This window comes from Tinamus guttatus, unplaced genomic scaffold (assembly GCF_059628265.1).
Source record: "Tinamus guttatus ecotype Peru unplaced genomic scaffold, ASM5962826v1 Tinamus_guttatus_pri_ptg000599l, whole genome shotgun sequence".
In the NCBI taxonomy this organism is placed as follows: Eukaryota; Metazoa; Chordata; class Aves; order Tinamiformes; family Tinamidae; genus Tinamus; species Tinamus guttatus.
This window is the reverse complement of record NW_028289133.1, coordinates 2,482,813-2,554,901: the sequence shown is the minus strand read 5'-3', so window position 1 is coordinate 2,554,901 and position 72,089 is coordinate 2,482,813.

Here is a 72,089-nt window from a genome sequence, read left to right as displayed (position 1 = left end):
ATTTCCCTCTACTGAAATGGGACAGGTCTTATCTTTTTGAGTAAACTATCCAAAATTTCCTTGCTGAGAACACCCCCTTGCCTAATTGTTACATGAAGCTAAAAATAAATGTACCGCTTTCCACCCAAATGCTTGCACGCAGGAGACAAGGCTCCAGGGCCTTGCTGGGAAAAGTAGCTTTGAGAACTCCTCCACACCGATGCAAAGCAGAGCGCGTGCAGATAAGGCCTGCTGACTGGCAAAGAGAACACTCCCCTCGTTGAATGTTTCCTATATCCAAAACAGAACTCCTTCAGGCTTAAGCAGTCACTTCTCCTTTGTAAGACGTGCCAGGACTCCTTTTGCTAACTTGCTGCAGCTGCTTCCTTTCTTCTCACCCAAGAAGACCTGAGAGCCAATTGCTCTGCTTAACCTCCATCTTAGAAAAGCAATGTGAAAGAGTGTGCTCCACCAAGAGCTGGTGGAATTTCCTCCCACAATTTTCTAGGCTTCCCACAATGTTTTTTGCCATCTTCCATAAAGCATTTGGAGTCAGGATCTTGTTGCAAATCTCAGCCAGAGTTTAATGTGGCACAGGTGTGACCTCCCAGATTTGTGGTAAGGATAGATGAGAACACCATCAACCATGGAAGGATGGATCAGCACAACTGGCTACAGGAAGGAAATGCTTTCAGGAAGACGGGGGATCAGAAGGTGGAAGGTTGGGAGGTGAGTGCTGACTACATGGAGGTCTGCTCTGTGTGCAGAAATGTCTACTATAGGGTGGGACGGCGACCATTTGAGGACCACATCACAACACAAAACCGTGTGGTCAATTTTCAGTCCTTCAGCACTGTTTCAACAACATGGATATGCTTTCCAGTAGGTCTCTAGAGGAAAGGGAGGTTTTGCTCTGTGCAAGACAACAGCGTGTGCTTGCATGTTATGTGGAACTGCCCTTCAAAACGGCCAACCACACTTCCTCCAAACAGTGCAGCTCAAAGATGCAGGCATGGTGGGATTTTAGATGACAGAGGGACACAGGCATAGAAAGGAGGTTCAGAGGCACATGTAACCAAAGCAGGCTCTGGCCTTCTAGATCCTCAAGTAGCAGCAAATGTTGTTTTTAAAAGTGTAGTCCTGCTCAATCGGTGAAAAAAATACTGAATGCCTATAGGGAGAGGCAAAATTCCCCTCGTCTTCTGCAGATATAGATAACACTTGCCTAAGTGGTTCATCACTGACCTGCTTTTGAAAATTTCTTTAAAGGAGAGTGTGAAGGGGAAGAATATCTCTCCCATCCTTGCACAGATTTGCACCCTTGCAGGAACACCAGGTACTGAGTATCGAATCAGAGATGCCCAGTCAGACTGAAGCTTTGAAGCCTAAATGATTCATCGCTTGTGGGGCTGAACAGAAACTGGGTTACTGGGACTCGGGTTTGGTTACTGAATGAAGAGGGGTTTCAGGAAAGGTGAAGGTGTCTGTGTCATACCCAGCTGCCCTGTGCCGACATCTCAGAGGCTTTCAGGCATCTCAGACACGACCACATGTCTCTGTAAGTGACAGAAATGCACACCAAATCCCCATCAACTACAATAAGAGCTCAGACATGTAGTTCACAGGTAGACACCTACATATGTTTGGGTATGTATTTTATTCCTGTGCTACTCCACAGGAAAACACTCATTCTCATTTTATGGACATAAACAAAAAGCGGAGCAAGAGAAGGAAAAGATAACCTAAAGATCTCCCTAGTCTTAGACAGCTCATGGTCAGTTATCTGACTTTATAATAAATGATTAATTCCATTAAGTTTAGCAGAAATTTTGCTGGAGAATTAAAATGAGGATTTCAATTTTCCCTGAAAACTCGTTCACTGAAACTCCCTAGAAACTCAAATACCAGATTGATAAGGTCAGTAAAAAGCAATCTTGGCTGCTTATCCAAAGGCTAATCACTGATCTTTTGTGCTAGTTGTGTGCAGAATCTGCATCTTGATAAAAAATAATCCTGTCATCAGGTACTGCTGAGAATGGGTGAGTTAAGCACAAGAAATCTGGTGCCTTTCTCCCAGAGAGAGATTAGTACAAGGCACTTTCAGACCTTACTGAGCAGAATAGGTTTTCATCAACTGTAGTATATTTTGGAAAGAATCCTGATGGAGAAATTCTGAGGAAATAAGAGTGTGTTTGGTGGAAAGATGATGAAAGTCCAGGAATCGTAAGAGGTGTGACCACATATTCACCAGCTGGACATTTGAGAGAAGACTCCACACCAGACTCTGCAGTGTTTTACACTAGCCATTTAAAAAAAAAATAAATATCAGAATTCCCTTGCCTGGATGCTCTGCCCTCCCTTTTGTTGTTTTCCACAAAGCAGGGATAAGGTTCATCTTCCTCCTCTGCACAGTCCTGATGGGCCGTGAGTCTCTGACTCAGTGAGTCTCCGGGGAACCAAGAACTTTAATTGCAGCATGAATTGTCAGGTCCAAACTCCTTTGATATGGCTCCCATTGACTCCAGAAGACTTTGGACAACCTGTCTGAGATTCATCTCAGTGGATGTCAGACAAGTAAAAATCAGATTCTTCAATATGAACTGGCCCCTCTCAAGTTCCTGTTATAGACAAGTCAGACACTTACGGAGAGCGGCTTGTCTGACCTATTTTAGGAAGAGATGAGTCACTTTCTGAAAGAACCTCTTTTTCCCTATTGACCATAAAGGGAGTCCAGGTCGGCCAGCTCAGACTTGTATGCCTGACTTTGAGACAAATTCTATTCCACCTGTCTATTTTTGTGGGGCAGAAGTTCACAGATCATTACTGCTGGTGCTGCATGGATTGTATTATTAAATAAATAAACTCATCCCTTTATTGTCACAGTGTTGCAATGGGACATCGCACACTGAGGTATAGCTGATAACTAGTATAGCTGATGACTATTCTGACCACAGGGCTTGCAGATGTCTGGGTAAGGATGGTCTTCGTTTTCCAATATATCTAAAAACATCATGCTTTGGGTGATCAGTGTTTTAAATGGGCTCTTGAAAGCATTTTTCCTACAGGGGAGATCAGGAGAGGCGTTATATTGTGGGCTGAGGCTGCTGTGTAGAAAGGACTTGCAACAAGGGACGAAAATGAAAATGGTAAGTGACAACTCACTACCTCCCTGATACAGAGAACGGCATGGAAACTGCTAGTGTTTCTTGGCTTTTGTGTATGCTGGCTAATAGCTAAGGTAGCTCTGGCTAAACTTATTTATTCTAGAATAAGTGAAAACAGTATCTGATCTGGGCATGATAAAAGAGAAGCATGAAAGGGTCACAGAGATTTGCACAGTGGGGATGGAGAGGCAACTTCTCTTTGTCTTGTTGTATCTAGTGTTAATTCTAGGAAATAGGAACCATTTGACACATCTGCTCTTAGTTACTTGCACAGGCCCAAATTTGCCAATTTGGCTGTCGAAAGCTAGATACTGAGACTGTCATCATACATCTCCTTCTGGATTCAGTTGTCTTAATGGAGATATTCCCAACCTTTCCCCCACCACATCACCCTCTGTCCAGCACCTCTCGCCTCAGGTCTGCCATTAATTTGCTCATGAGATTGTCCCCAAACCGGTTCCAACTGTAAGGACCAACTTAGCTAAGATCACGTCATTAAGCCATTTGGAAAACAAACAAACAAAATGAAGTCCTTCACCCTAGCTTTGGCAGCTGGGCACGCACTGGGAGATGCACTGTGTTCCCTCAAATCCTGCCATTTCCATTCTCTTTGCTGGCTGCTCTCCGCATCTCCTGTCAACATGAGGCAATGTCTATGATACAGCAGAGCCAGCTGGAGGCTGCCCTTCTGTAGGAGCCGCTGGACTCTAGGCTACCGTGTCTCCCTCCACGTAATCCCCAAGGCAGAGGAGCTGCCATAGCACAGCAGAAAGCAGTCAGCTTGGCCTGGCAATGGTGGGGGATGCTGAGGCACTCAAGAGAGCAGTTCATGGCTGCGCTGGCCCAGTTATTACTGCTCTGGGATTCCAGCCACCACCGAAAGCTCTCCCGCATGCCGTTGATGTGCTCCCAGTGCCAACACAGTCATGTGCACCAAGGACTGCCATAAGATTGCCCTAAGGAGATTGTTGCCAGCCACCTGGGATCAGGAGCAACCTGGAGCTATTAACACAGTGGAAGATGAAGCAGCTTCCATCAGTTATCAAGCCAGCCAGGTTCCTTAGTCCAGATAGCTGCTGTAAATGCTGTCAGAGCACAGATGAGCTTGGCTCGCTTGTAGCAGGGCTGAACGATGCCTTCTCCTGAACTTCAGGCAGATGCAACCTTTCAGAACAGTCTCAAAATCCCGCTGTATCCACATGCTTTGATTTCTTAGCCCAAATGACCTTTTGCAGCTGGTGCACCAAGGAGAGACTTTATTATTTGTGTCCTGACAGGCTTGAACTTGTGTCCCTGGGCCTCTTTGCCACACCTCCAAAAGTTGGGTCTTTCCAGCCGTTAATTGATACTATCATTTGCAGCTCCGCCAGGCAAGAGCCGCTGGCCCTTCCTTCCACCCACACTCCTATTTCTGTGACATTGGCATAACTCAGGAGCACCCGTAAATTTAGACCATGGTGAAAGCATGAGAGCATGGAGAAGCAATTCTCTGCATTTGGATGCATTTTCCCTAGAAAAAAAAATGGAGGGGAATTTAAAAAATAAACAAACTTATCTGCATTAAGAAATAAAAGGTATGGTGAAGGAGTGGGTTTTCCCTTCAAAGAGGGGCTAATTGGTTTGTATAAGCTCCATCAGGGTTGCTGACAGAAATACATGCAGTAAACTGCTCATTTGGCTCCTTGCTTCAAATTCCTATTCATGTATGCACCGCGTTTGACTGCAAATTGCAGCCATTTCCATAAACTCGTCACCTCTTCCTTTGAGTGCGCTAGCAAAGGGGAAATCAAATGCTCTGCACTTTCCCTCAATAGCTCTTAGCACATGTTTTGGCTTTAATTGGGAACAAAATGCTTTCTAAGTAGCATCTAATGTTACTAGTTTATCTGTTTGCCACTCCAAGGGTTTATGGCCTGGCGCGTTTAGATAACCGATAACATTAGATGCTAATAGGATGCTTGAGACAGGGGCTGAAACATGACTTGAACATTACCACAGGGAGGGATGTGTTTGCTCCATATTGCTTTATCCACATCTTAATGAAGCAGTGACTTAATTGCAACAGGGCAGGCTAATGTGGGGCAGAGCTTTGGGGGGTGGGAGGCAAGGGGAGCAGAAGAGGGGGACAAAAGTCCTTAAAAGTGGAGGAGGGTTGTATAAATTGGCAAATATTTCCCTGGTAATGCTGCTCCTTGCAGTTAATGGGCTGCCTCATCTTCTGTGCATCTCCTGCATGGGCAATCCCACGGGATTGCTGGGATTGCCTCTCCCTCCCCTGCCATCTCCCACCTAGGTAACTCAGGGACCTGGAAAACACCTATATTTTCTCACCGGGGATTCCCACAGGAAGGGGGTATCGCAGGCAGGTTGTCCATCCATCCACTCGTCCTATTGCCCCAGGGATGATGCTGCCGGGTGCTGGAGAATATGAAACATCTGCATTTTGCCTGCCAAAACCTTGTGTTCAGCACTGACACAGCGTTGTTGCTGTCCTACCTTCCCTCCCTTCAACCAAGTTGACTTGTGTCAGGATGCTCTTGAGTGACAGTAAGGGGTCAATGGGCTCTAAAGGCCACTTAAGTCCCTCCAGGACCGGGACAGGTATTCAAGCAAGTTTGATATCTATTTATGCCAACTTTACATAACTACTGCAGCAACAAGCGGTGACAGAGAAAAACCAGGCCAAGTGAGTTTATTCTGTCTGAAGCCAGGGGAAAAATTAGGTGCAGCCGAGTGCAGCCCTGTGCCTCGATCCTGTGCTACATCCCCTGCATTTCCAGTCATGGCCATAGCCCTGATCCCACAGGCTGCGAGGAGAGTTTTGCCTGTTGGTTCCTTTAGGTGGAAGGATCAGGCCTCGTCAGGTGAATTGCTGCTCCTGACTGTCCTATAATTAAATAATAATAATAACATTAATAATAGCAACAGAAAACTTTTTTTTTTTTAATTCCCCCCTTTTCCCCTCTCATCTCCACCAGCACATCAATGACAAGATGATTAAACACCCCCGAAATATCTAAGGTGATTTTGGTCACCAATCGCAGTCCCCACTTTGCCTGAGTGAAGCAGGGTTCACACTCTGGTTTATTTGTGAAGCTTTTTTGCAGAGAGCCCACCTCCCCCCGCCCCATTCCATTTTTACAGGCTTTTTCCTTATTAAGGTATAAGTAGCTTATTTTTGCTTGTCCTGTGCAAAGTCCAGATGGTAGCTAGAAAGGGCAGCCCCATCAGACACCCACCAGCTGTCGCCTGCAGCCTCCACGCCAGCCATCCCCAAAACAACATTTTATTGCCTGCAACTCTTTAATTTCCACTAACACAGTGTGGGTTTTTGGGGAAAACAAAACAAAACAAAACAATTGAACCTCGTTCTGAATTTAAGAACTGCCTCTGATTTAAAGAAGATACCGGCCCACTAGTGACTACGGTTATAAGTGATTAGGGGATTATGGCTATTTCTCTTCTTTTTCCTTTCTCTCTCTCTTTCCATAGGATAGAACAGAACTTTTTAGCTAATGCAAGTAGCAGTACCCTGCCACTAGGCGCACCCTGCCTAGTGAGTTGCTCCCATTAATCCTTCAAGATGCAGTTGGAATTAATTCCTTTTTTTAAAATCTTTTTTTTTTTTTTTAAAAAAAAAGGGTAATTGTGATTGTAAAAGCACACAAGCTGCCAGGAGGATTTGGGTACAAGTGTACAGGCTTGCACATTTTTACATGTACTCACTTGTATTTGCCTTTTTTTTTTTCTTTTCTGTCTCTATCTTGAGTTCTCTATAATTGCTCTGAAGAGAATGGTCACAAGCTCTGCTATCAGGCTAATAAAGGGCAGTGAAGTCAACAGACCTGTCTCTGTTGACTTTAAGCTTTGGATCACACAGCAGGGAGTAAAAACAAGTCCCTTAGGACAATAACAAAGTTGCTGGGGTTAATGTATCCCTTTGATGGCAGAGATCTTTTAGGATTCATGCAATTCACAGGAACAAAAACTTTTAAAACTCCAAGGCACTTTGTCTTTGATTCGCTTTAATCCCCATAAATTTAAGGCAAAGCCAGAGGATCTGTTTAATTTTCACCTCCAATTCAGGCTGGGCAAATCTGTGCACGGACAGGAGGAGGACGTGCAAGTACAGAGGGGTTGGAGCTGCCTTTGGCTTCTAAAGCATTGCAGGTTGGGCACAGCCTTCCGCCCTTCTCCATGCCATTGGGCATAGACTCGGAAAGTTGGGCATGCCACGGAAAGAGGCCTCCTTTGCTGGCACTTTGAGTTCCCCTGAGGTTTTTCCCCTGGGAAAAGTCAAAGCCTGAGTGCTGCAGATCTGTCCCATCAGCCATAGGTGATCCCTGTTGCCCTGGCAGAAGTGGACACCTGCCTGCATGTTGGTGCTGTTGTTTAGGCATCTCACCCTCCTTGTGCCTAAGGTGGTGCATCCTTGGGGATATTGAAGTGCCCAAGAGTTTTGTCTTGGTGCTGAGATGGCACCGAGTCTGGTACAGCCCCAGCTCCCCTCTCCCAGCTGCCCCTCTGCTCCCGGGGCAGATCCAAGGCAGCCAGGCACCGGGCCTCCCTGCTCTTACACAGACACTTTATCAGAAGGGTTGTGTGATAAGGGGAAGTATTAGCTAACTGACATGTTAAGTGCTCGGGAGCGAGCTGGTGCACAAGCCCTGAGTGGTCCTGTCACGGAAAGAGACCGTGTTATCCCAGGAAAAGGCAAAACTGGAAGCCCTTGGGGATATTAATAGAAATTCCACAGAATCTGCACGCCCAGAAACCCTTTTGTTTTCTCAGAGCAATTAGCTTAACTCTAAGCGCTGTTTGTCTTGCACAGCCTGTACCCAAAAGCTGCAAACTGCTCTGAGAGAAATGAGGGATGCTGGTGCATGCATTGAAGGAGGCATCGCTAATTTTTATGTTCAGTGATTGAAGTGCTTTGTCTTCAAATACCTGCGAGTGCTAACCACCCCACTGCTGAGAGATGCCCTCGAAAGCGCTGCCAAATGTCTAACACTGGGCTGTCGGGACCTGCCTCTTCATCCAGGTGCTTCCTTCGTTCAGGTGGTGGCGATAAAGCAGCCAAACTGGTTTTGATTCTGTGTGTGGTTCTGAAGCCTGTCCCTTTGGCTTTGTTTGGATAAAAAACAGGTAGAAATGGCGTTCAGCTTTTTTCTTCCTGGCAGCTCCAAAAATTCCACAGAGGTCCCATGAATTTGATTTAATATGACTAGGAGTGATCTGTGGAACACAGAATAGCTGTGAGACAGTAACTGTAATCTATAGGTTTCCTCTTCCTGGAGAGAGCAAGACTGCAATTTGGCCCAAAGTCTCACTAACCGCAGTGGAGTATTATAATATTGGTATCACACAGCTATGAGGCCGTTTTCCTTATCTGATTCCTTTGTCTCTAAACCAGCAAGGAAGGGCAGGGATGACTTTTATGCTTGTCATGAGCTGTGCAAGTCATGCACAGTGGCACAGAGGGATGCCCTGTATGCAAAACCTTTCACATGAAGGGTTTGGAAGGAAACCCCAGCCCATTCCTCACAACAGGGCATCACATGGGGGTCCCTAAACTAGCTGGTAAGTCCAGACAGAGCAGTGCAGTAAGATCAATGAGGGTATGGCCATGCTGAGGGAACACAGTTCACTACTAGATAGAAATGGACACATGGGAAGCCAGTGCCAGTATCTCCGATTCAGGCTTGTGTTCTTGGAAATGGTCAAATTTAAATCCCTCAAGAGTGTCCTCATTCCCAGGGAAGACAGGGGTACAAAAATGGCTTGTGGTCCTACCCTAAGGAAAACCCAAGAGCCAGAACTCATTACCTTGAACCCAGACATGTGAAGACCACAAACAGAAAAATTGGAGGCAGAGGAGTCAGACATGCTTCCCAGAAAACTGATTTGCCAGAGCATTTTTCACCAGGCAAACACAAACAGGCTGTGCTAAAGCAGCCAGATTTTTTTTTTCCTCCAGACATATTTTGGGAGGCATTTGTTAGGCCACAGCCACAGGCTGGCTCAGCTCTGCTTTGCTGAAGACATCCTTTCCCAGCTGGCAAACCAGCCCAAACCCTTTGCAGAATGAGGATGTAGTTTTGCTATTTTCTTCACTATTTGCTGAAGAACAAAACAAGCAGATATTACCCATTTTTAATGTCTGATTTCGAAGAATTTGGCATCTTTTGGTGTGGTTTTCCTGGTTAGACTACAGTTAATTTACCTCCTGCTCTGCCCTGCTCTTTGAGATGCTGAGCCATGATTTCAAGTCTGGATGCCGCTTTGGGTTAAGTACCATACGTGGTGTCCTACAAGGCTAGCCTTCTCCTGCTCCTGCAGTCTGGGCTACAAAAAGTCTACTAACTCAGCTGATGGAGATCCACCTTGACCTGAACCCTTCCCAGGCTCTCCACCAGTCCTCTGTGAACTCTGCAAGAGGATGCTTGAGACACAGAGAAACTATGGGCTCCACCTTTGGGGCTGGCGAAGCCAAGAGGGCACGCAGATGGATAAACTTTGGAAAATCTGCAGGAAAGCCATCTGCCCAGATGAGATCCATCCCCTTACTACCCGTGAGCCCAGAGCTCACCCTTTCTGGGGCCTGCTGAACACGTGGTCTGTGGTTTACAGCCAGATACCCTAGCAACATTTAGGTGCCTAACTCATAATTAGTTCAATTAGGCACCTAAATACCTTCATATCACCGTGTTCTTTCCCTTGTTGTCAAAAACTATCACTAGGCTTTAGCCAAAGCACACTCTATATACTCTTGCAATCCCTCCTGAAAACCTATGCAGGCTCATCACCCCGCTATGACCACTAGCATCTGCTTTGCACCAATAGTACAGCCTCTTTGAAATTTATTCACTTTTAATTTCATTGCTCATGTAGTAACCTCCTCTTCTGCATGTCTGGCAGAGCTTTACAGCTAGGCACTAGTATGCCTGCAGCTTTGAATCGTTTGCAGCCATTGTCAGAGATTTACTTTAGCTAATTTAGCAGCATTTCTTATCTCAGAAAAAGAGAAAGAAAAAAAAGAAACACAACAAAAACAACAACAAAATCTGATCTGATTTTCTAGGATGTAATTTATCTTGACAGCACGGCTATCAATCTCCAACCCCCTCCCTAATTCTCCAGCTAGAGCTCGGGTAAAGGATCCGTTTTTGCTCCACCCACACCTCCACAGAGGTCAAACATGAATTAATTGGGAATTTGTGCAGTCGTGGATGGGAAAAGTGCAGTGACTTCCCCTCCTCTAATTATCCTTTTTGATTCCCCTCCTTTAATTACTAGAGGTGGCTCCTTTACTCCCACACATATCAGAATCACCAGCCCTCCAAGAAGTCAAACAATGTTTGATTGACATAATTTTTCGTAGATGGCCAGAATTGTGGACCTCTGGGAGATGACGGGCTGATCCTATTCCAAGGTCAGTAGACACCAGAGGATCAAAAAGCTCCTTCTCTCTGATAATGGGATCCTAGTTAGGACCCTTTTGCTTGTTGAAAGGTCAAGAAGAGCAGAAATGTGGTACCCATGAGCTGTTTTCTCAGCGCAGGAGTGGAGGTATGGAGATGAGGGGGATGCGGGCAAAGGTGAAGTTGTAGCAGCATGTAGCTTCCAGGCACCCAACAAACCAAAGTCTTTCTCAAACCTTAATTCACTGGTTTGTTACTGTCTCTCTCCATGTCTCAGCAGTAGGCATCTCTCAAAGGATGGGGTGCCAGCCTGGCCTCCCCCTGCATCTCATCTAAATTACAGGCTCAGTTTCCCTGGAAGAGCTTGGGCTTCAGGCGGCCAATTCTTGTTTTGGGTACACAGCTCTTTGCTTTCCCTTCTTGCCTACATATTTGTGAGCCAAAACCCACAAGAAAAATCCTTCCACCTGGAAGAAGGCTTGCAAAAGCGACTTGTTAAACTTTGATGATTATCCATTCAAATGGAGCTCTCTTGGACAAAGAGAGGGCTGCTGCGGAGGACAAGCCAGTTTTTCAAGACTCGGCTCAAAGGGGCTGTTCGCTAAATGTGGGAAAGCTTGGCAAGAGATTCAGCTCCACTGAGGAGCCTGATCACAGAGCCAACCTGACAAAGGGTTCTGGCACTTAGAAAATTAAGGTCTCTCCAGCCACTTAAAAGGAAACTTGTGTGGAAGAAAGAACAAAGTGGCAGTTTTTTATGACACAGACAGATTAAATTGAAGAAGCAGTGTAGGGGGAAAAAAGAGTTTTCTTAGAAGAGGATTGCGGAAAGTGAATGGTTTAGAAGAGAAGCCCCATGTGGGACAAAGACATTGGGCATTTTGGAGTATGTGAATAAAGTCAGCAGAAACTAAGAAAGGCCCAGGCGGGGAAGTGCCTGCAGATATTGCATGGTATGGTCTGTGCAGCTCTTCATTTCTTGTGTTGCAGCAAAGAGTGACTGTCCTTGGAGCTCCTGCAAAGTGTGTGCCCTTGCATGGTCCCACTGCTGCATGACCTTAGCAGAGAGACACGACACAGCTGGGATGTGGCTCAAAGGCTGCCTGATGCATCTGCCCCACAATGTCGTATTTCTGCAAGAGAGAGAAGACACGGCCCAGAAAGGGGCTGGGAAACCTAGGAAAACTGCAACAGGGTTAAACCAAGAAGCCAGGCCAGGGCGCACCAGGCACTCTTGCAGGGTGATCCAGGGAGGCTCTCCCTGGGCTGGGCGAGATGTCAAGTTACACTTGTGCTTACACCCTTCTCCAACGTCACTTAAACCCCAACAGAGGTGCACTTATGCCAAAACAAAAAGCCCAAACCCTCAAAAAACAAAACAAAAACAAAACAAAAAACTTTTGTTGATCCAGTTTATTCCATTTGTGCAGCTGGTTTGAGAATGAGCAGCAAACTCTCTGGTCTTGCCTGCGGGTGTTTGCTGATAACTCTTCTGCCATGTCCATGCTAGCTGATTTCTCTTCTCTGGGAGTGGTTAGGCAATAGCTGGAAATATTTCCTGGGTATTTTCATTTGAAATCAATTTCTGAAAAAACAGAAAAAAAAAAAAAGGATTTTCACCTAAGGGGATTCAAGGAGTCTTTATTTTAAGGGCTTTTTTTTTTTCAGGGAAATTCAATTTAAATTGGAAAAAGGTTTTACCATAAGACAGAGATTGAATACCTCAAATCACAATGTATGTATATAGATACATACATACATAGGTGTGCAGATGCATATACAGAAATGTGTTTATATTTTGTATAATTGCATGTATACATGTTTATATGTACCCAGACGTATTTCTCTGCAACAAGTCTGCAAGCAGAATTTCTCTGAAAGGTGGATTTTTTTCCATGGAAAATTCAGATGAAACAGAAACTATTCTCTGTGGCCACCATTTCCCCCAGCAAACCTACGAGTTCCTCTTTCGCGTTGCGATGTTTTGCCAGGATTTGCTGTCTGAGAAGGTGGTGGCACAAGGCTGGTGCCAGCCTGGAGATTCCCTGCATCTGGGGGAACTCCAGGCCTGGTGCCGCACGATTCCCCAGCACCACCAACCCCTCGTGCGCTGCCTCCTGTCTGCAATGCCAGCCCGGGGAGGTCCAAAGCTGTGGATTAGGTCAATGGTGGCCTTGGAGGCATGGCCACCAGCATGACTCCTTCACCCGTTGGAGAAGAGCCTTCTGGCTATGGAGAACCCAGGGATTATGTAATACATGCCTGTTTCTTCTGAGTTAAATGGGAGCTTGGGTTGAGTTTTTGAGGGTAAAGACCAAGCTTTAAAACGGTAACCATATAGACACGTTAAGGGATGAGCGCTGAATCCCTAACCATGTGCTTGATGAAAGGTAGACATCTCTGCTTTTCATCAGCAGCAAGAGCGGCAGCAAGCTGTGAACAAAAGGCATGAGGGAGGGCAGAAGGAATATTTAGATCCTTTCTTGTGTCTTGCATGATTACAAAGTCCCCCTCCAAAGGGAGCACTTTTATGGGCCGTTTCTGCTCGCAGAATGTGACCAGAACGTGACCATACTGTACATGCACAACACAGCCTTGGCCCTGTGCCATCCTTGGAAGTTTGCTGTGCAGGAAACCCGTGGAAGAACAGCGGATGCCTTATTGCTTTATGCCAGGGTACACAGGGACCCCGGCTCCCACTCAGCTTTTAGAGGTGCCACCACGAGCGTCTTGGAGGCTTGGAGTGTTAATTTAAGGACATTCCATGAGTGAACACGGAGCTGTGCTGGGTTTGCCCACAACCACCCAGAGGCTGGGTGCAGATTATCAGGGAATAAGCATCACCTGGGGGGTATTGTAGCAGGGCTGCGGCTCTGTAGGGCTTGGAGAGGTTCCAGCTCTTCTTCCCACTTTATTCCAGTGCCACTCCATGATTTGTGGCTATGGGAAAGAAAACGGGAAGAGGTGGTTTGGGGAGGAGGAGATAAATGGATATGAGCAGTGAGAAAGGAAGGTCATCTGGAGGAAGGGGAGGTCAGGACTATGAGAGCATAGATCAGATAACGCATTGGACACGGTGGAAAAAAAGGGAAAGAAAAAAAGGCCGGATGTTCACATTTGTTCCTGGAGAAAAGGAGGAAGCAAGGAAAGGAGCTGAAATGGGTGAGGATAGAGCTCAGTCACGGGCCAAAGAAGGTGTGAGGTAAAAAAAGGGCTATTTATTCTGTTTTTTTTTTTTTTTCTAAAATATACAGATGGATCCGACTATAATGTTTCACTAACTGAAAGCAATTCCAGGAAATAGTTCCCAAAGAAAAAAAAAATGCTATTTTTCAATAGAAATATTTCACTTCTCTTTGAAGTTTCTCTCCTATTAACAATTACCTGGGCAATTTATAAAAGATCATAAAGATCACCTTTTGCCCTCCCTTCCCTGCCAAAAGAAAAAACGACTTGCTTGGCTGGAAAGGAAGTAATTTCATTAACACTGAATTCTTCCCCCCACCACACACACCCCACAATTGGAAAACGTTCGTTGCTGGTCAGCCCCTGGCAAATACATCTATTTTTTCTGGTTTGCCCCCACCCCATTGCCCCTATCAGTTATTTGCACAGCATTTTTCAGCAGTTTGCACCGCTCAGAGATGGGGATACAGGCCCCGCGATGGGCAGCAGAAGGAGGTTGTGCTCAGTGAGAAAGGTAATCGCCAGTCTGACCCAATCCATCGTCTGTAAATACTAACAGAGCGGAAAAAGTCTCTGCTGCAGGGCCACTCACTACACGATGCTCCCCGGCTGGCAAAACCCTTCAGTTTGGTGTGAAAAAGCTGGGAAGAGGGTTTTTTTCTGCATGTTTTATTGCCATGCATTGAACTGTGAGATGCAATGGGCGGCCCAGGCATCTTGTCACAGGTTTTGGATACGGCTTTACTTGAGCGTGGGTTTCTTGGCAGACAAGTTTCTCTTCCCTTTTGCCTTCAGAGTCGTCACTTATCCTCAGCTCACGCCTGCAGAGCACATCCCATTCCTGGAGGTTTTATAGGGGATCATGTGATTTCACTTAACTCCCTTGCTCTTCGGGCCACCAAGGTGTTTACACAGGGCGCACGGTGCAGACGCAGTTTCGTTTCTGCAGAAAAGCTGCTCAGCACTGGTCACTTTCGCAATTCCTTGAACAGCCTTGCCCTATCTTGTTTTTTTTTTCCCCTTAAAGCCAAACCTACTAGGAGTCGCCAGTTTCACCCCATTTTCTTCACTGGAATTTATTTCAAACGTGTTTGTAGCCTTTGCGATTCAGGACATAAAAATGTCCTAAATGGATTTGATTTTCATCTTGCAAACAAGGAGACTTGTTTTGCACTGTATATGTGGAGAGCATCCTCCTGGCATCTGCGGGAAGCCTTAGCTGCACAAATAAAAACAGCTCTGAGGGTGAGAAAAACCACCCGCCTGGAGGCCTTAGGGCTGCTGCTACCGAGCTCCAAGCCTGGAGCTTGTTTTACTGCCCTTAAAAGCAGGGAAGAAAATACCCGCAAGCCCCTAACCAGCATAGTTGTTCCTGCAAATAGCCCTCCGGGCATGTGGGAATTTGCAACTCGTGTTTGCTCCCTAGAGGGAAAGAAGCTGCAAGTGAGAGGAAAGATACATTTTTTTTCCCTACTTTTTGCTAGATAGGCCAGGTTATGTGCACCCTAATGCTGCTGCAAGCAGGGTAGGGGGCATCTGAGGTCTTTAGTCCCCTGCAAAATCTGCACAATGTCTTAGTCGGGAAATCCTTAGTGCTAAGACAGTTTATTCACTCATGGGAATTGCTTCAAACTGCGCCAGCAACTGCTCCCCTGCCATGGGAAGGTGCATCTTCCCTGCAGGGATGTTGTGGTGCTGCTGAAATCTCTGTACACGCGAGCCCCGAAGGAGAGTTTGTTATCCCGGCACAAAACGCAGTGCCAGGTTCACTGCATCCCTGCGGACTGCTTGGCCAGGGATGCTGCTGGTACACGGGGATGCACCGCTCAGGCACGACTGCAGCCAGCAGCCTGGGAGCCCCCGGCGCTCCCGGGATTTAGCGGCTCCTGTGTCTTGTTAAGTTCGTCTGCTTCTCAGATAGGAGGAAAAGATAACAGAGGCTTTTCCCTGCCACCACCGGTGGGGACAGGGCTAAACGCAGGAGCCCAGTTCATCCCCCACTCCCCAAAGTCATTCAAGGGCTCAGCACCCTCACACATAATTTATAGCGCATCTCCACCCCGCAGCGTTCCCCACGCCACAAATCTGCAAAAGCCAAACTTCCCTTTTCCTTTTATTAGGGGAAAAAAAAAAAGGAGGAAGAGAGAAAGAGTGAGGCAGTCGCTGGCCTTTTTGGTTGCAAACCAAGGTAAACTCGCTTTTGAGCCTGCAGCCAGGGCAGACGGCAGCACCAACACCCGCAGAAGAGGGTGTGCTCCCATTCATCTCCATGGGTGTTAACCTGCACGGGTAATTATGACCCCCGTGCCATGCCAAGAGCTCTAACCGTTTCACTGCTGAGCATCCCAGCCCATAAATAAAGCCTCTGGCCGGCTGCGTGGAAAGCTGGGTGGGAGCGAAGCCGTGCGGCAGAGAGGCGTCAACCTTGGGATCTGCCAGGAGCCTCGGCTCCTCCCGGGGCTTCCAGCCTCTGCCATGATCCTGTTCCCACTGCCTGCTCTCCAGAGGTGCTCAACTGCACGGGAATTCACTGGGTTTTCTGCAGAAATATTCCCACACAACGCAGTTGGCTCGGGGTAAAGAAATGAGAGTCTGGCAAGTGCCTTGTCCTGGGTTTCTCTGGGAAGCTCCTCTAAGGGAGTGGGGATGGAGGCAGATGCGAGGAGCCCGTGGAGCTGCACGAAGAAACACGTTCTGATCATCTCATGAGCCATGATGGGCAAATAGCAGGAGGAAAGGAAATGTATGAAGGGTGGGAATGATTCAGGCGGAGTCACACATGCTCCTCTGTCTCCCCTGCCACCGGGAGGCTCCAGCCCTTGTCTGAGTGAGGAAAAGCCTCCAAACACAAAGATGAGAATGGATGCAAAACCTTTCTGAGTCTGCAGAGAGGTTGAACAGCAAGGCGCATGACAGACTTCAGTGACTCTGGAACCTACTGACAACAGCTTAAGCTGAGGCTTTCCTAGCCATAAAACCACGAGCAATAAAACCATGAGCAATAAAACTGTGAGCTGGTATTACTAACATCTCATGTCCCAAAAGCGAGAGTGGTCTATCCCTGATGACAAGTCCCTACAGGAAAGATTCAGACAATTGGCATAGTCACAGCATGCTCCAAAGGGAAAAAAAAGGCACAAGACTCTGGTGACATCAGCCCCAGGGATCATTCCTGGCCCTTCGGCTGCTTTTTTTTTTTTTTTCTGTTATTCTTAATGCTTCTTAGGATATACTTTGGTGAAGCGCAGCTGTGTCAAGTGTAAGTAACTCTTTGCACTCATCTACTGAAAGTAAAAGGAAGGAACAACAAGAAAATAGAGCCCAAAGCTCCCCCTTACAGTCAATGCTGGTGCTGACCATTTAACCCATGTTTGATTTTGATTTTCTCCTTGCTGGAGATGGTGGTTTTTCTCTTAATATCTCTGGTGCTATTTTAGTTTATTCCTGTCCACCCCTCGAAATTGCCTCTCTCCTTATAGCAAGGAGGAACCTGTTTCTTCCCATAGATAATTAATGCAATTTAAATGACTGGCTGACCAGTGGGATCAGCCCCATGCTGAAGCCCATGAGCCCATGGGGCTCTTCAACAGCCCCATGGCCCAGGCTTGTTACACCTGCTAGGTGCTATTTGAGCTGAGAAATGAATAAACAGCCTCATTTTCATTTTAGAGAGGAGGAAATGGAAGCCCACAAATGAAGCCGTTTGCTCTAAGCCATAAATGGGCTGCAGCCCTTGATGCTGTGTGTAAATTTTGCACTGGAATAAAAACATTTGTGTTTCGGGTCTTTGGTTGTGGCAATGCAAGTAAGTGTTGCGTGTTGTTGTGAAACACAGGGCTTGGTCGCATTGGGGAAAGTCGGTCTTTGACTGAACTGGGTGATTTTAATTCCCAAATAACTATCCTCACATAGTTCTGGACTTAAATGGTTCGTTTTGAATTTGGTTAGAGTTTATCCTTTGGAAACAGAAGCCAAATTCTTCATGGATTTTTAGTATAAAATCCTCCAAGGAAAATTAGGACAACTAAGACACTTAAAAGAGCGCTTTGGTGGGGTTGGAAGGTAGGGAGAGCTCTGGAAGTCAAACATTGCCATTAAACATCAGGGAACTGGAGGGGTTGGGAGGTAATATGGGGGCAAACTCCTGATTTTCTTTCCAGGCCAGACTGTCTGTGGTGGAAATTTTGCCCGAAGAGAGGTTATCCTCTTGGCTGCTCCTTTTGGACTGATTTCACAAGAGGATTACTCCTGGCCGGGAGTGACAGGGCAGGATGAGGTCTGTGCTTTGTCCTGGTTTTCACCCTGATGAACCCAAAGAGGACTTTTGCCATCAGCTTTTTGTGTTCAGATTTCTCCACGAAACCCTCTGTACTTCTTGCGCAGATGAATTTAAATCTCTACTGAGCTGCTAACATCGCTCAAGCCTCATCCAGTATCCACTCAGTGGAAGAGCCCACTAGTTAGCAGTCTGCTGGGAAACACCATTTCATTCTCATTTCTGCCCTTGGTCTGACTCAACAGCTGCTCTGATGGTCCTTGGAGCACCCATGAGAGGAGTTCTGCAAAGAGGAGGAACCCCAGCACTTGAGCAGGTTCTATTGGGTGCAACAGAGGACTCCTATTTCAGCAAGAAATTCCCCAAAGGGCAGGGAAAGGGGACGGGGTAACTGCCCTGATCACTTTGAAAGACACGAGCACAGGGTGTCTGGCTGCTTTTCATGCTGGTGAGAGGAGCAGCCCCTTGCACCGCCTTGATTTCCCTGTTGACTCAGAATAGAGAAGCCACATGTTTCCCCTCTCCGCCTGCGCTCTCCTTTGGTGTCAAGGGCTGGGTTGATGCCGAGCAGCTGCAACTTTATTTGAGCTTTTATCTTTGTTGTTTCACAAAGGCCCAAGGAGCAGGTTAGAAACAAAAACAAAAACACAAAGAGTTGCATGGACCGCAGAAAACAAGTCAGAAGATGCACAAGAGGCCTGAGGTTCAGCTCCCTGGTGTGGCAGCATCACCTTGGTTTCATTGCCTCTCGGGAATGTGATCATTTGAGAGGAAGAGTGAAAATGGCCTGTCACACTTCTCTTCCCAGCAGAGCTCTGCAAGCACCTTCCAAACATGGAAGGGCAAGGAAGAGGGCCAGTGATGCAGACAGTGATGCAGAAGACTTGAGCCTGCAGGAAGGCAAGATGAAGAAGCTGCAAAAATGAAACACCGAGGGCTTTGAATTGAACCAAAATGCACAACTGAAACTGCTTTTTTATCTGTCTTTAACAACTTTTTCTCATTTCCCCTCCCTTGGCTATCTCCAGAGAGCAGCAGGGTCCACCAGACAGACTCAGTATTGGCCTGAGGAACTGTTCCGTGTTCTGTGGTCTGAGGACCAGAGCAACTGTTGCCTGAGGTCTATCCTGCCTTAATCTCACTCTCTCGGTTTCTTGAGTTGCTGAATGAGAAACAGGACGATCTCCAGGGACCACATCGAGGATTTACTTACTGCCTGGCTAAGGCCTTTGTCCCAGAGAAGTCTTCAGGAGTCATGTCTGGTATTATCATAAAAGATTGAGAAGCTTGCTGATCATAGTGTGGATCTGCAAATCAGCCATGCAATTTAATCAAGAAAACTGATAGGGAAAAAAAATGAGCCATTTTGCCAGGGAGATGTTTATGAGCATTTACATGGTGCTATGTTTGATCACACAAATATAAGCTGTTTCTATGATGTGATGCTGCAGGAAACCCAAGGGACTATTATTCTGTGTTGTAATGAGGGCTAAACACGATCAAAGATCCCTTGTACTCAGCACTGAACATAGGAAAAAACAAAGAGATTCTCCGCGATATGTCTAGATAGACCAGGCAGAGACAAGAAGCATTAGTATAATCCTCGCTTCACAGATGACAGATTGGGCGGGCAGACAGATTAGGGCTTTTCTATGCAGGGAAGTGAGTGAACTCTTGGTGCAAACTAGAAAAGCGATACCTCTTGCCCAGAGCAGACAGACAATGTCCCCGTTACCCATGTGGGTGGGAGACCAGACTGGAGAACTTGTCTTTCCTCCAGCAACTGAAGTCTGAAGACAAGGAGGGCAGCAACTCTCCTCTGTCAGAGGAACATCAGACATCTTCTGCTGAGCTCCTCTGCAGTCATCATAAATTAAAAGGTGCTTTGGGGACACATTTCATGTTATGTCCTCTGACATTTTGCTAAAGGTTAGAAGAATTCCCTGTAAACCAAGCTCAAGGTGACTGCCCCTGGTGGTCCTACCTACAGCACACATGATTTTGCTCTACATATAAAGTAAATTCATTTTTGTTGGGTAGTCATAGATAGCTTTTCCTATCCCTTTCCTAGTATGGTCAAGTGACTTGGCAAGGGTCACATGGAAAGACTGGCAGAGCTGAGGAAATGACCAATACCCCAAAGCTGCAGATTCAATGTCCACACAACATGATTCCTTTTTAGACACTGAGACAGAGTAGGCTGGAAATTCGAATTTCTGTCCTCTGGGGAATGTCCGCATTTGCTTTCTATTTATCATTCTGAATCTGAGCAAACTCATGAAATTTTAAAATGTTTGATTTAAAATCCATTCAGTTTGACACCATTGAAACATTTCACTTTGATAATGTCGAAAACAAACGGAGCAAATGCACACACAACACAATAAAATATAACACACATTGAAAATGTTTCAATTAATATTGCAAAAAACACAAAATTAATCATAACAAGTTGAAACAATATTTTTCTGTGTCAACAAAACATTTTACCATTGCCGAAGTGAAACCGAGGAAATGCAATTCATTTAAATGTTTCACCGAAAGCTTTTCATGAAAATTGATGTATTCTTGGGAACGGTGTAGACGTTAATAAAACCACATCTTAGAGATGGAGAATGATTTTCTCAAAAATGTTGAGCACTGGCATGCACACTTTTTGCTTTTCTGTAGAATAAAGTAACTTTTAATAATTGGCAAGAACTAGAAGTCATAAGGTATTTACACTTACTCAGAGCTGGTAAAAATTCCTTACACCCCTTTTCAATGCATATCACAACTCCTTCTCTTATTACATGCAGGTGTTTTGCTTACTGGATATATTTAAGAGTCAACTGTTTAGGTGGCACTGATGGCAACATACAAAAGAGGCAAATTTGACCTCAGGCTCCGGAAAACTTGGTCTACCCACTGTGAGATGGTACATATATTTTTGCCCATCAGAGTTTTGTCACCTACCTTCTTCCTCATGCTATATTCACAAGTGAGTTAGCTAATTGTTACATCTGGCTTGACTGAAGTTACTCTTTCGTAATTTAGTATTGGTGACTAATTGTCATATTTAGTCATGTCTCAAACAATGGCTATGTGGCCACATGCGCTGGATGGGTTCCTATCTGGACAAAAGTTTTGTCTCCTCTCACCACCACTGGCTACACATCTCAAGATATTTTCAGAATACTTTAAATCCAAAATAAATCAGTTCAGAATGAGAATGAGGAAGGGAATGTCCTGTTTGTGATGGAGTCCCAACATGACAAAGTCTTCTTGCAGCTCCCAACAATAGGCAATAGAGACAGAGTGTTTCCACTTTGAATCTCCGCATCCAGGTGGTCCAGTGCTCACCATTTAATTCCCTCAGCTGCCTGGGGTTCCTCACTGCAGGGAGGAGCTTATGAAAAGCTATCACTTTTTTTAGAAATGCTCTTGTGTTGGTGATGGTTGGAGCAACTGCTGTGGATGCAATATGCAAGGTTTCAGTACACCCTTGGACCGGGAGTTGAGGAGGTGGGAGTTTCATCACCACCATCATCAGCTGAGGCCTGGTTCGGCATTTACAGGGGCAAAAGGCACCTTGCCAGCCTCAGCATGATGGTCATGAAGATGTGCAAATGCCAGCCTGTGTCTGAGTGTAATAAGTCTGCAAATCTGATGAGTCTGAGGCTGTGAAGAGTTGCCAGATGGCTGGTGTCCATCTGGAGTGCTGGGCATGCTTATGCCCTCTCTAAAGAGAGGACTCACAATATCTACCATAACCCCATAGTCAGACATAAGAGGTGCAGAGGGAACTGGACACAAAGCTGTCTCAACAGGAGCTGTGGCCCACATTGCTCTGTGTCAGGGACAATGTTCATCACACCCCAAGTGGTGTTCTTGCTACATTTCTCCCTACTGAAAGGGGAGAAATGTCCCCTCCCCTCCACGTCTTCCCCTCTCCTCTAGGTTTTCCCCTCCCCTCCATGTCTTCTCCTTTAGTCGGGAATGCTTCAGGTGGTAGAACTCGAGGCGGGAAAAGGATCCCCAAGGGACAAAGGGCAGCTGTCAGAGGAATGGGAGAAAGGGTTGAAGATGGAATCCCCAGTGACATGTACTAGTACCTTGTAGCCAGCTAGGCCAACCTCGAGCAAAGAGTCATGGAGCGGCAGCAAAAGATGATGCATCTGGGTATTGTTTGGGTTTAATATGACTTTAAAAAGACGTTTTTGCTCAGACCTTAAGTAGAGTGAGGGCTTTTGAGATGGGGCAGAGGGGAAAGCATGCTCTGACCCTCCCTTCTAGGAGTATTTTTCACTGGCTCTCGTAAAGCTAGAGTTTGTTCAAGGAGGTCAGCAACAGCACTCTGAGGGGAAGAGTTGAGTGCTCTGGCACAGCTGGCGAGCCACAAATATACCTTGTTGACAGGGCAAGGCTGTCTGCTTGGGCTGCCTCAGACTTCGTTCCTCCTACTCCTTGAGCACATGCTTTCTGCACTGCAGGGGGGTGGGATATTCTGGTGGTTTAATGCTGCCCATGGCTCAGGAGAATTGGAATGTGCTCTTCTCTGTTAAAACCTACTTACGGGTCTTTTCAGTGGCCTAGCTGCCCAGCTGTTAGAAGGGAATAATGGTATTAGCTGTCCCCCATGAACCCTTTTCCCATGCTGAGTTACATGCCTCAGAGAGAAGCAATGGTCCCTTACTGCATGCTCTGCCCTGTCTCAGCTGTGACTGCCTCTTTTTTGGTCGATGCCCTTTGAATAAATCTGTCCTTTCAGAATATCGTCATGGTCTCTAGTAGAAACCAGGATGGGGCCTTCTGGACAGACAGCCTCCCAGGTGACCATGACTTGGATGAGAAGTCTTCAAGACCTTGGAACTTCAAGAGTTCAAGCAGAGCTTCTCCAAACTCAGCCTTGATAAGTGCCTTGATGAGATTCCCCCAGCACTCCCTAACAACAGCATGGGGAGGAATGGAGAAGACTACACATCACCCATCACAGGGAACATGAGGAGAAGACAAGTCAGTGAAAGGAACCTCATGAAAGAAGTCCATGCCCAGGAAAAAGTCCTGACTAACATGGCAACATTGAGTGCTACATTTCTCTTTTCAGTATGTTCCCTTTTCACAGATTTCAACCTTGCCTATCTGTCTTGAAGGCCATAAAGGAAACAGATTTTACCTGAAGTGCTTTGCCCCTGGAAGCATCCTTTCCTTTCTGTCTGCCTTCGCACCCCAGCAGCACACACCGTTCAACAGCACCTTCCCTCATCCCATATCACTTCCTGCCGCCATCTTTCCTCCTCCCCTTCCCCCTCTTGCTGTGGCTCGACACAGAGGAACCTGAAAATTCACTGTGATGTTTGAATCCCAGCCAAAACTGAAAGCGAGACCCTGCAACTGGTCCGAAAGCCTAAAAAACATATGGCATTAATTCTGCTTTCCCACAGTTCCTAAAATTGCAATTAAAAGCAGCCCCCACCAAACAGAACCCCATAACTCAGCTTCATGATTTATTGGAATAATGAAGCTTTAGGGGAAAGTTGGCAAGGCACAGGAATTCCACATCCGGGAGACGGGCTCTGTGCACATGGCCCGTGCACAGCAGAGTTTATTTTATTAGCATGCCACTGGTGCAAGAACAGGACCAGAGAGGGACATTCCTCTGAGAAAGCTTATCTTTGGCATTCATTTAGCCCCACACAATAAACCTGCCTCTGCAAGCTGCAGAAGATGCTGTGCTGCAGGCGCACACAAGCGAAAGCTGGCTCAGGCTAATCTGTCTCTGTGCCACAGCAGTCCAGGGGGTAAACAAAGTGCCCCTTTTTTTTCCATCAGTAACAAATAAATGTAGTCCATGAGATGCCAAAGATTAGGAGTCATGGAATTGCTGAGGCAGGCTGCAGATCGCCCGTTTCTCAGGGAGGTGCCATATCATGCTTGCTTTCTTAAAACCAAGGCCTTTGAGGTCTGTAGCTGTGAGCAAACATGAAAGTCAATCTATAAAGCCCAGATCAAGGATTTTAAATGCAGCTGAGTTGTTTGGGAGAGGAGGTGTGTAAGGGGAATCAGACTAGCTACAGATGCAGACTTCTGCCTATCTATAATTTTACTGATGCATGTTATGAGGGTCTTTTCAAACGATTAAATGCAGTAGCTAAGTTCAGACAGGATCAAACTAATTTCTAGAAAACCTTTTATAATCCTTGTGACCTAGCAGTTCTACATCACTCTCATATGTCACATGGTGAAGCTAAACTTTAGCCAGATTGAGTTGCAGAGCAATGCTAGGAAAGAGATACAGAGAGAACTGCTTTCTTCATTTAAATGGGGGCACAGTAGCAGGACCAAACATGTCACTCTCCTTTGCAAACCAGTCTTTGCCAGTTGTCCAGATCCAGTTTATACCTCCATATTTTCTTACATAGCATTTTTCAGGAGTCTGTTTGGCATTTGGCATCATGCTTGTTGTTGTGGTTTTGCTCAGTCAGACTACTGAAGAGGCAGACAGAAGGTGCCCCACTGCCCAACTTCTTTGATATTTTGAATACAATTTTGAATATTTTGTATTTCAATCTTCCTCTACACACTGGTCTATGCAGATGAATGATAATATTTTTAAAACAGACTTTCAGACTCAGGAGGTTATACTCATCCCTAAGCTGCAAAGCCTTGTGTCACTCTGCTGTACAAATCTTGTGCTAGCAATTAGCAGAATAGGGTACTCTCCCAACAAAGAGAGCATTTGCTGAACACCTGCCTTGATAGAGATCTCTAAACATCATTGCTGATGGGGAGTTGTCACTATGCAACTTTATACTTGAGCAGGTGCAGCAAAAGCTGGTCGCAGTGTCTGGTGACAGGAGACTGGAGTTGTTTGGTTTCCTCTGCCTAGCAAAACAGAAGTGAGACATAAGTGGAAAAAGAGAAAGGTTTTTTTTTTTTTTTTTTTTTTTTATAGTCTCAGGAATTCAGTTTTGGTTGGCTCCTGAGCCTGTCAAGTGGAGTAATGGAGTCAAGAGAAGTCTGATGAGAAGACTCATCTTCCTTATGCAAAGGATCAGCTGACAGGGCAAGGATGAGCCTGGGGTGAGAAAGTGAATCTTGCTAAAAGACTCTGAGGATGGTATTCAGCCCACCTAATGTCAGACATGTCCTCAGGTGAGTTAGCCCCTCAAGGTGCCCTTCACAGTCAGTGGACAGAAACAGGCCTATGAAGAACAATTTATCTTATCTGTTGCAAATGTCTTCTTTAGGCTAAGATGAATCACTCCCTAGAGACCACTGACCATATTGATTATATGTCCACTAACAGCAACCTGAGTTGATGATACTGAGCTTACATGCAGATGTCTACTGTATTGACATCTTCTTTAGTTAGCTGAATCCCATCCCTTGAGTCTTTCAGCTAGGGGAGCAGTGACACAGATGTCTAAACGGGCACTTAATAACACAGACATTCTATGGACCTGCCTTCTTCATCCTGCTCTGTGCCTTGACAGCCTATCTCCTGTCCTTATGCAGAAGTCCAGCAAAGTGCTGCTTCTTCAGAGTGTGCCTGCATAGCCATTCTGTATTGGATGCACAGATAAAAGACAGGGTGTGGGTGGGAACGCTGGTGACTGGCATGACATTACAATATATCAGGTACCTTGTTACCTTGTACAAAGCGTCTGGATTAAATAAATCTTCAGATATGGGATCAGGAAAGGGAGTCATATTGGGAAGAACCGTTAGCTTTTTGGGCTCGTTCATAGTCTTCATTCCAACTTGAGCAATTTCCTTTAACTTTGCTTTGGCTAGTGAAAGATCCTAGGAGAGTGGGTTCTCTTTTACACTCTTTCATTAGCATATTAGAAATATGACTTTTGGTCTTCTCCTCTTATTTTAGAGTCTGTTATTGATGGTGGGAAGTAAGTGTGGCCTGTGATACCTGGAGGAGCTACAGCAGCTGTTTGGTGGATACTGTGGACCATAGCCTTGCCTGTAATTGCGAGGGACAGACTATAAGATCAAGATTGCCTTTGTCAGGTGATGCTACAATGACTTGTGAGAAGATGAAGAAGAGTGAAGGCAAACAAAATCAGACCAACTATGCAGTTGAGTTTATTTGATGATATATACCTTAGTAAAGCCAAAGGGAAGCCAGAATGCCTAGAACATTTGTTCTCCTACGCTACAGGCTGAAAACTCTGAAAACAGGTAAAAACCTTTGATGTCCTGGTGGTGGTCAGCAGGACATTAGCTTATAGTGAGATGATGTGGTCAGGAGAGCTTGTGTGTTCTGTCAATATACCAGGAGTGGATTTGTCAATGAGGTGAGACAAGCTCTTCCTGCCTCTGTAGGTAGCATTGCACCTGGTTCTAATGCCTGAACTTTTAGATGTTGCTTGTAAATTTGGAAAGAGTTTAGAAAAGAATGAGTTGCCAACTGCTGAATCTGCCTCACAATGCGACTCCAGAGAAGCTCAAGGCTTTTGTTTGTCTCAGACATTTTCCACCTATCTTTATAGTGGCCCCTGGGAATTCTCCCTTAGAAGTGCAGACTGGCAGTTTTCAGCCTGTTGGCAGTTGGTTTCCTTTTCCTTCCATGAAAGTCTCAGTAGTAACCATTGGCCTGCCAGACATTCGAGGCCCAGCAGCTCCAAGACACTTCTCTAGAACACCTTTCTGATAGCACAAACCTCTTATTGGACATGGAAAACCAAAATGACATGTGAATGCCTGGAGAGAAGTCCACATGGAAAATATGGTGCAAGCAAACTGTGGTGAGGAGCACAAGGAGCTCGGCTCCTGGACGTCTTTGAAATAGTTTTGAATATTTTCTCAGGAGGTTAGGCCAATAGCTTTTGGAGACGTCTGAAAAGGTTCCCTTTTCTGTTCTTAGTCACTTTTACAGACACTTCTGAAATAATCCTTGCACCCACATTACTCCCGAACCACAAAGAGAAAACCACTCGTCTGGAGAGAAATTACAGAAGCCAGAACACCATAACACTCTCTTCTGACTTAAAGTCTGTAGTGTTTTTGAATAGTGCCCACTTTTCTCACCAGAAGTGTACACAAATAATCAGAAAAACATGGCAACAAGATGACAAAACTATGGTATAATACTTCCCAGAATGACCTCAGAGACATAAATCAGATCTCTGAATTGTCAGCAGCAATCTGTTCTAACAGTCCAATCGCCCCACCATCCAGCATATTTTATTAACTGTTATTATTATGTATTTTTTGTTAGCAGAGTGCTGTATATGTAGACACTGTTTTGCAGGTATGTGAAAGACCACCCTGAGGAGTTTAGTTTCACTTAGGCACACAAATATGATATTCATTGCAGCAGCACCATGGGTTAATGATTGTGGTACTGTTTCAGGTTTCTTGCTTCCTTGCTGATTTTATTGCACTAAAGCCAAACACGTTTTAAACTCTGGACTTCGAGTTAATCTGTCTTTTTCAGGCATTATATGGCCATATTATCTTAGTATCAGAGTGTCTGAGAGGTTTCAGTGTGTTTATTCTACCAAAACATCTGAACTCAGGGTTTTGAACTAATAGCTGAACTGGTTGGAAATTTTCCACCTAACTTTTCAGTCTTTGATTGCTAATGGGACATGTTGTCTTAGCAAAATAGGGATTTTCATAAACAAACAAGTCATCCCATTTGGGTCAAAGGCAGACTTTCCATTTGCTTGTGTGCAAAACTCAGCCTCCCTTTTTCCTTATTCAGGCTGCATGAGGCGGGAGGGATGTTAAAATATAATTTTTTCTTTTTTTCCTCTTTATTTCTTTATTCCTACTTCTTTCTGCAATAGGAAAAAAAAAAGCCCAAAAAAAGCCCAATTTGCTGTAATTGGTGTTTATCACCGTATTGCATCTCTCTGGCCAGCAGACTGATGAAGCCAAGTCCCCAAAGCACCTCTGTGCCCAACGTATCACAGCAAGCGTGAGGCTTTTGGTGGAGATCTGTTTCCTCTGGGTGTTGCTGCTTCCCTCCATTGCAGGGTGATGGTATCAGAGCGAGAAGTGCCCAGCTGGTCTCTTCTCCAGCCTAGCAATGCTCCACGTCGCTATCAGACCCTAAGCATCCTGTAGTCTGGGTCAAGAGAGGATTTGGTGGTGAGCAAATCCCATTCCGTGACATCTTCTGTCTCTGAGACGGGAGTTGCATTATAATCAACACAGCTGACTGAGCAGGACACAGCAGCACTAGCTTGGTAAGCACTTGACAACCTCACCTTCCAGCACAAGGCTTGTTTCATGAGTGTTAGCAACTCTGCTGCAGCTTGAACCTACCCAAGGGCTCAAGTTTGCAAGCTGATGAGAGGAAACAAAGTGGCCGAGCAATTAGCTCAGGTATATATTTACTGGGAATACTAAGGAGAGTGTATCTCCCCACTCTGGCACTGCCAGGCAGAGCTGCTGAGCAGCATTTCTCCCCCAGTACCAGACCTTTTCCAATCCCCCAGTTGCAGTGGGGAAGAAAGACCTGGCAAAATCACTGTCTGAGATAGCAGTGGTTTCTCATCCAGCCAGAGCAAGCCAAGAACATTTCTCACCATCAGCATCAAAGTCTCAGTCACCAGATGTCTGGAGGAAAAGCAGCATCTGTCTTTCTGACAGGAGCTTCCCCCATATTTCAGGGACGTAGGATTGTCTTCTTTTTTTTTTCTTCTTCTTCCAAGATTATGACTCTAGACAACTATAACAGAAGATCCTATTCCAATCCCAGCTATTGTGAAGTGTTTCACATGCAAGCGGAAAGCCACCGACTCAATTAATTACTTAACTGCTAATTATCTCAGGACTGGAAAGTATACGAGACCCTCTCCATCTGCCCAGGTACACAGCCCTGCCTTGGGGAGTTACAGGCTCGTTTCCGACGGCATGGAACAAAGTTGTAATGAAGCGGTGAAAAGCGGCGGGGGAGAGAAGTTGGGGCATCTGTTCAGACTTAGCAAGCGCCAGCGCCCAGGCTGGCAAAGAAAAGAGGGGAAAAATAAACACACGGGACACGGCAGTGTCTCTGCTATTTTATTTCTGAAATGCACTGTGAAGAAAGGCATCTTGAAGAGGAACGCTAAAGATGTGGGACATCATGAGGTAGGGGAACTGAAGGGAAGTTAGGCATGAGCCTATAGTTTAGAAGACCTCCATAGCCAGGGTCTAAAATCGTCCTCTGCCAAAACCTTCTGCTTGACCATCAATCATATTATCTGCTCAGTGCTGGGGCTGCAGAACTGGGGGAACCGGTATTTCCAAGGGGGCATTGCCAAGATAAGCACCCGCCACGCTGGGAAGCGCCCGTGCCCCGTGGCCAGGGCAGGCGAGCACAGGCTGTGCTGCGACTCCACGTCCCGCGTGCTCCTCACACCGGGGACACGGCCATCTCCACGCTCGCCTGGAGCTGAGGAGGCTGCTGGATGTGTCACCCGAGTCATCCCAGGAGAAGGGTGGAAATGGAGCAGGGAGGTGTCACGGGCTCCTGTCCTGCCTTTCTGCAGGACGGATCACGGTGGTGATGCTTGGTGGTGAGAGCAGCTCTGCCAACCAGTCTGGCCAGATTCCTGGTGACAAATGCTCCTGCTGGAGCCCTTATTTTCCCCTGTGTGTCAGCAGCTAATGACAGGTTGTAAAACTGTGCCCAGGCTCTGCCACAGCGATACTGGCACCAGGAACAACCTGTCTCCCTGGGGGCATCTTCTCCCACCCCAAACTGCTGGAGACATCAAGCTGTGTGTGACCTCCGCAGCCCCATGCCAGCTTTAACTGGGCTAGCAGATACTTCAAGCTATTTTATTTTGGGGTCTAATCAGACCCCATTTCTTATATGCAATAAGTGATTTAATAAATGGAGTCTTACAAGAGTATTTCAAAAATAAAGAGAAGCAGGTAAAGAGTCAGCTCTTGATGCGTCCATACCCCTTGGAGCGGGGAAAATCATGCCAGCTTGACTCTTTTTGGTCAGGCTTTGAAGCAAGAATATAGCAGGTGCTCTCAGGAACCTCGATCCTGCAAAGTCTTAACTTTGCTGGCAGGAGCTGTCTTAGAGAGGTCCCATGGGATTACAAAATGATGCCTGCACCTAAGTCTTTGAAGGATGAGGTGTGTGCTGGCGCTCTGGCTCCTCAGATCACAGGCAAGCAAGCGAGTTCAGCTTTTCCAGGACTACAGTCAGAAAAAGCTGATGTCAGGCCAGACCTAGGTGATATCCATCTTATGGCAAGGCAGGAAACATATCTCTGTGTTCCTGCTAACCTTAGAAAGCAAGTGCTCGGATTGCTACACAGAGGATTTGTAGCAACAAGGAGAATGTAATTAAATAGCAGGGATGATCTCATTATTGTAATGATGAGGTGTCATTTAATAAGGAGAATCCAGGACTGGGAGCTGAGAATCACGGAGTGTTCATCCCAGCTCTGGCCCCAGCTCCCTTGGCAGCCTGGAGGAGGTCACACAAGGCCAGCATCCCTTTTTCGGAGCACGTTTATGCAACACGCAATACCAGGAGACCCTGCTGCTCGTGGAAGCTATTGCAGCAGAAAGAAGAACAACAGTCGTAAGAAAAACCATCTTGTGCATTCTCCTTCCTTTTAACAGCTAGGTTAATACAATTTCCTGTTATACAAGGGACAGTGGGGATTACTGGAAAATAAGGGTTATGAAGGTTTGCTACCAGCAGGGAACTGGGGTGAAACACTAAGGTTTTGCCTAATCCTCAGGCCTATCCAAATGACTGATAAACAAATCAATACTATGAGGTTCATACAGTGCCAAAGAAAAAAAATCCCCAAATAAAGGTTTGGTTTGATTCCTCCATGTACTCATCCCTCCCTCCATGCAGCCCCTCTCCACAGGTCCCCTCAGTCAGAGCCAGAATCCCTTATCCTTAGTAATGGTGCTAAGTTTGGAAGATTTTAAGCCAAGTCTCACACTTCCACCCTTATCTTCTGCTTTCTGTGTGCTGTGCATGTTGGCTTGCGAGGCTGGGAGCCCTGAGCGGTGAGGCAGACCGCGCCAGGCAGAGTGGCAATGGGCTGTGCAAGTGCTTTGAGTTGGGCCATGCTCACCTCCATCATGCTCCTTCAGGTTTTCTTGTTCTTCATCACCCAGGATATTCAGCAGCAGTTATTCAGCACGGTAACTTTGTGCCAAGACTGAGGTGAAAAAACAGGGCCTCCTCAGCACCCAAACTTTGCATCCCAGATGTTGTTTCTGCAGTCTGTGCAGAACAGCTCAGCAGTTCGTGTCAGTTGTGGCAGTGTTTCTGGGCCACCCACGAGAGCTCAGTGCCACCCTGGATCTCAGCAGCCTGATACAGTCTCTATCATCCTGCTTTCACTGCCATCCCTATCCCTTCCTTACCCTTTCCCCACTCCAGGAGCTTGCTGGAAAGCAGCATCCCCTCCCACAGGTCAGAACAGAGAAATCTTGCATGCAGGAAGAAGTGTGGGACATTGATATCTTTTTCCTTGGCGTAGAAATCTGGAGCATGGAAGAGATTTTCCCCCACACCTGACCTGCTACTTAGGAAAGACAGCAGCTTTGCTTTCTGAGCCATTCCAGTATTACAGAAAGTAAGGACTAGAGCAGCATGTGTAAGAGATTTCAGTTCAGCCCTGCAGCCTTATCCCAAAGCCAGTTTTTGCATTTGACTTCTAGCATTTGCTTTGAGTGGCACAGCCATTCTTTCCTTGTTTTTAAGCAAGCTAATCACAGCGGATAAAAACACTGAGCTGAACACACGCCCCGCGCACACCACAGCCCTGACACACATCCCTGAGAAACTGCCTTCCGTTTAGCAAACAGCTTCCATGGCAAAATAAACCACTGAAGCATCCTGTTATCCATATCACATCATGGGAATCCCGTGTTTCTCACAGATTATCTTTTCCATGAGAGGATTCAGACCTCCCAGACTGCCTGTACTGGGGCTTTCTCCATTACCCTGATCTTGGAATCTTTGTTTTCCATTTTTAAAGATATCTGACTCTTGGTTTTATGGAGAAAAAGATTAAAAGTCTTAATATTCAAGTTTCCTAATCCTTAAGCCAACCTCACCATCTGGGAGAGGGCCAACGACTGATCTTGAATTTCTGATATTAAAATATCAGTGATGTTGGTAATCGCTAATTTTATTATCACCATCCCACAGTGAATTTAATGAGGATGGTAATGAGCTGCTCACTGTCCACAGTTCACAGATCACAGCTGTAATAGGTCTTCCCTTCAGCCTTATGATGAGACGATAAAATGCTGTAAGGGGAATTGATAACAGCTCTCATCTGCACTGCTGAAAACAAGCACAAGTCTGGCCAAGACGTGACTTTTTGATCTCCTGGGTTCTAAGTCTTGACCCAACTTGGTTCAGGCATAACATAAATAACAGGTATTGAGGATATGGCCTGATGATCCGAAGCACTGTTAGCTCTAAATTACTATATCTGCTAGACCCAGAGCCCAATCGCTCCAGCAAGGCATTTGTCTGCAGAGCCCTGTGTCTGTTCACAGCCCTGGAGCTAATACCCTGGGGGCCTTGAACAGGAATACTTGTGAAACCAGGCTGCAAAACATGAGGTTTTCCTTTGCCGCAGTCCAGGCTGGATTTACCACTCCTTTCCACAGGTGTCTGTAGTGTTTGAGGAAGGTTATATATGAGTTAAACAATGCCTGAGCTGTTGAAATATTTCAAGTGACCAATTTCCACTGTCCCCCCCAGTGGAAAATCAAACTTCAAACCACTACATTTCTTTGCAAAACTTGTCATGAAAAAAAATATCCTGTTTCCTGGCTGGTTATAAAAGAGACTGAGTAAAATTAGTGTTTCCATTATTGCTTTTGCTATTTCAAACATAACTGCTTTCTGACGATCTCTTTGGATGAGGGGAGCATCCAGTTTTCTTTAGTCAGGTGACAGCTTCTGGACTCCCCACTTATGGGATGATCTGGTAAAAACTTTGCAAGAGGGAAACCAGGGAACTTCCCTGTGGTCTTATTTTGGTTTTTCCTTAGTGAGAAGTGCATGAGTCCCAGATTCCTTATTAATCATTTGAGGAACCACAAGAGAAAGAGAAAATGTCAACATGAGTTCCTCTTCCCTCGTAAGCTGGCTTGAAGGTGGTTGTGGTTTGTAGGAAAGGAATGAATTGGAAGGGAAAATGAAACAGCAAGGTGGTTTAATAGAAATCCCAGGTGAAGAGTGGACTCCTAAACTCTCCATCTCCAGCAGCTTGCAGGTGGTGGAGGTAGATACATGTGCAGACTCTTCCAAAAGTGAAAGTACAAGGTGAGATGTATTTTCCATTGATGTCTTGTCAGTGGTAAAAAAAATAAGAGCATGAGAATGAAAAATCCGCTGTTCTTCATGGGGCAGCAGATCATTCTCTGCCTGTGTGTGCACAGTAGGGAAGGATGGAGGGATGGAAAGATATATTTGTTCCCAAATCACATCACAACAGAGTGCCTGAGCCACCTAAGGTCTTGCCGCGCGTCCCTCTTCTCCTGCCCCCATATTTACATCTTTCAACTTCTCCTGCCCTAAAACCTTTCCTATTACTTGAGCAAGAGGAAGACATCAAGTCAGAGGTGAATTAAAGCAGACGTATGGCTGCCTTATGCTTTCACAGTTCCCAATAATGCTAAACTAGTACCTCAAACGCCAGACCTGATGGAAACGTTGTTAGTGCTGGACACTAAGGAAGGCAAGTTCTTGCTGAGGATGAAAGCTGAGCCCGTGACCCAGAAGCAGCTCTCTGCAGGCTGTGACCCACATGGCCAGTTGCTGAAGGGATGCTCTGTACCTGGGGCTCAGGCAGAGCAGTCTGCACTCTTACGTGGCGTGCGTGCCTTGGAGTGACCTACATACTAAACAAAAGTGATGCTGCACTGCCAAATCAATACATGTCAGGTCACATTACCTGTTATTGATGAACATGGTTGTTAATCCTAATATATTGTATTTGCAGAACTTCCCGGCCTCCCGAAGCCTGTCTGTCATTAAGTTTTTCTTGGCTGAAACTTCTTCAAAGGAGAGAGGCTTTGCTTAGGAAAGGTCTTTGTAAATGGGACCAAATATGTAGTTTGTTGCTTCTGGTGAGCTCTTGAGTTCTATTCTTCCTGCTCCCCCAAAAGAAATGTTCAGGAGATACCTTAGGACCCTCATTACAAGCCATAGGTCTGATTTATCTGTGTGCTATGAGCACTTAGCTGAGCGAGCCAAGTTGGAGGTATTGGTCACTATAGGCTCTCCTTGCTCATGGAAAAGGAGAAATCCCCTGGCAGGAGGCTGAGCCCCAGGCTCTGATCCATGGTTCACAGGCACCTCTCTCTATCCCTGGCTCTTGATGACATCAAGGATGCAGAACTCCTGGCTGAGATGCTCACCGGGGTGTCCAGGTGCAGAGGAGCTGCTGGGATCACAACTGCCTGTGATCTCTGAGAAGAGACTCTTATTTCTGTCCTCACCATGTCCATGCATGGCAGGTCCTCAGTACTTCTGTTGTGCGTGGGCCAAGTTCTGCTCCTCCAGGGTCTTGAGAGGGAGTGGGGAGGGGAGCAGGTGAGTCCAAGTCCTCCCCAGCGTTTGAGATGCGACCGATCTGGAGGTGCAGGCTGCTCTGAGCAGATGAGAAACAAAGGTGCAAGGAAGGGCAGTGCCTACTCAGCTCAGGAGAGAGCAGTCATCAGATCTCAGGCTGAAGTCAGCTGTTAGCAGGAACCCATGCTCTTCAGCCAAGCTTCCATCTCCCCGAAAGCACTAGCATTCCTCTTCCTCATTGTCCCCTGTTCCTCCCACCTAAGGGGCTTTCCTTTTCCTCCCACATCCCACGCGAGGTGAGTAGAGCCACTCATCACTCTGCATGCAGGATCCAAGCATGGAGCCCCACACTGCAGGCTCTGCTGTGGTGGCAAGCTGCCCCAAAGTGCCCTACTCAGTCTCTTCCATGGAAGAACCAGCATTTTGGACCAGCGATGCTTATCCTTTCTTGCAGGCTGCACCACATCTGGACCTCGCCATCCAGGAGCTTTCTCTGTAGCACAGCAGGAATTACTGCCACCCCACTAAGAGCAATTTGACATCCCCTTGAGGTCCCAACCAGGAGAATGCATTGGTGGGCAATATCTGCTGTGCCCTTGTGCTCTCCAAGGGCTCCTGGCACATCTAACACTCTCCATGCCTGAAGTTTGCCCTTTAGTCTGTAGCCACGCTGAATTATCCTTGACACCAGCAGGAGTTTTGAGGGGCAGACATTTATTTTGCCTTTATTTTGCAGCAAGGATCCAGCCTTTGCAGGTGGGAGAATCTGCCCCAGCAGTTAGTGCTCTGGCCAGGTTCCTGTTGCAGCTGGCTTGAAAGAGCCCCCACTCACCATCTGCTGTCAAGAACAAAACTGTTGTGGTTTTGAAACACATGCACTGACATTAAAAAGGCACACACAGAAAAATCCCACTTGAACAACTTCATTTTAAAAAAAAAGTGTCGGCAGCAGCCGTGCTGAACAGGCTGTGGCATTCGTGCTGATTAATATTGTTTGCTCTAATCGGAGTCTGTTGCTTTTACCTAACAGTCATCTTTCAGCTTGAGCAACAGATTTCCTTGTCAAATTTCCTCCTAACAGGCTCTTAGGATTCCCATTTGGGATATTAAAGGAAGAGAGCAGGTGACAGAGTAATTTCCCAAAGAAATCTGCTATTGAGGAGGTTTCAGTGACTTTGTAGCTGGTGTTTTTGTGTGTGCAAAACATAGCCACGACCTGGATGGGCTCCATGTGTCTCATCTGTGTGTCACCAGCCCTGTAGTGCATCTTCCTAAGGGAAGTCAGGATTCATTTGGATGATAAAGGGCCTGTGCTTTTAGTGCAGGAAGAGCTGGATTTAATCTCCGTGGCTGCTGTAAAGTGGCCAACATGTGCGGCTGGGATGCCTCAGAAGAGCCAGATCCACTTTCTATAGGAAGGAAGCAGGAGGGAAGCATTCACTAAAATAATCCTATTGCAATGCCCTTTTTTCTTGCTGAACTCCTGTGCCATGCTCTGCTCCAGAGAGACTGCGTGTCCACCGAGAAGGAATAAGCAGCTCCAGCCATGAAGGGACATTGCAGTTTTGCCCGGAAAATTCTGTTAGCTGGGCTATATATTTAGCTAGCATCAATAAAACCCTCAGACTGCTGCTTTGCATTCAGAAAGCAGTGTGTGAAATGTTGCCAGATCAGAACAGATCCATAAGCCCTTGGCCCTGGATGGAGCCAGGCAGAGGCTGCAGCGGGAGCAACGTGAGCCCACAGCATGTGATGGGTTTCAGTGCAGAGAGGTGACTCAAACCAATCCCTTTAACTGGCTTTTCTGCTTTGATTCATTCATTCCGCGCGGCACAGATAGAAAAGGAACAAGGGACAGTAATTTGGGCTCAAGAGAAAGCTCACATGGGAAGCATGCTTCCCGTGGCTCATCCATGGCCTCTGTGCCAGCAAAGCTGGAGAAGTGAAGCCAGAGGCTACTGTCGGCTCCATGCTGCTCTGTCCATCACCAAGCAGGAGCAATGCAGTAGCTCTCTACAGCCATGGATACTAAAAACACTAAGGGGAGAGTGGGATTGGGTTGGGGTGTTTCCAGAGGAGTTCTCAATGTGTAAAAGGGGAAAATTAAAGGAATAATTGAATTAGAAACACAGGGGAACCTTCCCAGCAGCAAAAGCTCTTTAAGTGCTCTCTCTTCCATCATATGAAGGTTTTTCCTTCCTCCGTGTCTCTGGAATGGTTAGGCAGGAATGGGGGTGTGCTCATGTTATGTGAGAACCAGGTCTCACAGTTGCTCTTCAATGTTTTCATTTTTTAAAATATTTAAAATGGGCAGATCTCCAGCTTTAAAGATCTGGACAAACCTAGGGCATGATTCTGACACAATACCTGGGTGAAGAGGGAGCCCCAAGGAATTGGCCTCAAATGAGCTCCTGCATTTTTGTTCCAGGTCCCTTCTCATCCTGCAAGATATGATGGCCATGGGAGAGGGTCATCTTCCGTCACCAAAACTTGGACACATCCAGCAGCTAGATCTGACTCCAGAGTTCAGTGATGGTCTGAAATGAGGCACTAAATGCTTTCTTTACAACTATGATAATAGGTATTTGGGAAAAAATACTGTTTCATTCCAGCTCTGTACTAAACAGTTCAGATTCTTCATTAAAAATCCTGCTGAGGATATATATGATACTTGTAGACAAATGACTGAAAATGTAACAGCCAGCTCCTTTTGCATCTGCAAAAATTCTAGTTCTGTGTTACTGATACGGGTCAGTTGTCATTGTTACAGGCAGACCCTTTGCAAATTGGATGGAATTCATCTAAGCCTTCACAGTCACTGGTCACTTCAGATCTAGGGCTACCCTCTGCCTCTGAAAGCTATCTCTGCCTGCCTTAGTTTATATAGTGATGTTTGTGGATGAAGAGCCCAAAACTAGGACAAGAAAGGAGGGATATAGTTACTCAGGCATTGCCTTAGCTCATGTAAGGTCAGAAAGATGCAGTGCAGAAGAAACATATCATCAGTATGAGCTTAGAGGTCTTGACTAGACTAAGTCAGATGAAGATGGGTCACTGGCTGCTCCTTCTGTCCTCTTGCCCTGGTCCCTGAGGATCACCCTCAAAAAGGGCTTTTATGTTCCTCTGGGCTCTCCTTGGTAGTCCAGCGTCACGGTGTACCCAGCTTGACAAGGAGACTGGGTGGCAAAATATTCTTGGGGAATGGCTTTGAGACATGCTGTGAGTGTGGATAACCTCATCCTGCACAACACTGGAGTGCAGATCTAGTTATCAACACCAACCCCTTGAGTGAAGAGCCTGCTCCTTGTAGGCATGCCCAAGAGGCAGCTGGAAAGAGGCTGGAGATATTACATCCTCTATTGTGGAAAAAAAAAAAAGAAGAAAAAAAAAAGAAAGAGAGAAAAAATAGACTACTGGCATTGCTATAACTGAATAAGAATTAGTGTAAAAAGGAGACTGAAACAGAGATAAGTGCTTCAAGTTGCTGAGAATAAGTTTTCTCTAATATTTATTTCCCTTCTCTCACTCTCTTTCTTCTCATACCTATTATCAGGTACACAATTGATAGTGTAATTCCAAAGCTCTTGAGATCAACTTAAAAAAAATACTCATTTTGCCTCAGTTATTTAAACAAGTGCTGATGTTGGACTCTGCTCCTTGCACTGATGACTTTCCTCAAACAAATGAATTCTCCTCAAGGCCCAAAGCAGGTCCACCAGAGTCACTTGAAAGCATGGTTTCCAGTTGGCTTTGGTTCAGGTTTGTACAATGGGGTGAGCAGGCACCTCACGACCCCTACATTAATGTGCCAAACAAGCATAGATCAGGAGCAGCAGGACAGAGGGATGCATGATGTCTCCGTGTGCCAGGTGCCCTTGGTGCTCTGCTAGTTTGGAGGCATTCACAGGAGCCCTAGCAGGTGATCCAGTGGTGCCCAGCTCTCCCCGCCTTGCAAATGCAAAGAAAGGAAAGGGAACATCTGGGATACGGTGAATTTGGACTTGAACAATTCCTTCTTTCCCTTGCATTTTAATCCTCTGGTTGTCTATCCCCATATCTCTTCCCACCACAGCTGTTCCCAGCCACAAGGAAAAGGCAATGCTAAGGGGATTCCAACATTGTGTCACTGAGGCAGAGGTGACAACATCAGTCCAGGACATTGTCCACTGCCATGAGGGTGGGAATCCCATGGACTCACTCTAATATCCTCCAGCCCTTGGCTGAGGACAGGCTGTATCAGGTGTTCACCTGCAGTCAGGGCTTATGGCCTTTGCCCTGGCCCACGAAAGCATCCTGGATCCAAGGCTGGCTCTAGGCAGTAGTGAGAAGCAAACCAGGTACATGGAAAGCTAGAGATGTCTGCTACCTCCAGGGAATTTCCATGGAGTGCCAATGGGAAAAAGAAAAATCCTCACCAATTTATCTTCATTATTCCCAGGGGAAAAGTCACCTTAACCACAGGGACAATAGACACCCTGGTGGGGTGCAAATCTCAGGCTCAGACATAGACAGACCTTAAATCTGGTGGATACCACTCCCAGCATCCACCATCAAGGCTCAGTATGATTTTAAATCATATCTGTATCTAGGAATTAACTGCTGTGAGATTTTGGGGGAGGCCAGAGTTGGTGTTTGTTGGTCTTTTTACTGAAATCTCCTACTGACTACAATCCAAATGATATCCTGGTGAGGTACTACACTCCCACATTGCAGAGATGGACACATTCTCAGGGATATTCCTCCCATGTCAAGAGGTAGATAAACCACCAGCCGGTCTCTCTCTATTTCTCCCTGTTGTCCCAAGGGGTAGGTGAGATCCCCAGGTCATCTGCTCTCCTACCTGTGCTTTAGACTGATATCAGTAGTGAGAGAGTGCATATAACATATGTTAGTATAGAGCTTAAGCATTAGCATACATCACACATATATCTACTTATTTAAGGTACATTCTGAAAGAGGGAGGAAATTTGGGTCCAGAGATGGACAACATTCAATTAAAGAACAAGAGAAGCGAGGAAAAGCAGAGGAAAGGAACAAGCCTACCCAAACCTTCCTTTTCCATTGCAGTGCTCACTAAACCTTTCATTTTAAGCACTGCATTCACGTCCAGTGCTGCACTTTAAAAACACTTCTGTGAGTTAGAAGAACAGCTCAAATTTTCCTTTGATGCTTACAAGAGCAGGCAGAAGAGAAAAAGCTTTTAAGAGGAGCTGGGATGGGTATCTGTGCTGTGAGGGAGCATGTCCTTATAGCTGTGGATGCTGCATGAGGCTGTGGAAGTGCTGGCTCGGGTCAGTTTAGGTCACTTCAGCATAGATCAGTAGCTGTGACTTGCAGCTGAGCTCCAGTAAACAAAGGCACAAGCCCTGCTCTCCTGATGGCGCCCAGGGTAGATGTCTCAATTGCAGCAGGACCTGGGGAGCAAACCACCATGCAAGCAATTTCCTTCTGACTCCAGAATGAAAGGAGAGACACACACTGGCAGCCTGAGGTTGTGCCTCAAGAGCCTTGCCTTGGGTCAAGGACCAAAAGAGGCCTCACCCGTAAGGAAGGTGTCACCTCAACAATGTGACATTTATATACGGGAAGCCAAAGACCTCTCTGTTTTGCCTTCCAGACAACCATTTATTGCTCTGAATGGTAATCTAATACTTGGTAAGAGCTATATGAGGTTTCTGCTCTGCCACTGACTATCTGTGTAACTGGAGTGGAATTATTTAGCTCTTCCATAATTCAGTCTCTTTTCCCTCAAATCCTAAAAGGGATAACATTTCCTGAAGCCATGAGGTTGTTGTGAAGGTAACAGGGTTACAAGGGAAATTGTTCAGAAGAAGTCTTAAAGAAGGCTCTATAAAATACTATAGAAAAGTGCAAAGAAGTTGAATTCCTGTCCTTGTTCTTGGAACTTGGGACCTTGCCAAAGACTTAGTGTTCAAACACAGATGTGTAAAATTCAAGCCAGATCTTGCTCTTTTGAGGTGTTGAGTGCTGGAGAGTGAGTCTGGCCTTGGTAGCAATTCTCAGGCCTGGGGTGGACTTCTCCAAGGCAGTGCTCAGCAGCAGTGACCTTCAGCTCTTGAGGTGCTTCCTATGTGGTGAGCAGTGGTCAGGCTTTGCAAAGTCCTGACCTGAGAACTCCATCTCTGACCAAACCAGCAGCCATTTCACTTGCGGCAATTGCCAAAGTGGGGCAATTTTGTCTCCTATAAGATGCCTAAGCCACATGTCTCCACTTTTCCTACTGTAAACAGAGACACAGCCCAGTTATACCAGCCTAAAGGATGTGCTCATCACCCTTTTTGTGGGCGGGAAATGCAACCCCAAGGGTACAGGGAAATGAACAGGGTTCCCCTCCCTTTTAGATAAATCACAAGGATGTTCTGGGTTATAAACCCCATCTGGCACATAGGATCCTTACCTGGGGGTTTGAAGGTAGAGCTGCCTCTCATTAGGAGGTTATTTGCATAAAAATGGGAGCGCTGGGTTCAGCTCCTTAAGCTCTCATGAAGTCTCAAATGCCCTCAGATCCCATCAGGACACGCAGCCCCTCTGGGGGGTAAGCCCTCCTAGCCCCCTGCAACTCAGTCCAGGTATTTCAGGTGGGGAAGGTAGGAAGCTGTATCCAAAAGAAGCAGGGGGGCAACTGCAAGAGGTAGGAGGTAATGACCCGTGCTGGAAAGCAGCCAGGAGAGCAGAAATAGCATAAGGAAAAGGCTCTTAAGAGTGCAGTGGATGTTGCTGATTCTTAGGAATAATCAGCAGTGCCACTTTACATGCTGCATTTTTAGCACAGATTGAGAGTAAAAGATCCTCTCTGCTGAAATAGCAGAGTCCACACTTCCTTGCCCCCATGGACAGTTTCCTGTAGCACTACAGATACAATATCCTCCTGTTTCCTTTGCTTGGAATAAATATCATGACCCCCTTTCCATTAGCGGGGAAACTGAGGCACAGACAGCACATGTACATGCCCTTGGTCATGGACCTCGTTGGTGGCAGAGCTGAGGTGAAGGCTCAGGAGCTCCATGTACTGCCGCGGCTTTATTCTTGCGCTGTGTCAGAAAACATTATCTCTCACTTTGATGCATCCAGATTTTCTTGACACAAATTGCTGAAATTGCTGAGAGAGGCATTTATTTCAAAGTTCAGCACATTGTACGTAGGGAGAGAGGAGTTGAGTAACTGGAAAAATCAACTAGGAATTGCATCACCGGGAGCCAGAATGTTTGTTTAGTCTTTTATGAGATGAAGCAAGCTCTAGTTTGGCCTCATCCAGGCATGATTAGTCAAGAGATAACGAAGGGTTTCTAGACAGATCCCTGACACTGAGTGATTTCAGGCATGGATGCATTTTGGAAAGGAGGGAGACAGAAAAAGGAAGAACAGTCTCTTCCCCACCTGGCCAAGTAGATTGTGATATTGGTCCTAAGACGCTTTTCTCAAAATAAACAATTTTGAGACCTTCCTCAGTGCCCACCCTTTCCCACTGAAGAATAAACTAGTTTCTGTAAATTATAAACAGAAGGATTTTGCACTAGTCCCCCATCCCAACAGGATGTCAACTTTTATCTTGGGCAAGTCAAATTTTCTTGGGTAGGAAATGCCAAGAGCACCACGGCTGTCCGGAGGTTGCCGCCGTTTTGCTCCCACAAGACCAAACAGCCTCTGCTCTAAGGGCCTCGCTGTTAGGTCCCCTTCCTGCCTCTTCTATGGTTGGACCTGATGATCCTGAAGGTCTTTTCCTACCATAATGATTCTATTACTCCTTGGCTTGGGCAAAGCTGCTCACTCACCTGCCTCACCAGTCCCTGGCCCTGGCTCCAGCACAGGCTGACAACAGCAGGGCAAAATCTAGAGAAATGCTTTGCAGGCTGGTGCTTCTTGCCTGACTTCCCACCATGACAGCTGTCCTTGGTGGCATCCCTGGCTTCATTTCATGTCAGATCTCACAGATGCCAGCCAGAGCATTCTAGTGTGCACCAGCCCTGCCATGTAAATGGCAAAGTGAAAAACCCACTTAGAGGTCTGGAGATTGAGGTTTTTGGTTTTGCTTTTTTTCTTCTTCAAAAACTGAGATTTTGTTGGTCTCTAAGAACTGAGCTTTTTACCCACCCCACATCTAGTCTCACTTTTGCAAAGAAATTTCTCCTCCGTGCATTCCTTTGCACGTAGTAGCAACGGAGCAAGGCCTGAGCTCCCGTCATGAAAACTGCAGGGCTATGATTTGAACATAGCTCTGTACAGCACGGTTAAAGAAAAGGGTTACCACCTGTCATCCCTTTTGGGATAAAAAACAGAAGGGCAGAGTTTTGGCTCCCAGCCGCAAGTGAGAAGTGCTGCTCAAGATTATTTAGTCCTTCGGAGCCTGCAGCCTCGGCCAGGGAAATTGGAGGACTTGGCAGAGCTGCTGGAACGCAGACACGGAAGAAGGAGCCCAAAAAGAAAAATGATTAAAAACTAAGTGGTTTGTGGGCAGCTGCAGACTGGTTTCCTCTGGATATCTCTGGATGTCGTGGTTGAGTGGGATGACAGCCGGCTCCTGCCCTCGCCTCTCCCCGTGCCCCATCGCCATCACCCCAAACCTGCTGCTATCCCTGGGGACAGCTGTACAGGTTGTTTCCCAATGGAAGCAAGCTAAAAAATATACAAGTGCTAGAAAGAAAAAAAAGATTTAAAGAAAGAAGAAAGCCTGGATAGAGGTTGGCCAAATGATAAAAATCGCTCAAAACTGTGTCAGCCTTTTCTAATGCTGCTGATTCCTGCTCTGAGCCCTGAATTTTCCTGTGTCTCTTTTGAGACCTGGACATTAGTTTTACTCTTCCTGCTTCCCAAGTAATTCAGCTCCTTCTGCCAGGCTTTCTTAGAACCTGAGCACTGCATTTTCTCTTTGGTGAAGTGGACCATGCAGAAATAAAATATGCTAGAACGGGACAGCATCCCTAGATGCACAAGTGGGTTGTGCAGCACAACCTCCCATATACACGGGTTGCCTTTATTACACACACCTGAGCACGGTGATGGACTAGAGACAGCTCCTTAATATTCTGACACAAACCAACGTTTTCCAGCTTCCACACCTGCTCACATCCCCAGGCTGCGCATTTTTGGAGGCTGACATAGTTTTCATGTTCTTCCTTCTGGAACAGGACAGTAGCCTCTTTTTGGCAGCACATTAAACACTGGCATTTAAGATTTAAATGAAATATACATATAATATATAGTATATGTCACTTTTAAGATTTATTAGCAAATTTATTTATTAGCTTTATTATACAAATTAAATTCTTAGTGGTGTCTCAGGGAAGTCTATAGGGTCCCCAGCTGCGATCCCTGTTCCTTGATGGCCATGCAGCATGCGACAGGGTCTCTCATCCAGGGATGTACCTGTAGCAGCACTGCCCCAGCCTTGACTCAAATGCATAAGGCATCTTGTCTTTGCTTGGTCCCCAAAATCACCCTCCAAGTAAAGAGAGCTGCCCTAGGCAACTCAAAAAGCAAAAAATTCATTATTTCTAAACTAATTAATTAATTAACCTATCAATTAATTACAAATCCGCCCCTCCACCCCATGCAGTGTGAATGGAGATTGTTCAATCAGGGCAATGGACTGCTGTGAAAAGGAAGCTGTGGGTGTGATTTGTTTCTTCTCCTGACCTTGGGAGACCTTTACCTACATTTCTTTCTCAGACCTGAATTAGCACCATAATAACACAGCTCTGGAAAATTATACTTAAACCTCCCAGCTATTTCTGGGTTACAGAGGCTCTCTCTCTCTCTCTCTTTTTTTTTTTTTCAGCCTAACCTAGTTTTTTTTTTTTTTTTCTTTCTTTCTTTTTTTCTTCTTCTGTGGAACCTTCCCAGCCTCTACAAAGAGACATCCCAGTTTTTCTCCCCATATAGTTATATAAAGTCTTGCCTATATTCGTGCCCTTTTGCTTGGTTGTCTTTAATGTCAGCAAGGGATGCTGTTCCCTTTGGAGAGGTAAAGAGCAGCAGCAAAGATTGACACTTCACCCCTTCTTCTGCCCTCAAAACAGGCTGGATAAAAGTTGGCTCTGATGTCTGAGAAGGCCCCAGCCAACTGGCAAGAACCTCGAGAGATGATGGTGCAGCACAAGATGGGGCTTTGCTCTCCACTACACACAAAGGGATGGAGATTGAAATCTCTGCCAAGATGACTGATTTGCTGCCCTTCTTGGCAGGCTGACTGGCTCCCCAAAACTGAGACACTTTGGTCTTACCTTAGAAGGTGTCCAAGGTCCTGGCTGAGGTCCTCCAGGTCAATCCCAAAACTGAAATTCTTAATACCCAGTTTGTCTTCTTGGTTAATCTTGGAAACTAAGCACATAAGATTTTTTTTTTCCCAGATGAATGGAGAAAAAGACAGACAAGAGGGATATGCATTCACCCCAGCAATAAAACCCCCAACCCTGGGGTTTTGCATTTTTAGGAGCTGCAAGAGATTCTTCTAGGAGAAGCGTGAGTTGAGGGACTGCAGGAGTTCTGCAGACCTCAGCATCAGTCAGTCCTGGCTTTTCTCTCGTTTCCTCCAAAGCATCGGAGTCAGGAGAAAGATATATTTAAACAACTGTTTTTTATAACATCACTCAGATCCTTCTGCTGCTTTCAAGGGGCTTTGAGACAGACTCTACTTCATCTCTGAAACTTTACAGCAGTGGCATCTTTTTGTGATCAGCAAATATCCACAGAACTAAGGATGCCTCAGCAGGACTAAGGATAACTTTCACAGAAAATCCTTGCCTTCTCCGTGCCTCCCACAACCTGGATAGGAACAAGAAACGCCGTGCCAAGGAAGCCAGGAGACGGGCACATCTGCAAGGCTGTGGCTTTTTGCTCTCCTGCTTTTGCTGATGGGTCTTGATCTTTGGCTAAGGAGCAGGACCTGAGGGTCCTGGGTGAGATGGAGCAGCCACCTTGATGCAGCCCCTTCATGGGGAGGGGAAGCCTTGTTTGGTTTCACCATCTCTTGAGTCATTTTATTTCAGTGTTATAAGAGATGATAAAACAGGACCCAGACCACAGCCCTGCACAGCCCGGTGCTCTCTCCAGAAACACTTGGATGGAGGCCCGGGAAGTTTGGCCGCTTGTGCGCTGGGTGGAAACAGCCCTTTCCTAACTTGTTACCGGCAGCCCCCAAAAAAGCAAGAAATTGTGAGTCAAAAGAATGAGACAAATTCCTCCAACTAGCTGTTTCGCATTAAAAATAGAAAAGGACAAAAAAAAAAAAAAAAAAAAAAAAAGAATTGCGTGTTGTTTTGGAGACATTGTCTGTCTCCTGGTTGTTGCCCGTGGCCAGCATGTGTGCGTGCATCGCTGCAGAGCGAGGGCCCACCTGAGATCATGTTCTACAAGTGGAAAATGTGAGGTCTGTGAAGGATGGAGAGGATGGCTGAGGAACACCCCTTCCTGGAAGGGGACACACCAGCCTCTTTGGGATGCTTTTGCTGTATTGCACAGTTCCCTCTACAGGTTGCAGCCAGAAGCACTATGCACCCCAGGCTGGCTTGAGGTGGGAAAGTAAAGTCATGCTGGGAGAAGGAGGCTTGCTCCATGGATGCCTTAGTTCCAGGGTTACTGGGAAAAGTCCCTATTGACATATTAGTTTTGGCCTTAGGAACGTTTCCTTTTTTTTTTTTTTTTTTTTTTTTTTTTTTTGTAGATCAGATTGGATGCTTATCAGGAGATCTTTCATTAAATGCCCTTGTGGCAATCAGTGGAAACTCTGAGACCTCAGGTACTGCCATAACATAGAGAATTCTTATGATTATGGATATAAACAACTATCTTCTCTGAGGCTTTTGGGTCTCTCTGTGGGACAGTTAATGGATGAAAATCAGGCTAATTTTTGTCCAAGGACAACTTATTTCTCTTTTTCCTGCTTTCAGGAGGAATTTGAAGGATGCGCCACCAAAAGACCTGAGAAAACAACACCATTGCAGAGGTGTGAATCTTCCCACCCGGTGCTTGGCTGGGCGCTTGTGTTGCCACCTCGCTGGCCTCCACGATTTGCTGCGAATGCTTTAAATTTGACTGATGATTGCAGCTGGCAAAACTCAGCCCACCCAAGCGAAAGTAGGAAGGTTTCAAAGGACAAGCATCCTTCACTCTGGGGACTTTCGAGGGCATTTCATGACCAGATGTGCCTTTGCAAGCAGAGAGGTCAACATGAGACAGGGTCTTTCAGCATCTAACCCTCCGTGGCCCTGCTAAAAATCCCCGTGTTTGTGGGTAGCAAACAGCCAAGGCCACTTGTGGCTTCAACTTCCACCAGACCTTATCATGGCTGAAAGGGTTGTATTTAGTGTGACACTGAGGCACATATTGCATTTAAATGGGGCAAGTTGACTTACCCAATGTGGAGCTCAGTGAGACTTTTTTTCCCAGCCTTGCTCTAAGACAAGCAAGAGCCTATCTTCATCCCATCACTGAGCAACCTTTGGGGACCTCAACTCACAGAGCGCATTTCTCAGACATGTGTCCGCTCTTACAGCATCATCTCACTGCAGCATTGATCTGCAGCTGATCCTTTGAAAAACCCTCTTCAGGGTTGATCCTTTGGAAAAATCAAAGGACTGGCTGCTCTGCTCTCCCTGTGTCCACCCACTGGACCTGCCATCCCAAAAGCTCGTTTCTCCAGGCAAATACACATCCCTCATAGTGTCAGGTTGGGGCTGCTAGGGAAAAGTATAAGAATACTTACAGAGTGGCCCAGCCATTTAATTACCTTTTGATAATCAACAGTTCAGCAACTTCTTACACCAGGTCTGTGTCCAGACCGATTTAAGAGCTGCTACCAGACTCTTGTCACCCATAAATTTGTCTATGCCTGGGCCCAGCCATACTCTGTAGCCTGCCACAGAGATGCACAGGACAGTTATGATTCCTGTGCTCCAAATCCAGCCTCGATCTCTATCTGCATTTTGCAAAACTACCTCCTAATCATAAAACACTGGCAGGGACCAGCCCTGAGCTCTCAGCGAAGCTTGGAGCCAGCTCTCCTACAAGAAAAGCTTCGCCTTTTTGCAAGAATTACCACAGCCTGCTTAGAGAAACACTGCGAATTTATACCACAAATAATGACAGCGATACTATAACTTTAAAAAGAAAGCTGTGAAGTAGATTTCGTGATGACATTTCTTTGATTATTCTTAATTGCATTTGACTCACCAATGCAGACTCCAAATTAATGAGCTCTTACTGTACTGTGGAGCCTGGGTTATAAACTTAGACAGCAACCAAAACAGTCATGATAATGAGCCACACGAGGGTGACGTTTTTTCCCCTTGGCTCTCCTTTTTCTTCCCACCTCCCTCCTGAATTACAGCCAGAGCAGGGCTGTCTGCTTGCCTGGCTGTGATGGATTTCAATTCCCTGGACCATGCTTAAATATTTGCTTTCAAAAGCCTAATGTTTGGGAGGAATTATTAAAGAAGAAAAACAGGCTGGCTCCCACTTGCTGTCTCTTGTCTTGAGCTTTGATGGTCGGCCTTTTTTTTTTAAAACGGAGATCATCTTCCGTGTGTGTTTATATTATGCCTGGCGCACTGCAGCCCTCGCCCGCGATGGGACATATAGTAATTAAGTGCAATCAATAATGCCTATGCTCAACTTTAAAGCTCACTTTATTCTTGCAGTGCGGGACAGCACAATACACACTAATAATCCCTCACAGCTGTTGCACAGGCTTTCTTTTCTCCCCCGACCTCTTTTTGGCCTGTTAAAATCCAAGGCTGAATAAGGCCCTGCGTTTACTGGGAGCTGAGCTGAGTCATAGGCAAAGCAGAGGAGCAGTCAGGCCATCCTGCAGGCCCTGCATTTCCCGACACTGGAAAACCCTGGTAGCTGCATCCCATCAGCCAGTGATGTAAAAAGCTGTGTTGTTCAAAGCTGCATATTTTTTTTGCAAACTCTTTTCTCATGTATCCCCTGTGCACTGCTATCCTGTACACCAAGGGAGCCCCATTTTGCTCTGCACAGACCCGTGCCTGGTTTGCGGCTGGCGGTCCCAGATGTGACAGTCATAAAAGAGCAATGCCCAGAGTGCTCTTTCCAGGGACTGTCCCTGGAAGGGAGCCTGGAGGACGGGACCCTTCCTGTCTTGGATGAGTGCTTTCTTTCAGATGATCCTGTCAGCCCGTAGCTCTATTTTTTAAATCTCTTCCCCGTTTGAGAGAAACCTGGAGTGATACCACATGCAAGGGGAAGCACCATAGGTTTGGCTTCCTTTATTGTCTGAGGCCGAGGAAACAGGTTCCAAACACAAATAACTATTTGTAAGTCACGTTCCTCCATCTCAAAGGAACCGTTTCTGCTCCACAACCCTTTGCTGATGCAGCAAGAAAAGAAAAACAGCCTGAAGGGGAGAAGCAAACATCCCAGCTCTCCTCTCCAACCAGGAGAAAGCTCTGAGTGAGAACAGCTGCTAAGCAGAAGTCTCTCCGAACAAGAGTGGTTTAAATTAGTAGGATTCTGGCTAATTAAAAGACTATAAAGACATAATTAAAAGAACTGAGACCAAGCTATATTAAATTAGTCCACCAGCCGCCTTCCGAGGCATAATGGAAAAGTGCAGACTGTTGTTTTCACCTAGCGCATCTGAACCACCCCTGTGCCCTGAATGCAAAGCAGGAATGAGATGTCCTGGGGTTCGGGGGAAGCACCGGGAAAGGGGCAGTGAGGGGGTGGGTGGCTGCTCAATCCCCTCCAGACAAGGGAGGGCAGAGGGAGGATTTCTCCTGGAATTCCCTCCTGGCCATCCGGGGGAGGTCAATCTCCTGAGGAAGGTGTGAAATGGAGCGGGCTGTTCATTCCCCGGGATAATTTCTTCCCTCACACATCACTGCTCCTCTTGTGCTCCCCTGTTCCCACGAGGAGCGGAGCCTTGGTGTTTATGTGAAATCCGCAATTAAAATGCCCTGCTGTTCGCAAATGAGCTCGGAGGCGCTGCCTACCTGCAGGGCCCATCCGAGGCTCCCCGGAGCCCAGGGAAAGGCTTGGCCGGAGAGGGGAGCTGCCGGGAGCAGCTGGCAAGGATGTGGGAAAGAGGAAAAGGAGAGAGGAAAGAGAAGGGAAAGAGAGAGAGGAAAGAGAAGGGAAAGAGAGAGAGGAAAGAGAAGGGAAAGAGAGAGAGGAAAGAGAAGGGAAAGAGAGAGAGGAAAGAGAAGGGAAAGAGAGAGAGGAAAAGGAGACCAGAAAGGAAAGAGAGAGAGGAAAAGGAGACCAGAAAGGAAAGAGAAAAGAAAAATAAAAGGAATAGGAAAGGAAAGAAAATAGGAAAAAGGAAAAAAATAGAGAAAGAGAGAGAGAAAGAGAGAGGGAGAAAGTGAAAGAGAGGGAGAGAGAAAAAGGGGGAGAGAAAGAGAGAGAAAAAAAACAGAAAGAAACAAGTAAGAGGAAAGGAAAAGAGTAAAATGCAATGAAAAAGGAAAAGAGGAAAAGCAAGAGATAAATACAAAAAGGAAAAGAGAAAAAGAAAGAAAAATAAAAAAGAAAGAAGAAGCAAAAAGAATAAGAGAAAAATAAAAGAGAAAATAAAGGAAAAAAGAGAAAAATAAAAGGAAAAGAAGAGGTCATGGATACTTCTACAGCTTCAGAGATGTAAATTCCTGACCTCCTGTTGCATTGCTTTCAGGGCTGCCCTTCTGCGCTGCGTCCTGCTGTGCAGTAATGACAGACCCAGGCAGAAAGGAGCAACCCAGCGGCCCCAAGAACCTGCCCTCTGGGATTGCTGGCATCCCACCGCATTCCCAGAAAGGGTTTCAGGTGGAGCACGGGCAGCTGAGCCCCCTCGGCACCAGCTGAGAAAGGCCTGGTTTGGCTCCAAGATTCCCTGGGCCCAGATGAGGACAATGTGCAAAACACAGGAATGCCAAAACTCCCTTAAAATGGCAAAAATACTATTACACAATGACAGATGAGGATAAAGCTGACTTACAGCCTTTGCTCCCAGCTGCTGAAGAAGCAATCAATAGCTGCAGCTGCTCACGCACCCGATTTTGCAGGCTGGTGGCAACTTCAAATTTTCCAAATGCTTCCTTCCTTTGTGCTGTGAAAAGCAAAGGTTGGGAGATTTTTGGTGAATCAAGAATTTCAGAAATGTTGTCTGGAGACAAAAGAAGCTTTTGAGCACTGTCTTAGAAAAATCCCATTAAAAAGCCCAGAAGCAAAATGCATGTTGAAGTGCAAAGCTGTGTCAAGCTGAAAAATCAAAACTATTTCTTTGAAATGATGCTAATTTGGGGAATTTTTTTTTTTTTTTTTTTTTTTTTTTTGGCGGGGAGGTGGTAGAAATCATTCTATAGCATTCTGGGTGCTTTGCAGGTGTGTGTGTGTTTCTCCCCTGTGTCCAGACATCCCACCACCATCCAGATCTCAGGAGATGTCCCCAGCATCGCTGTGCTTCCTCCCATCCCTGCTCAGTCCACTTATTAAGAGGAATGATTGTTTTTAAGGAGAAAAGCTTCCTCCTCCCACAGCACACTATAAAAGTGAATGATCTGTAACTCAGACACTGTTGTGGCCATAAAGCATTTCATTTTAAGTCATGCTAGGGCCAGCACTGACAAGGAGAGTAGGTGATAAGCAACTTATGCTGCCCAGTTAATGGCAGAAAAAAATGCTTGCATAGCCTGAAAGGAGAGCTTGTACAACATGAAAGGTTCCTGGACTCATTTCTTCAGGAAATGTAGCTTTTGCAGACACACTCTGTGTCTGTCTGTCTCTGAATTAAGTTTGACAGAGGGTTAGTGGCTTCACTGATAGTCCCCAAACAGTTTTCTGAGAATAAGAGAATAAGTATCTTGAAGAAAGAGCTTATTAGCTACTAGAGAATCCACTTTGGTGCTGTAGCTCCCACTGAGAGAAGCTGCTTTTAGGTTCTGTGTCTCGTTGAGCAGCAGCAAATTCAACCTACAAGGCAGAAGTCCACAGAAAAGCAGATATCAGCCTGACTCCTGCTCAAGGCACTCTGGACAAAGAGTCCAGAGAGGGAGGAGAACTGGGTCCCTCAGACCATTTGAAGGAGATGTTATTGAATTTCTTGGTGTATCCATGGGCTGTGGTAATAGCTGATAGTCTAGATGTATGGTGGCTGCCAGCATTTTCTGTATTCATGCTTACTGGCTTATGCTGTAACAGATACTTGTTTCACAGATTCGTATAACTCTGTATCACCTTTTTTCTTTTTTTTTTGGTCTCCAATCAGAGGATAAAAAAAATGGTTAAAATACAGTACCTAATAATGGCAATCCTATGTGATTATACAACATTGAGCATCCAGGAGAACTTGGAGAGACCTGGGCAGTGCCTGCTCCACAAAGTCGGAGGGCGAAGCTGCTCACAGTTACACAGAAAGTCAGGGATGGAGCCTCTGCATGTGAAAGACACAGTGAGTCCAAGGCGTCATCTTCAGCTGAGCTTGAAGGTCAGCCTGGTGGCCCACCAGGAGCCTGGTGGCTGGCTGCAGCTTGGAGCAGGACTGTGCAAGGATGTTGTTTCTGAAACCACCATGAGCTAGCTTTGTTTGATGCCCCCAGATCTTCTATAATGCAAGACCACAAACAGTCAGTTGTCCCTCAGACAGTTTTAGACTTCCCTATCATCTCTATTTGGTCATTTCCTTCCTAGACTGAAGAATTTAATCTCTCCTTCTAGACTCTCAGTTAGCCTTACTACCTGTCTTCGAACTTTCCCAATAATCCTATCTCCTTTTAGTGCTGTGGGGAAAAAATGAAACACACTATTCAAGAAGACATCCTGAGGTCCCTTCCAAACTGAATTATCCTATGTCCCTGTGTGGATGCACCAGGGAAATGTATAGCAGTATAAGGACATTTTCTGCTTTGTTCTCTGTTTCTGCACAAGCCTTAGCATTTGATTTGATTCAAAATGACAGAGATTCTGGCATGATGCAAGCGTCCTGAAAGGTCCCTTGTTGTACAGTCTGAGAAGGCTTAGGGCATAGATACATGCCCTTTCCCAGCTCCATCTGGACATCTGAGATGACTTTCCCCAGTCCCTCACCACCGACCACCTGCTAGAAACCACTTTCTTTTCCCTTACAGGTAATTGTGCTATTTATGTAATGGAGCCCTACCCCATCTCAATCAGAGGGACATGAAGGTTAGATTAAGCAGTTTTAGAATAGCAGGTCCCTGCTAATCCAGAGTTTTAAGCATGGAAGTTGCAGTCTGCAGCATTGCAGCAGGCAAAGGTCTCCATGTGTCACAACTGCTTCATGCAACGTGGAAGCCTGGTGAGCAAAGCAGCTAGGAAAGCCCTTGAACGTTGGAGACAAAATCTGGTTCATATAAGGAGCTTGTGAAGCCAGTATCCCCCTAGAATGGCAGAATCCCCAAGGGATCCTTCTGTTGAGACTCTGGGTAAGTCCTGTCCCTGGCAGCAGCAGGACTGGGGTGTGAGCAATACGTAGACAGTCCCAGCTGCAAATGGGCCAGGAGCACAAGCCAAACCGACCCCCCAAACCAATAATCATCAGTGGACTTGCCCTTTTCGCTGCCCTTTCCGCTGGTGTCACTCCCTGGTTTCATCTGAGAGCAGAGGCACCCATGCGCTCTCAGGGAGGCTGCACTTTGTGGTGTTTTTGACCCAGCTGGAAGAAGGATGAGCCATAAATTTCACTCGACAGCCTAATCTCATTATACTTCCCAGCTCAGTTTCCAGGCCAAAGGGGTTTGGCTAAGCTTCAGAGAAACATCTGAACTCTCAGATGCTGCTCCAAACCAACCTCCTAAATCTTAAGATGGTCACCCATCAACAGGAGTGATCTCCTCTTGTTGTCACTAGTTATGTACTAGCAGTAGTGTGCTGGTACAAAGACACAACAGATGTACTCACACAGATGTTCACTAAGAGCAACTCTTGACGAAGGTATTGCAAGCCATCACCTGAAGAGGAGATGTTAAAGGCACTGGTCATAAAAAAGCATGAACTAACTGCTGCTAAAAGCCAAGAAGCTGATCATCTGCCTGGGAACCTGCCTGTGGGAATGATTAATGGACCACCATCAACCAGCAGAGATACCCACCAAATGCCAGCTGGAAAGGAAGTGGCATTGATGGGTATCATCTGGGGGTTCCTGAGCAAGTCACAGGCTTTTGCAGAAAGAGGAAACGATAGCAGGAAATCCTGGATTGCTTTTAAGGTCTGAAGCCTCTGCCAAGCAAGTTTGAGACCACCGCTGCAGAGGCAGGACAGGGGCTAGCTTTGCATATGTCTGTATCCTGGTGGTCCTGAGAACAAAAAGAAAACCACGAAGGCAGAGCAGACCTTGGGAACAGAAGGCGGCTGGTGCTGTAAAGATCAGCCAAGCCCTCTCCGTCAGCCTGGGAACTGGGGAATAAAACTGTGTGCAGAGCGGGGGTTTCATTTCTCAGCGCTTTGTGCAAATGCTGCCTTGGTGTTTTGGTTCACTTAGCATTGCAGCAGCCCTCTCAGCAAGGAACAGACTCCAAAGCTTACCAGAAAATCTAAGGCCGTGTTCCAGTGTGTTTGTTGTCAGAAGTTTTCCTTTCGTCTCTTTGGGATGCAACAGCAGGGACAGAGTAAGAAGCTCCCTTAACCTTTGAAGGAATTGATTCTTACTTTCTAGCAAAATGCTGGTCAAGGAGGATTTCAAACTCGTTGGCTTGTCATTCGCTGCCGTTAGGAGCTGTGCCTGAGTTCCTGGTGCTGTTCCCAGAGCCAGCTGGCTTGCCTCGCCATACCCAGACTGCATGGACCAGCGGAGCTTGGTCTCAGACCAGGCTTCAGTCATGCACCAGCTTCCCAACCTGGAAGGCCAGCTGGCTCTCTCCAGACTGACACGTCTGGCCACCCAGACCATGGGCCAGCTAGCGCTGCGGCACTATCAACAGCTCTCTCCCCTCAAGAGCATATTCCCAGAGTGGGAACCTTAATTTCAGTGAAAACAGATACTGAAACACCAAAGCCTGCAGTCTCTCGGACTGATTACCAAAGGTCCCAAGACCCAGATAGCCAGGGGTGGATGTCAGGTTGAATGAAAGGACTGGGGAAGGTCTAAGGGTGGAGACCAGCTCTGAGGTTTTGGGAGACTAGAGCTGTCTTAAGGAAGAATCTCACCTTTCTGTCTTCTTTTATCCATCCAGCATCTGCATGGCTCTTCTTTGCCCCCAGATGAGAAATTTCCCATGAAATCTTGACCCTGTTAATCTTTCTAATAAAGCTGAACTGTTATAGAAAAAACTGTCCCATAACATTTCCTCTGCATATTTGTGGCAGTGTTTTCAACATTTTTTCCTTTTCTTATTCAAGTTACTGTTGGCTTTGTTGGGCTCTTATGCTCCATTTCTGCGAATCTTCTCTTCTGGGCTCACTCATCATTTTGACTTCCTAGAGCACCTGCTTGGGGTTTTGGGGGTTGCAAGGAGCATAAGTATGATGAGATTCACATCTATATTTTCTGTCAGCATAGTGCACTATTGGGTGCACTTTACACCGTGTAAACCCAGCCCTCCGATTTTAAGCTCTGCAAATTAGGACTTATTAAAGTGGTCAGAATGGAGTGGTGAACTGGATCATCAGAGACACTGAACATGCGACACAGTTATTTCATTCACTGGAAATCTCAGACTGTAATGTAGATCCACTTAAATCAACCCTTGAACCCAAGTTGAGGAGAGCAATAGCCAGGAAAACAAAGGGAAGAAATTCCCACTTGTAACATGAGCAGCTGCTCCTGGCTTCTAAGATAAATTAGCACTGCAGAATACAAGAAGCATGATGGGTCTCTAATGTCAAAATGCTGTCAGGGGACTGTAACCTATTAAAGTTTTTTTTTTTTTCTTTTTGAAAAAAAGATCAAGTAGCTTTATTACTATGAAACTCAAGGTCAGCACACAGCACACATTAGCCTTTTACCTATTTTATTTAAGTCCAAGAAACCATGGCTAGAGTTTTGCAGCACTGCAATGAGCAGAAGACACATGCACCACCGTGAGCTGTTGACACAGGGTCTTCAGCAGAGCTACATGCGTGATTTTCTGAGCAGAGAGGGCTGCAGGAGCAGCAATGGCTTGTGGAGATGCTGCAAAGCCCAGGATGGTGCTGCAAGGCATGCAGGGATGAGGCAGGGACCAAATCCTGTGGCTCATGGAGATTCCTCAAAGCCGGGGATGCTGCTGCCAGGGATGCAGGGATGAGGCAGGGACAGGATCCCATGGCTTGTGGAGATGCTGCAAAGCACAGGGTGGTGCTGCCAGGAATACAGGGATAAAGCAGGGACAGGATCCCATGGCTTGTTGAGATGCTGCAAAGCACAGGGTGGTGCTGCCAGAAATACATGGATAAAGCAGGGACAGGATCCCATGGCTCACGGACATGCTGCAGAGCCCAGGATGGTGCTGCCAGGGATGCAGGGATGAGGCAGGGACTGGATCCCACAGACCATGATGATGCTGCAGAACCCATGACAGCACTGGCAGGGTTGCTGGCAGGGTGTCAGCAAGGGAAACCTCAGGGAAGCAGCTCTGCAGCTCTGCAAACACTGAGCTGCTGCGTCTCACACGTCGAGCGTGGGACACCGGGCGCCGCGAGCTCTCCCACGGCTGCCCCAGCACAGATGGGGGTTGCTTGGGAGCCACCACTGGGCAGTCTCCCATTGCAAAGCCTGGAAGGGGCCTGGCGCCGGAAAAGTGAAACACGGGAAAGTATCAGCATGGGGAATGCAAGGGATGGACCCGTCGGACACGGTGGGGACGTCTGCTCCAGAGCTAGACAAGACACCTTCACGGTGAATTCCTGAGATTACTGGGTGAAACTATCAATTCCCTTTTAAAAAAAGAAAAAAAACAAAAAGAGCTTAAATTCGTAGTAGTCCCTGAGTTTCCTTCTCAACAGCACATACAATATGCAGCCCTGAGGGGCTTCTCTGCCAGCTCTGCCCCCTACCCTAAAGCAGCCACCGAGGGAAGAGTCGTTGCTGACATTCTCTGCATCAGAACTGGCCGTTAGGGTTGACCCCTCTAATTAGATTAACAGAGGCCAGGGAATTTCCCTGCTGGTTTCCTCCTGGGGCCGTGGGCCGAGTCTGGCTGCCCTGTGGACCTCGCGCAGCGCCCGCGATGTGTGGGGGACTTCCATGGCAGCCGTGGCCTGGGCAGCCTTGCCTGTCCTCTGTTCTGCAGCAATGTCAATGAATGGTGATATTTTGCACCTGGAACAACACAGGGAATAGTTTGTGAAGAAGTATCCAAGCATAAGATGGATCCATGGGTTATTCTCGACCCTTTCACTTTGCCCTGCATGCACGGATCTCAGATCACTTGATAGTGAGTTTCCTATATATTACCTATTTCCTTGACTGAGTTTCCTAGATATCAGAAGATTAAGTCCATCACCTGGACTAAATGAAGAGCTAAGTGATGAAGAGCTAAGGTGGATCCTCAGATTCCCAGCACAGTGCCTTATCCCACAAATCCCATTCCTTTCTGAAGAGCACACTGTCAAAGGGAATCCAACCATGGTTCATGGAAAGGACATAAGGTTTTATGTAGCTACCGCCAGTTGATCCACCTGGGTGATAAGGGCCTCTGCAGTTCAGGCCATTATCTCCAGTCCCACAGGAAAGTTGGGATTTAAATACCTGAATTTTTACATCTACACTTGCAGAAGTAACAGTGCTCTTGGACCTTGGTTCAAAGGGATCTAGGACAGGGTCAGGAATGGTGCAACATGACACTCTGTCTAGTCTGGGTCCCACTCCCAGACTAGAGCAGCAATGGCAGTGCTTGAGGCAACACTAGTTCCCCATAACCACCCAGAACACAGAAGAGGTTTAGGACTATGGGATGAAAAACAAGTTCTCTGCCTGGCCACAACATGCCAGACAGACAAGGGAAGAAGGAAGCCACATCCAGCAAGAGAAGGGCCTCAGTGGCTCGTGTGCTTTTTAGATGAAGGTGGAAGAGGAGAGGAAGGATGCTTGTAAACTTCCTCCTTGTGTGAGGAGTGACCCTTGGCGTATTCTGGGCCTGGGCACTGGAAGATCATTGGTTTGGAGCTCAGGGTGTCCATGAGACCCCAAACCTGGCATCAGACATGCCCTTTTCTATGGGTTTACCTGCCTAAATGTTGCCGTCCACCTCAGAGCTTATCTCCAGGATCTCTTTAGAGTCAGAGGAAATTAGTTCAAGACAGCAAGTGTAGGCTGTGACCAAGAGGGGTGTAAAAAATAACTCCTGTTTTCTTCAGTTGTAAATGAGTAGTCATCCTGTGCTTCCCTGGGAGATGCTTCAGAGTACACAGTGGTACTGAAGTGCTTTTACCCCATTGTTAATGAACTAAGCAGGAGAAAAAAGGCCTTCTTTCTATATTTTTAAAGCAATATCCCGTTTAAACTAGTGGAATAGGAAAAAAAAATGACTGAAACTCACTGAGGTAGCAACCGCAGATCACTGAGGGAGAAAACACAATGCAATATCCGCTATTTCTGGGCTAAATCGCGCTGGGCAGGTTAAAGGTAGATGGGGATGAAAAGAGAAGGGATGCTGAAGAAGGGGAAGGAAAGAGGAAAAGCTCTGCTCTCCCTCTGCCCAAGGAAATAATTTAACATAAAGAGTCACCTCAAAGAGTTAAATCAACCAGAGTACATTGTAAAAAGGCATTTTAGCCATTTCCATAGATAATGGTTAGGTCATGTCAAGATGCTGGCTTTCACGATGCTATCAAGCCATCCATAATTTAATGTTTAAAATGCAACCTTAGCAATACAATTAATACCATTTTATTAGCCCACAGAGACTTCGTGTAACTACTTAGAATCATATAACATGAGCCCATCTCACAGCCCCATATAAATTCCTCCCATATGATAAACTTTTAGGTCGGCAGTTGCAGGCACAGAAAATCTGCAGAGCCAGCAGAAAGTAAATGGCTTTCCTGTTTGATAGAGTATCACTTTGGAGGAACACACCTCTGGCTCCTCTGCAGAGAAATGTGCTGGTGCCAAGACCTTGGAGAAGAGGCAAGTACAGGACATACCTTGTGAGCTGTACTAAATCACCTCCTGCTTCCCACCTTCTCTCTCGCCGTGTATCTCTTTCTGTCTCTCTCTCGCACATTTTTATCTCTCAAGGAGAGAGAAGGGAGCTGGAAAAGGAGCATTTGTGCATGTTGCATGGTACTTGAAAACCATCTGTTCAAATACTTGCAGGTTCCTGTTGCCAAAGTATCCCCCAAAGAGCTGCTCTGCCTATTCAGACCCCGATATCTTGCCAACTCTGTAAGGCAGTCTAAGTTTGGACATTGTCAGCTTAGATATATCCATATGAGACAGTTGCCCCAGCTGCCTGGACAGACAATGAAGAGTGAGAGGCGTTTAGAGGACATGAGCTGTATGTCCCATATGGAGATGGAGATGAAGATCTCCAACCCCAAGAAGATGCCGGCTTTAGGGAGAGATGAACCTTGGACACTACTGGCTGCGTCTCTATTGATTAGCCTGATGGGAAGATGTCTGTGAGGGGAAAGTCCTAACAAGCATAAATGATCTGGGAGGCTGTATAAATTGGTGAGGTTTTAGCCAGTACAGTCCTTTTCATGGTCTTTGGCAGGCTATGAATCTCCATAACATAGCCCAGACAGCTCTGGCTTCACATCTCAGTGTAAGCCCAAGCTCTGCCCAAGGCAGCCAATTTATTTGCAGAGCCTTGAAGGTTCTTCTGTTAGACACAGGGCTGCTCACCTGCTGACAAGAGCTCCAAGCCAATGGGCACATTAGCCTGGCATCCAGCCAGACTAAACATGTTCTCTTCTCCTACCATAGCCTTGTTTAAACTGCACCCATTTCCCCTTGCAGGGCAAGCTGAGACCTCGGCGCCGTCTGAATAAACCAAGGTTTCCCATAGCCTCATAGCAGCTACAGCACCACTGGGAGGCTTATTTGGGGCTGCTGTGTGTCAGGGCACATACAGAGCAAAAGCAGCCCCTCTCCCGAGGTATTTCAAGGTCAATACAGGAAGAAGACAAAGACTAAAAGCCTTAACAGACTTTCACTGGAGACAAGTGACACAGGGAGGAGGAAACTTACTCCAGACTCAAAGAGGCTGTGGAAGTGGTGAGAAAATGACTGAGATTTCATGGCCCTCGCTATGGTTGAATTGCAAGCCAACCTTCCCACATTGCAAGATGTGTCTCCTAGATAGTTTGCTTACCCCATCAGCAGAATAAAAAGTCAATCCTGAAGCTGTCATCTCTGTGTTTCATATTCTAGTTTTCTCCCTTAAATTGCCATCTTCTGAAGCCAGGTTAGTCTAAGCTTTTTGTTAAAAATATTTTTCAAGCTTGCCTGGCTGCAGAGAGAAGCTGGGACCTGGGAATCTTAGATTTTCAAATTCAGAGGATAAAAAGATGCCCTTACTTATCTCACCATATCTGCGTTAATGATTTGTTGCATGTCAGAACTTTCCATCAAATTCAGGATTTTGGAGCTCACAGTTGCGTGCAGGTTCTCACCGCCTGTGTTCACACACCCTAATTGTGCAAAGACCCTGGAATAAAGGAGAGAAACAAGCTCACATCTGTGTCTCATGACTACAGAGAGGGGGACAGCCATTAAAAATTAAATGAGCACCTTGCCCCCAAATTCCCTAAGGTTGGGGCTAGCACCAGCCTTTCTTGTAATTCCAGCCTCTATTCCCTGTGTATTTTAATTACTTTCTGCATGCTTACGGAAACAGACACAGTGAAGACAGACCGAGTTTCCCAAATCAGTTTAATGAATGTCCTCATCTGAGAGGACTGTCTTTTGTAATGACTGAGAGGGATGAAAAATATAATTCTCTAGCTCTCTAGCCTGGCTCCTCAAGAAGCAGCAGGGCCCCAAAGATATGAAAAACTGGAGCAATTCGTCAGAAACAGCGGGAGAGAAAAGATAATTAGAGCTGGAGACGCAAGGACTGAAAAGCTGAATATGGAGGGTGCGTTAGGGAGAATAAGGGGAGCAGAAGGAGCCACAAGCCTAAATCTGTTGTGTGAGCCATGAGACTCCCTGAACACCTGCACGAGGAGGAGAAGAGCTTGTGTCTCATGCATGCAGACAAAAAAAGGCTTTGAGGGAAATGTACCTTCCTCGTTTACAGTTTCTATTCTGGAGAGAAATCTTCCTCCATTTTTTCCCCCAATCCATCTTCCTTTCCTTCTTGCTTCCAAGCAGGCACCATCCCCAGAGAGATGATGGATTCAGGGCTGCCCATACGGAACAAATGGGGAAAAAAAATCACAAAACAGGCCTTATTCACATAGCAGTTGCTGTGTTGCCCCAGTGAAGAGCAGCAAACCTCCAGTGCCCTCTGAGCCCAAATACAAACAATCAGGCAGCTCCTGCCCTGAAGCACTTTCTGGGAAAAAAAGTAAAAATAATAATAATAAAAAAGCCAAAGGATGGAAAAAGATGGTCCTTTTCTCCTTGTTTCTGCAAACAGGCCCTGCAGGCTGCTTTTTGGAGCAGAAATACAAGGGCTGACATGGATGGAGCTGGTGTGCTCTTCTGCAGCACCTGGTGCGGGAACCTCCCACCTCCAGCCCCAGGAAACACGAAGGTGCTTTGCTGCTCTGGTTGCACTCACCCTGCACCATGGCTTGCTGGCCAGGTTCTTCCTTGCCTGCTTTAAACCTGTAGAGCCTTTACATAGCTGAGCAGTAAGTAACAGAGCAAGGTGGGCAGTGCAAGCAGGCTCCCAGCTTCCGCGTCCTCTTCCTTAACTTGCTGAAGTATCAAGTGAAATCTCCTCCTAGAGATAGATGCACTGAAATGCTCCTGAACATGGTGCAAGGTGAACATGCACTGGGCACTGTGTAGCAGGCCAGCACAGTCAGGCAGTAGGTGGTATCGTGGGAGGGCCTGGACAAGGTTTTCTGCAGCACAAATCCTCTTGTTCTCCCATCAGCAGGGCGAACCACATTTGTTCAGGTGGTGGCTACACAGACCCTGAACTAGGACACCATCTCTTACCACAAAGAAACTGCATTTTTTATTGTGGGCTATATTCATTGCAAATCAGACCCTTTTCCTTTCTTTCCATTGCTCTTGGAACTTTGCACATTTATCTTGCTAACTGCCTGTGCCTGACTGCAAAGCAAGAGCAGATGAGGCATTTTTGCTCCTTTTGTAGTTACATGCAAGAGGGAAGTTTGTTACACTACTTCTCACTCCCCAAATTGAGCCTACTGCAGGTTTTAAATCCTGTCCTGCTGCTGTTTTCTGTTCTTCCACCTGACTTTGATGTTAGTTCATAGTAGAGTGGTATCCAATTCTTTTTAGGAGAGATTTTATTTCTCCATGTCCAATCACTTTTAGCACATGGCTTAGCATTAATGGAAGCACGCTAAGTGGCATTAGGAAGTTGAGCAGGGAAACTGCTCTACGAGATTGTGTCATTAATTGCTTTGCTGCTGGTTCTGCGCTTCCTATTCCTTTGACATTCCTTTGAAGTCACAGTGGGATGCTCTGAGATATCTGGTACATCAGGGAGCACCGAAAGGTTATTGCTTCCTAACTAAATAAGAACAGAGGAACTGTTAATTCCTTTGGTCTGGTATCCATCATACAGCAGAGGTCAGTGCTATATATTGGGGAGGATGCTAAACAGGGCACTAACAGGGAATTGTTAGTAGCAGAATGCCATACATCCCTCTTAAACTGTCTGGAAGAGACATGAACAACGGGGAAAAATGGCTGTGGATTTGCTATCATTTTAAGGACACAAGAGAGAATGTTCGATGGGACATACATATACGGACTTGCAGGTGCAGATTGGCTGTGCTTTCCATAGGATCCTGATGAGTACTTGCTGGATACTGTGTTTGATGCAGTTAGATTTTTCACAGTTATTTTAGCCATCTGTCACCATTACTGTACTGAGCATCCTGCTCATAGTATGCTAAGAGCTGTAATGCAATCGTGCTGCTAAAGAGCTACCACCTTCATAGATTTGAGCTTCCATCTCCTCTTTGTGCACAAGAGCACAGTCCAAACAGACCAGATAAAGCTTTACAGGTAATTTAGAGAGTGGTCGCTGAAACAGCATGTCAGGCCAACTTCTCTTGCTTCTTGGGCATGTTTTACAGCCTGTGTGAAACCTCCTGGATTCATGGAAAGGTGACTAGTGGGTTGATTTGAAATCTATTTGCTTATATCCATAGTTCGTTCCAGATAGACAGTCCTTAATCTTCTAAAAATCTTTTCCCTAAGCAGGTTGTCATATAGTCTTTCATAAATAAATAAATAAAAGCCATCTTCTAGCAGGAAAAATGCCAGAGGATCTCCAAATGATTCAGACAGTTGGTTCATGTATGAATAGGTGTTGCACAGTCTGGATGTTCATTTGCAGTTCAGCTTGGGCTTTCACACATCCTGTTTTCGGTTGGGTTGGAAATGCCCCAGAAATTGTCTGTTTTTTTTTTTTTTTCACCTGTCGTACTCCTGCTTAGGGCTAATAGAAGAAAGTGAGGAAAAAAAACAAGTGTTTTGAAGTACCATCAGAGTTTGATTTTCAAACTTGACAAAAGTGTCCTGTTAGATGTTCAGATGGAGTCCTCAGCATGATGGTCTTCCTCACACGAAGGAGGGCTTTGTTAAGGGATCAGTCTTCTGAAACAAGAATAGAGGTAAATGCCAGATAAATTAGAGGATATTGAGAGGAACATAAATCCCTATATTCTGAGCAGAAGCGTCAGACAGTTCTTGCTGTAGGTGATGCATGAACTTCCTCTAGATTCAGATAAAATTATGGAGCAAACACATGGGTGCTTAGGCTGGAAAACTTGGGATTGAGATGGAGATGTCTCCCTTGGAAGCTAGGAGGAAGAGAGACATTCAACTCTGCAAACTCAAGCTTAAACCTATAGCAAGATATAGCTGTAGGGAAGCACAAGCTGAAAGTCAGATGAGGTGAATACTGAACCAAAAGAACTTAATCACTGATTAGTTAGGGGTGTGGTAGGTTTTTAATCAGCTAGTCATTAATTTAAGACCTGTCTGCCTTCCAGGATCATGGGCTCCTTTAGCTGTCAGCTATCAGTACTGCTGCAGGAACTGGCACTGGTGCAGCTCTGTGGCAGATCAAACACAACTGCTGCAATTGTCCGTTTGGATCCATTTCCCTGCCATACAGCTGCTACTGAATTATTTGGAAATGAACTTCAGGCCATGTCCATAATTCTCTTTCTTTCCAGAAAACATTTCATGTTTACACCCCAACTTATTTTGGGAATACGTGGAGAGACACAGGGAAGGCTGATGGATTCACATGGCTTGTGCTTTGTATTGAAAACAAAACCTCAGTTGATTTTGAGTGTTTGTTTTGCCCACCCAGCAATTACAGGTTTGGGCACCAAGATTTTAATAGCAACTAGTACTTTCCTTCATTACCTCCACCATGCACGCAAAGAAAGAGAGAAAGAAAGAGAGAAAGAGAGAGAGAAAGAAAGAGAGAAAGAGAGAGAGACAGGAAGAGAGAAAGAGAGAAGAGAAAGAGAGAAAGAAAGAGAGAGAAAGAGAGAAAAAGAGAGAGAGAGAAAGAAAGGAAGAAAGGAAGGAAGAAAGGAAGAAAGGAAGAAAGAAAACAACACCATGAGATGTCTCTGCAACTTGATGACATTTTCCTCCCTATCTTATGGAGCAGTTGAGATCCAGGGTAGGGCAAAGAGCCTACAACCAAACTGTGCACTCCAAGAAAGTGAGGTAGGCATGGAGAAATGAGCGCTAGTGCAAAGTTACCAGCTGAACAGTTCAAGAACATCACTGCCAGCTCTGGAGGTCCCATCACCACCACACGGGAATGCTGCTGACACAAAGTCCATGTCTGGTAGCACAATGGTGTTCACTTGAGCAAAGCTGCAACTGGGATAATTTCCTGGAAGCATCGAGGAAAGCAGAGCTCCACTGAGTTCAGTTAGTTTCAGATTATGTCTGTTCCCTGAAGAACCAGTATCTGTGACAGGACTGAAGCTTTCCCAAAATGGGACTTAAGTTGCTCATCTCTGTGAAAGGATTGGACTCACCTTTAGTAACAAATGAGACAAAGACCTGTTCATTAGATTTTAGATTAGATACACACACATGCACTCACGCACAGTATTTATGCAATATTCATCAATCTCTGTATGGGAACATTGAGGGAATTTGACGGAGATCAAAATAATAAAGATTTATTGAAGTGACTCTTAAAATAGTAAATATAATTTGCTAGAGAATGAGATTCTTTCTGTGGAATTTGTAAGACCAGCTTTTGCATTTTAAGAGAAAATCATGCCCTGACTGTAGAATTCTGCAGCTTGATTTAAAAATACCACAGTAATTTTATGGGTCCAAAATAAATCTGGTAGATCTTTTCCCTAACAGTCTAGAAGGATTCTTTGATAAAGTCCCCAGTGAACCACATACAGGCTACATATTTTTTACACTCCTATCAAGATACACATTGATCTGTTCCCTTACAGACAGCTGAGGTGGTAGTGTCTTGCATACCACCACATTATTTAAACTGGCTTTCACACCACGGAAATACTGCTTCTCATTTCCCCCTAAACACTTTGGAGTTGCAAACTTCTCTGGCAGCCTGATCTGGCTGCGGGCAGATTCCCATCATCTCACAGGAGGTGCCTCCTGAGCCTGGGGTCCCAGCACTCCCAGCACCGGGAAGATGTGCTGACCTGATTCACCACCCTGGCTTGTACACATGGTGCTAAGGGAGGACGCGGTACCCTATTAAATTAACAAACTAGCACATTCCATCAGGCAGCCCTTGTGCCCTCGAGGCATCCTCTGGAGATTTCCGCGACACGCCGACGAAACATTCAGACTAGAAGACAGCCCAGTCACTTCCCATACATTTTTTATGGTACCATGGAAACAAAGAGTGCCTGGCAATTCCTCGGTTAGGCTTTCCATAAATCACTGCACAACCATAAGGGGTACGTGCCCTCAGCACCCTCGGGTTTTGCTTGGCTCCCCTGGGTTCAGCAGGCTTTTGCCCTCCTTGCCATCTGCCCTCTGTCACCTCGTGGCCTCTGCTCCCCCAAGAAGAGTTTGGGAGAGGGTCAGCTTTTCTTCAGGCTTTGCATTTGCAGACGTCGCTTGGCTCTCTGCTGCTGGAACCAGTCCTGTGCATGTGTTGGGCTGAAGCAACGCCAGAGCATTAGATGGGAAGACAATTTTGCAACATCTCAGCCAGCCAGGGAGGAGACCAAGGGCAGCGGGACAGACTCAGTGACTCCACTGCTGCAAAACTACTTTTTGTCCTGCTTCTGGGAATTCTCCCTCACCCGTTTTGGGGCTTTGACATGTCCATCAGAGTAGATTTTTCTCTTTTCCCATGTTATAGCAATTCTCTGCTCACTGTCAATATGTGTTTGTGCATGTGCAACCTCTTCCTCTCTGCTCCAAACACCGTTCTCCTCAGGGGTCAGGAGTGCATGGCACTCACCGGGGCCCCTGCTCCTCTAATGCCTATATTTATTGTATATACTGACGGGTGAGCTCGCACAGCATCTGTCCTGGAGCAGAACAGACCCCTCAGCTTTCCATTTACCGCAGTAGGCACCGGTACTTGAGACTCAGGGGTTAAAATTTATGTGCCTGCCCCAAATCAAGTATGATCACCCTCCATCCTAGGGACTCATCACCTGGACTATCTCTGGGGATCTTTTGCCTGTGGTACCAGAAGCTGTGTTACCAGCTTTCCCAGGATCTGGGGCTTTAGTTAGGCCTGAATTAGGAAGATGGTGGCTCTGCCAATATCTACCAAACTCAGGCAGAAGTGCCCACGAGTTTATCATTGGTGTCCACACCATACATCTGGAGGGGAAAAGGTGAGTGCAGAGGCACAGCAGCTGGTGGGTGGCTTTAGCATGGCCCATGCTTTATTCCATAATTTTTAGGTGTGTTTAGAGCCAGGATTTCAGCTTGGACCATGGTCAAGTGATGAATGGGACCTCTGGTTTGGAGCCAAATCTGTCTGAAAGCATTGCTAAAGCATGTTTCTATGTGTGGATGCTTGACTAGACTCCCTGGCTTCCACCCAGCTCAGATCAGCTCTTACCCTCTAGAAATTGCTGTATATCTGTGTAATCAAGAGTAATAAAAGTCAAGGTGGAGAAAAAAAAAAGAAAACAGAAAACAAAACAAAACTTACTTTGATTTCAGAGTGATTTGGATCAGAGCCTTTAACATTTCACCTCAGCATTCACTGAAAGTGAATGATGACTGGGAAGAGACTCAGTGTTTGTGTCAGCATATGCTGGATTTGCCTGCCTTAGGTTCAGCTACTTTCACAGGGATTAGGGGCCAAGATGGAAATTAAGTTAAAAAGCTGCAAAAATAGTGAGCAGATGACATTTTGATTTGCAGCAGCTCTGCATGGGGCAGCCACTAGATCTGATGGTGATGATCAAGGGGAGCTTGTGCTTATCTGCTCCTCCAAGTATGAGGCATCTACCTGCTTTTGAAGCCCAGGGCTGTGGCTTTCCCCAAGGCTTTGGATTGTAACATCAAGACCAGTCTGGAGTGGGACAGAAACCATTAAAAATTTCACTGCAACCTGGGAGCAGAGGTTGAGGTTCAATCACATGCACACTGCCTCAGGCTTAAGAGATCTGCATGGGCTCTTCTTTGAAAACGGTCTCAGCACTGTTGCCTGCAGCTTGAGCCTGCATGGAGGAGATAGTCCTAGGAACTACACAGCCACCAAGACCAACATCTCCAAGCAAATGATCCCATTTCACCTTGTTACAGTCCCACCAGTTTCAATGGATGAGCTCTACAGAGACCATTAGTGAGACTTCAATCTCACTATTTAGGGGGACCAATGATGCTGGTCTGTGAAGGAGAGGGAGACCATGGCTGGAAGGGCTCTGCGTTAACACCTTTGCTCCTGGAAGCCTTCTTCCCTGGGAACATTTCTGTCTTGTTACCTTAGATTAACCTCCCATTAAATTATTTTCATCAATAAATTGCCAGAACCTGCCTAGGCGCTCGTGGCAGGGTAGGATATGTGCCTTTGCCAGCTGCGCCTGGCACACACAGCAGCCGTTAGGCGCTTATGGGCACAGGATTTTATTAAACATTAATGGCTTCAGCTTCTCTCCAGCTAATAATAAAAGGGGTCATTTAGGTTTGTTCTGACACCAATAAAGAGATTTAGATCTGTTGGAAAGCTGCACAGTGGAGTTTCGTAAATGCCTAAGTGCAAGAAAATGTCCTACTTGTAAGTTGAAAGCACTCATACGGTGCGCAAGCTGCACTCAGTTTTCACCATGAAATGGAGGGAAAAAAGTAGATAAAACTACTTTCTAGGTAATGCCTGATGGAAGAACCCAGAGGTATCAGGAAAGAGATCAGCACATAAAAGCCAGGCACATTTGGACCCTGAACCTTCCAGTGCTGGGAGTTTGCCTGCTCCCAAAGGGGTCTGTTTGCTTTGGCACGTGTCCACTTACATGTTTGAAAAACATCGCCCTGATGCGGAGGTTTGGGGAAGAACAGGCCATTTCAAGAGTATGAAACAACAGTATCTCAGAACCCTTATCTGCCATTGGCGACAAGGGTCCTGGCATGTGCCATCCCACCTCTTCTGCTTTCCTCACACACCAAGCGACACTGTGCACCTGCTTACAATACTTGCTGCTGGAGCAGGCTATTTTAAGTCCCTGCAACACTGTCTTCAGCGTCCTCTTCCCCTTTTTAGTTTCAACAGAAAACATCTGTGAACGGCTCGTCACAACAATCCCCCACCAGTGTCTGATCTTGTATGATAACGTGCTCTAATGAGGTTATAGCTCCCCTCCTGCCTTGCAAATGCTTCGGAGTTGCTCAGGCTGGATTAGATGGGAGGTAATTAGAGTGACATGCTTTCATGCACAGAGAGAATAAAGGAACACAAATTTCCTGAATGGACAAGAGCTGCTTGGCCTCGGCTGAGAGAAATAACCAGGCAGTGATCTAATTCACTTTGCTGTTAATAGATCGTTATCTGTGGAGCTCTAGTGCAAACATGATAAGCTATAAAGAAATACAGATAAAAGCCAAAGCTCCAAGTGTTGCAGAGATGCACACTCAGCCCAGTGCTGGTCTTGCTGGCCTTGCCCCAGCTTCAGTTTCTAATCATCTCTGGAGCTGGCTCGGGCAGTAACACTCAAGTGGGGCTGTGCAATCAACTGGCTTCCTAAATTACAGGATCATTTGGCTCTAGTGTCAGGCTGGGAATTCATCAGTTCGCCTTGTGGAGTTCAGCCAGAGCAGGCAGAACTGGAGCCAAAACCACCCTTGGGCTCGGACCTTGGGCTCTGGCTGCTGCAGCCCACAGGGACCCTCCACTGTGCACAGGTAGAGGTACCCAGGGGTTCTGCATTGCAGTTAGGGCCCATATCCATGTTCCTGCATACAGCACATCAATCCTGCCATGCCCTGGTGGATGTGAGATGCGTTGGCCAAGCTACTTCAGGACAGTCAATAGGTTTGGGTTTACCAAGCTATGAGACGTCAACATCACTCCTGCTCTGTGCTCTCCTGCATTTATCCCATAGACAGAACATATCCACCGCACACCACTTGGGCCACACATATGTGATCTGTGCTCTGGTTTTAGTTCAGCTTTCCCAGCTCAAGGTGTGACACTTCTCACACCTTCAGCTCCCTTTCTCCAAGACTAGCCCTGGCCAGCTGGAAAAATGATGTGACCACCACCAAGCCTTGGAAATATGTTTCCAGTCCCAACAGTGAGGATGTTTTTTTCTGTATGGCTGGGGTAACACAGAGAGGGGCTGCTGGGTTATGCTGTGGTTGGCCCAAGATCATAGCAAGCAGCACAGCAGATCAGGTGCCTTCATCACAACCATGTGGTGAAACCTCATCCTTTCATCAGCACTGGCTTTCCCAGAACCCCCATATTACCTTGCCTGCCTTCGTAATGTATAGTTTCTTTTATCCATTTTTTGCTTTCCTCAGGCAAGAATGCTGTCAGCTTCCTAGACAGATTTGGATGTGTCAAAAAACATAATCTTTTGGGCTAGATTTAGCCTACTTTTGGAAAGAGTGATTGCTGTTTCACTGACTGCTTCATTAGAGATGAGACAACCCCAGCCCTGCCTGCCTCGTCTCTCCACCTCCTAGAGAAGCATAAAAATGCAGCTTTATGGCCACAAAACCTGCTCTTCCAGCTCACTCCAAACACAGGCTGGGGGTCTGTCCAGTCACGCACAGGACCTCTGGGTCTGCTCTTCTTCCTCAGGCATCGCAGGCCACCTGAGGGCTGCTGAGCCTTTCCCTGACTTTGGTCCATTTAGGTAGTGACAGAGGACTGCAGTCCCGTTGGGTGAGTTTTTTAACAACTTCAGCAAGAAATGTGTTGACATTCAAATCCTGGCTTTGACAACCACACAAAATGTGGATGTAGCCACTGTGTCCTGAGGTGGAGAAGTTACTCACGGACATGCAAACGGTGCCAGTTGCCCATGCCAGGGAGTGAGCCCCATCCTCCCTTATTTATTTAACAGTGCAGATGTAACCTCAAGGACTCTTCAATCCACCCTTTGCATCCTCCCTTTGAGTTAATGCCATGCCAGGCACGGAGAGAGCAGCCTGACTTTCCTTGTGAGCACCAAACCCTGCCAAGAAAGCGGGGGAGCCACACGGTGGCTCTCATTCAACTGGAGAGTTTACTGAAGGCAGCAATTTTCCAATTGCTTGAAGAGTTGTCATTAGACAGTTTAAGATGGCAGATTGCTAAATTGCTTTATGGCTGGAGCCAAGCAGGCTTCAACAGGGCACTCTTTCCTGTGAAAGCCTGTGTGCGCTGCAGTTCTTGGACTGGGAGAGAGAGGGAAACTTGCTCTTTTGCTTTGAGAATCCTGCACTGCTGGGAAGGAGCATGGCTTGCCTTGGAGAGAGGGGACACGAGATATAGGGATGAGAGGGACAGCATCTTGGAATAAAGAATTCCCATACGTCTCTGCGACCTGGGGTCCACCTCATGGTCTTTACCACCACTCATCACAGGGTTGGCGCTTTCCTTCTGGGACAGAAGGATCTGGTATTTATTAGGGCTTCTGTAGATGGAGAAACTGATTGAAGACTGTCCTGGTGAAGTCATCTCTGTGTCTGTGACCTCTGTAAAGGGGGAAGATTGAGCCAAAGATAGGGTTCAGGAGCACATGGTAGTGAAAATAGCTCTTCCTAGTGGATAAATTAATGCCTTAGGTTTTGTTTTGTTTTCACAGTAAGCATGTGCATGACAACCAGACAAAAGACATCACTCTCAAACAAGATAATTAAGTTAACCAGTGCAATGAGGAGGATGGAGCAATACCAAAGTGTTCTGGCATTTTGGTGACAGAGTTTTAAGCCCTTAGTTCGTCTTGGGTTTCGGGTATCCCAACTGTTAGACACATCCTGAAGGTTTGGCAGGATATGTAAATTGAGGAATCCTGGTTTCCTGTGCATCTGTGTGCTGGGATTTTGGTGCAGAAGAAGGAGGTAAGCTTGAAAGATGTATGTTTAAAACAGTGAATGTTGGTCCCACCTCAGTGCATGTACTAAGTGTCAACAAGGTGGAGAATCCCATTTCAGCCTTTCTTTTTCTCAGAACATTTGGAAGGAGATAGTGAAACTCTTCTGATAAATTTTGTTGAAATCATCAGGACAAATAGACATTTAGAGAAATGTGCATATATATATAATCTTATATATATGATAGAGAACACTAAACATCTATTCTTTAATGTTTTGAAAGCTTTTTTTTTCACTCAACAATTAGAAGAAGCGTGAGTTGAAAACCCTCTGGCATATTTCTTTGTTTGACTTTGGATTTGTTTACCTGAGGATGTTTCTGGAATTTATGCTAGGAAATGTATCTCTAGTACCTTGGACATGGAGATGCTCTTACTGCAAGATATAGAATTGAAATAAACAACATTGACTTCCTGTCTCTCATAAATTTTAAGCCATTGATGCTGGTACCACTTGGGTAACATAGACACTTTGTGATTTTGGCTTTTAAATGTAGTTTTCATAAGTGATCGTGTCACATTCATGTGGTCTGAATTACAACCACGAGATCTTGTTGGCTGGGCCCTTGCACAGATCTATAGCTGGACAAGGACCCCCTGAACAAAAGGATTGAGGTGATATCCAGCCTTTCTGATCAGATAAAAGTAATTCCCCCTGAATTCCACCTGAAGTGATGTGTAGGAAGTCCCTCTGGGAAATGGCATCGAGGATCTGAGTTATTTAAGTGCTTCTGAAAAATATTTTCCATCAAGATGATGGTTGTGAAAAGCCAAGTGATACAAACTCAGGGTCTAAGAGAAAAAAAAAAAACTTTTGTGTTAGTTGCTGTGGCTGCCCAAAGAAGACAGATAAAGCAATGAACTGAGAAGGAATAGAGGGCTGCATTAGCAGCAGCTTCCAGAGGCTAAATACCCCGCGCCAGAGTAATCTCAAAGGCACCAGAGCATTAGCTCACACACGTAGTCTCCCCCCCAGCACAGAATTGCTTTTC